The sequence below is a fragment of the Artibeus jamaicensis genome, unplaced genomic scaffold (assembly GCF_021234435.1).
Source record: "Artibeus jamaicensis isolate MK-2021 breed Jamaican fruit bat unplaced genomic scaffold, CSHL_Jam_final scaffold_474, whole genome shotgun sequence".
Classification (NCBI taxonomy): Eukaryota; Metazoa; Chordata; class Mammalia; order Chiroptera; family Phyllostomidae; genus Artibeus; species Artibeus jamaicensis.
This window is the reverse complement of record NW_026522046.1, coordinates 41,295,411-41,362,678: the sequence shown is the minus strand read 5'-3', so window position 1 is coordinate 41,362,678 and position 67,268 is coordinate 41,295,411. Positions and strand designations below refer to the sequence as shown.

Sequence of the window (67,268 nt, the reverse complement as noted above, 5' to 3'; positions counted from 1 at the left end):
CCTGAAGCCGGGGACTGCCACAAGACCCCCTTTAACACCCCTGTCCTAGCACCTACAAGCTCCCCTCCCCTCCAGGTCTTGCAGGTGCACCCTTGTAGCTGGTACTCCACCTTGATGAAGTAGTTTGTCCCGCCGACCACCTGGCTCTGGTACTCCACAGCCTTGAACATGGTGTACTTCTTGTTTTCCTTCTCTTCCAGCTGGGACTTGACCTAGGGGATGAGCCAGAAGGGGAAACTCAGCGGCTCCCTTCCTGCAAGAGTAAGTACCTGACACATGAGCTTCTGTCTGAGGCTCCCGCATTTGTAGATGACATCTGAGGATGCCCTGCCTGTGGGCAGAGGCTCAGGCTAATCCTAAACCTCAAACAGGAATCAATTATGTGTTTGGTTCAATCCTGTCTCCCAGGATCTTGCCCTCTTAGTAACTGAGCATCTTTATGGAGGAAGGAGAAAGCAGGCTTGGTTTTTAAATGGACTTTTTCTTCATTTAAAATCTAATCTGCTATCTAGATTAATTAGTAGGCATAGGAGCAGGTTGGCTTTGGCGGTAGTGGCTATTAGTTCTAGAGGGTTAGAGGATTTTAGTCAGGGCAGCCACAGGAAGCAGGTTAGTTGCTGGGAGCCAAGAGAGATCACCCTCATCCACAAGCTGATGAGTCACTGTGGCCACCCTGCACCTTCAGGGAGGGGCCCACCCCAGGGATGAGAATGGGAAGGAGAATGCACTCAGGGTGGGAGGGAGGGTCAGGTAGGAAAGGGCAGGCCGGTCCCACCCTTCTGAAGCCTTGGGAAAGCAGAACAGTAAGGAAGAGCTGGGCTCTGAGCAGTGTGGGCTCTGAGCAGTGTGGGGAAGACAGCTCCATCCGAGCTGGCTGGCTCACCATGCAGTCCCTGCAAATTTCTGTTCCTTCTAGTTTCATGGGACTATCTCACCAGCCTGTGCTATGGTCAGATGGTCTAAACCACCAGGGTAAAGAACAGGAGCTTTCAGCATTCCCTCAGGTTATAGGGGGGAAAAGCAGGGGAGGAGACTTACAGGAGAAAGAGGTTTGTTTTGCTTTTCTTCTCCCCAAGCCTTCCTGTGGCCCTACCATTCCCCCTTCCCCAGAACCTTGTGTGAAAGCACCTTAGTGATGCCCTCTTTACACATAAGAAAACTGAGGCACAGGAATCAAGCAGTGCCTGGTTTCTGTTTTGTGTGAAAATGCATAGTTGGAGTTAGTTTCAAACATACAGAAGGACTGTAAGTTAGGATACCCTTCCCCAGGTTCACTGACTGTTACCTTCCACCCCACCTGCTCTATCTCCTGGTCTGTGCTTTTTCCTTAACCAACTGAGGGCCAACATGCCAGGACCCTCATTATGAGCGCTTTATTGACCTCTTCCCAGAAGGTGAGGCCCTTCTGTCCCTGTCCCAGCCTTGCCCCACCAGCCATTCCCGAAGTTTTTTCAACCACGATCTCTATTTCCTGGTGGGCACTGCCGTGCTTTGGACAGGGCCAGACCAACCCCAAGCTCGTTAGGACCCAGCCCACCTACCTGGTCAGCGATGGCCTGGATCTCAGCTGTGGCGGGCTTGGTTTCGGAGGTCCCACCAGTCATCGTCCCTCCACAACTCATGGTGGGTCAGTGGGCAGAAGGAAACAGCAGTCAAAAAACAGTGCAGGGCAGGTGTAGCTGGTGGTGGGTACAACCATCTGCCTTAAATCCACCAGGTTGCATGATGGGAGGGCCGGACCACGGGAGGGCGGGACCCCTAGAGGGCTCCTTAGTGGGAGAGGTTGGGTGGGGCAAAATAGGTGAGGGGCGGGGGCACTTCCATTCTTCCCTTAATTACCTGAAAGCATTTAGATAGGGAGCCTGGTTCAGAGAGAGAGCAACAATGTATGTATATAAAAACACATATATATGTAATATATATATATTTTTTCAACCTGAGAGTCACCTACAGAGTCGGGTAGACACATCTGAGTATCAAACACCCGTCTTCCCATCTTCCATTGATTGGCTTTCCTCTTACCAGACCTGAATCAGGCCCTCAGCTCTGGATGGTTACACACCTGAGCTGCCAGACAGCCTTTGGGTCTCATATCTTTATGGGGCTCCATATGTATGAAATTATATTTGTTTTTCTCCTGTTATCTGTCCCACTTCAAATTAATTATTAGACCAGCGAAAGAACCTAGAAGGGAAGAAGGGGGGATGTTTCCTCTCCCATAGCCCTGCAGTGCCAAGGGCACGTAGCCCTGCGTGAGTGGGTGTGGCCCTGGAGGGGGCTCGCAAACTCTCCTGTACACACCAATGTAAAAGGACTGTGCGTTTGTCCATTTTGCTCCCTAAGCCGCAGGAGGGGCGGGAATGGGTCATGGGCAGACGTGGCCACTGGGGCTATGCAGAGGAGAGGGGGCTCTGTTCTGGCGCTGAGATGGGCATGGCCCTGCAGGGTAGATTGGGGATCATAGGTCTAATTAGGAGTGAGTGGGCTTTTAGAGGAGATCAGGGGTCACCCCATAGGTGGGTGGTAGGGATGGGGGTGGGGGTGGCCCTGGAGAAGCCCTTGAGTGGCCCTGTCCACATGGGTAACATATTACCTGGGTGGGGGGGACCCAGGGACAAGTGGGAGCTGAACCAGAGAGCCAGAGAGGACAGAAGAGAGAGAAGCCTGTGCCCAGTGGGCACCAGGAGTAGCCAAGGGAAAGGGGCAGGAGCCGCCAGGGCGTCCTAGAGTCTAGGATCGGTTTCTGCCTGATCTTCTTCCCAAGTGCATTGGACGACCCTGTACCCCTCATCTGCAAGGCCCAGCCAGCGGCCCCCCCTTGTGCCAGCCACTCTGGATGTCACCACTGAGTGACCCAGGGACACAGCAAAGGGCTGACATGGGTGAATGGAGGAGGCAGCATGGAGTCCAGTGATGAGATGACTCTGAGTGCCTCAGGCTGGGGTGGGAGTGGACTCCAGCTGCACCCTCTTCCCCCGCTCCAGGGCCTCACCCAGGGGAGGCTGGGCACCTCCCCACTCAGGTGCTGGCTGCCAGACAGGCCCAGTCCTGCCTCCTGGAGGCTCCATTGCAGAGCCCCAGGGGGAGTGGCCCATGAGCAGGTGTGGGGGGAGGCAAGCGTTTCAGGTTCCTGCCACAGAAGAGCCTGGTGTGTGACCTTAGGGAAGGATGGGAGGTCAGATGTGGTGGAACCCTGGAAAGAAGGGAAGGAAAGCCCCCCAACAATTCATATATAAGTAAATGAATGAATGTAGCACAGAAAAGGGACTACATAGCAGACCCAACAAGCTCATGGGACTACAAGGCAGGCCCGAAAAATTAATTTCTGAAAGGATCCACACAGGGTGATCTGACGTGAATCCCTGGCTGGGCAGGTGGTGGTGAGTAATCACGTTATAGGCATATGCTTCCTTAGCAAAGGTCAATCTTTACCTTCAGTAAGCCCTGCCCATTGTTCTTATGCATCCAGGGTAACATACCTTCAAAAAGTCAGAGTAGCTTCCTTTTCCAGGCCCTTTGTGGGCATAATCAGAGTGGCAACGGTGGATGACCTGGAAGCCTGTTACCTTGCTGCCCACACACCGTCTCTATTCACTGTACATGTTCCATGTTAACTGTCCTGCACCCACTGATGTGCAAGAAGAATGTCTCTCCATTTTGTTCCCCCCACGTGTTGTCACAGGTCCTTGCTGGGGAGTTCAGCATGGCCTGTGTGACTCCACCTGGAGAGGATGGTGGACACTTCCTCCTGGTGTCCCCTGGGATCTCTCCCTGTGCCTTTTTCCTGTGCTGAGTGTGCTGTGTATCCTTTTGCCCGAAAAGCTCAGAGCCCTGCATCCTCGTGGCCTAGCAGGTCATCGAGCCTGGGCTTGGAGTTCCCTGACATGTGGTCCTTCATAGAAAAAGTCTGCTGAGTCCATTCTGCATAAACATAAACACCATATGGACACACCTAAGAAAATAAGCAATTATTCTGCACTGTACTCTACAGCGACTCACAATTGTGTTGTTTTCTAGTGAGATTCCTTTGCTCATGAAGGGAAGAGCCATAGTATAGAAATCTCGGGGTACAGGAGCCATCAGGGCTGGTTGCAGTCCATGACCAGAGCCCTCCCCTCACCTCTGAGCTGTAGCCCCCCTGTGACCACATGGTGCTCCTGGCAGGCGGACATGACCAGTCCGGTGCCAGCCAGCTGCTGTTGGAGGACAGCAGGCGTCCGTCCACCTGGCGATGCTTCTCTGAAACCGGAGGCAGATGTTGAACTTGACCACCAAGCCCTGTCCTTCAGGAAGCCTGTGTTCAGAAGTCCCTGTTGATTCCACTCCCTGTGGGATCTTTAAAAACGCTTCCCCGAGAACTGGCTCTCGTGCCGTGCAGCCCACCCACTTCGAGCCCACCAGGCTGTGCTTCTCGGTGTGTTTGGAGCTGTGTGACCGCCACCGCAGTCGACACAGAGCACGTTCACCCCAGGAGACGTTTTTAGCTGTTGTCCTCCCTGCCCCAGTCACCACTCATCTTTCTGTCTCAGGTCCCCTGGCAGGACTGTAGAACAATTGGGGTCCTGCAGCGAAGGGGAGGGGGGTCATGTCTGGCCACTTTCCCTGAGCACGAGTTCAGCGTTCACGTTGCAGCACGGGTCAGAACCACTCCTTTCATGCCTGGGTGACATTCCAACATGGGCATGGGCCATGTGTTTATTTGTCCATGGGGGTTGTCCCCTCCTGCCTCCCCACCCTGGTTCCTGGGACTAAAACTGCTGTGAGCACAGGGTTCTGAGGGGGCTCGACTGGTGTTGGCTGAGGACCTAGGAGTGGTGGCCGTGTTTGAGTTTTGGTTTCTTTTTAGAATTTTGAAGATTTATTTTAGGGAAGAGGGAGGGAGAGAAACAATGTGTGGTTGCCTTTGGACTGCCCCCTACTGATGACCTCGCCCATAAGTCAGGTATATGCCCTGACTGGGAGTTGAACCAGCGACCCTTTGGTTTGCAGGCTGGTGGTCAGTGCACTGAGCTGCACCAGCCAAGGCCCGTGTTTAACTTTGAAGAGCTGCCAGACCGTCAGTGGCCAGAAGATCCAGAGCCAGGATGAAGCCTTAGCGGTAAGGAGACCTTCCAGGCCCTGGTGTGGTACTGGAGGTGCTGATCACAGTGGGGAGGGGACAGCCACATGCCCATAAAGTGGGAGACAGGCCCCCTCAGCGGCCATAATACCAGACTCTGGTCGGCTGCCTGGAGGGCTGGGGGGATGCACTGCTAATTTCCCTTTGGCCACCTGGTTGGTCCCTTGCAGCTTCGTGCTCTGTCAGGTCTGGTGAACCCGCTGCCTGCTCTGCTTGTCACAGCAGCCCCTGTCTGAGCTAACTGGGGTGGCCGGGACAGAGGGTCAGGGAGGGAGCCCTCCTGCTTGGAGGGTCCCCAAGCCAGATGACTGTGGGGCAGGAAAGAAACAGTCCATGGGCACAGGCACCCCTGGTTATGAGAAGGACAGGAGACTCACATACTCTACCCCCACAGTGCCACCCCCAGAGTTGGTGCTGGGCAGCTGGCCTGCCTACGTGTGCATGCGTGTTTGTGGGTGTGCACGTGCATGGTGAGGAACCCTCCTGTGAGAGCCCACACTCTGCTGGAGAGTACAGGGCACCCCGTGCAGCATCACAGGCACCCTCCACACAGCCCACAAGGAAGGTGGGCCCTCCTGCAGCCCTTCTGAGAGGTCGGGCCCTGGTTGCTGCAGGACTCCCAGCCCGAAGCCCTGGGCTGACAGGGGAGGGACAAGGCTTCCACACTGGGCCTTGGGTGAGCAGGCTCCTAGGCCAAGGGTCTGAGACTGGGAGACCACGTTAGTGCTCTGGCACCAGAAATTCCGAATGTGTGTGCACGATTCAGGGCCCGTGTAGGAGCCTTCCGTACAGTGGTGGGCGTCCTGGTGGCTTAGGGCACTGGTGCTGGTTCTGTGGGAGGCTGACAATGGGCCCATTGCCTGCCACTGGGCCCTTCCACTTCCCACCCCAGCTGTGTCCAAGCCTGGCCCCCTGCTCTGGTTCAGCTGGCACTTTCCCAAGGCCTGACTTGTCCTCAGTGGGTATTCTGCCACAAGGCATTGTGCTCTGGAGGGCAAGAAGCTCCCAGCTCCCAGCAACTTACTGGGCACATGGCAGCAGGTGTTTGTTGAATGAATAAGTGAGTGAGTGAGTGGCTTCCCAGAGTGGACCTGTGCTGGGAGCTGTTGTGGCTTGGAGTTTGCTCTGTGTGGGCCCCAGATGAGGAAGGATGGTAGGCCCAGTCTGGTTGGCACCTCTATCCAGAATATGGGCACCCATAGTGTGCAGATCGGGGTGGTGAATATGTACCCTCATGCTTCAAGCCAGAGAGAATGGGGAGAGTGGCTTTCACCTGGCAAAGCTGTCAATCGTCAAAGCTGTCACTGGACAGGAAAGGGGGGGTCAGGAGAGTCTCCCAGGTTCTCTGTCGCCTCCTTCCCCATTAGGCCAGACCCCGTGAGAGTGCATGAGGGGTGTGAGTGGTGGCCCTGCCTGCCTGTTCTGGCTCAAGAGATTGGGGGCACGAGGGATGGCTTGGCCCTTCACAAGTGACTCAAGAGTGGCTCTCTTGCTCCCTGAGCATGGCAGGTGATGGACGTGCTCCATCAATGGGCCCAGAAACTGTGGTCATCACCAGCTCCAACCTGCCCTCCCCAAGGGGCAGTGACTACCTGATCGCCCTGAAAAGTCAGAGGATCAATGAGTCCCCTGCCCGCCCCGCCCTGGCACTGAGCTCCTTCCCGCCTTTCCCCTCCATGCCCTGCAGCCTTCTGAGAAGGCTTGGGGATTAGGAGGAAGAAAACCATGCCTTACTCAGCAGGGAGTCTTTCCTTCACTCCTGTCACTCCCTGCCCTGCCCTGTCCTGTCCTGTCCTGAGAAAGGGGAGGTGGAAAGCAGGATGGGGGAGGGTTTCCATCAGCAGGGCCACCATGGAGCTTGGGGTGCTGACACCTCCCCCACAGTCAAGCAGCACCCTGCTGGGGCCAGTCAGCCAGGGAACCAGGTGTCCACAAGCCTGACCCCCACAGAACAGGGTCTGGTGCTGACCTCACAGGGCGACGCGTGGTGGGGGAGGTGATGAGGGTGCACATGGAGCCCCTGGGTTCTCATCTCACCCAGGAGCACTGCCTGGGTTGGTGCTTTGTGCCCCGCCTCAGACTGACTCAGGAGGCTGGGGTCACACTCCTGCCCCAGGGAGCAGCTCCACAGGCACCTTCTCTCTGCTCCCTGGCGTCTCTGTGCAGGAGCACACATGCACACCCCCCCTTACACACTCATATACACTCTGATCCACAGCATGAGTACACCTGCATGCATGCAGAGACACACTTGTGTACTTCCTCACTCACATACACTGACTATTAAGTTCACATAGTCCCTTCAGCTCTAGGCGCTATGGTTGTCCAGGCTCCCTCCTAGGACCAGGTGAGCTGGTCCTCTGTCAGGCACACAGTGTCCCCCCAGTTTGTCCTGACTATAGCCACCAGAGATGCTGCTCATCTTTCCCTTTCTCCCCTGGGACAGAGAAGGCACTGTGGGGCATTGGGATCACCCAGCAGGCCCTGAGCCTTGGGTTCGGTTCAGGTGAGCCGCCAGGGGTGAAGTTACTTGCTGGCCTGGCCCAGCCCAGGGAGTTCAGCACTGAAATCTGGGCTCTCACTCAGGACCGAGGTGCTACAGCCTCAGCTACAGGAGCCTCTTTCGCCACAGCGGTCCCTCGGAGCCCATCCTCAAATGTAGTCACTGAGCTGAGGAGTAAATTGGGGTGCAGGGTCCCTCCTGTTCGACCCGCAGTCCAGCTCAGGACTCAGGGCTGGTTCTTTGACCTTCTGTGCTGCGTGCACTTCGCAGTGTCTTATGAAGTCGTTCTGTGTGACGCCTGGTCGGCTCACAGCCTTGTCTATCACCTGCAAACCTCCTAGACATGTAGGGCAGGTGAGCTCTGCCGTCTCTGAATGTGGGAAGGGCAGTTGCAGGTGCAGGAGGCTGGTAGGAGACAGGAGCCAGGGCTCTCGTCTTGTTGGGTGCCCTCAAGGAAGAGGGAGTTTGGTGGTCGGGACCTGGAAATGGATTCCCCTAAAGCTGTTTTTGTGGGTCACCCGAGGCAGGGTCCTTGCCTCCCCACAACTTCTGAGTGTGGGCTCTGAGTCTGTGCAATGCAAAGCTTGCCTGGGGTGCCGCCTCTTTCACCTGCCAGTGGAAGCAAAAATGCACTGTCATCTGGGCAGCATCACCCTCTCCTCCCTCCCCTGGGGGCCAGCCTGCTGCAAGTGCAGACCCGCCAGTTTCACTGGCATCAGCAGCACCTCTGTCTGGTCCAGGCAGGGGCACCATGGTGCCCAGAGGAGGCCTTGCTACTGGGCCTCTGAAGGCCGAGTCTGGGTTGGGGGCGGTTTGAGAGGGGGTCCTGGGCCCCAGGTTCCGGGACAGAGTTCTGTTGGACTCCCTGGTGCCTGCTGAGCTCCAGGTCTGACTGTCTGACTGTGAGACTCAGAGCCATGACTCTGGCTGACCTTGGAGCATGAGGTCTTTCCATGTTGATTTTTTGTACTTTATTTATCCCAGAAACACTTACTAAGCACCCACTATGTGCCTGGCAGTATCATTGTTCCTGAGTCACAGCCCCTCACCAGAGTTATCTGTGGTCCAGAGGGGGCAGTTAATTGTGTGAAGCAGGCATCTGCTCATCTGTCTTCTGTGGGGGGAAGGCCCAGCCAGCTGCAGGTGATGGCCGAGACAGCACCTGCCTGACTCAGCCCAGACGGCACTCTGGCAGGCAGCTGGGGGCAACACAGGGGGCAGAGGAGCCTGAGTGTGGGGGTCCCCCTCCCTACAGGTGGCCTGTGAGAAGACAGTGTCGGCCATGCACCATGTTCTGCAGCGGACCATCAAATGTGCTCAAGGTAGTGCTGGCAGGGCCCCTGGGTGCCTTTGTGCTCCTGAGAGCCTCCTGCATCTGGGGCTTGGGTGGAGAGGGGGAGGGAGGCAGCACTCAATTCACTGTGGTGGCGTATGATTGATTCTGGTGTGACTGGGGTCCCTCTGGCTCCCTCTGTCCCCCTGACCTTGGCCTTTAGTCATAGGGTCTGTTGGCCAACTCTACCTGTGATGCTAATGGTTTCTCTTATCCATAGCCCAGGCTGGGGAAGGACAGAAGCCCAGCCCTGCCCAGCTGGAGCTGAGAATGGTCCAGAGCAAAAGGGACATCGAGAACCCAGAGATCGTTGTCCAGGCCACGGTGCTGTGAGGGCCGCACGTTCCAGCCACCTGACCCACAGTGTGTTGGCGTGTCCGTCTTCATCCCGTGAAAAATGTGACGTCTGCCTTAGAGCTGTGACTGAGAGTCGATGTTTCTTTCCATTTGTGAGTGTCGAACATGAACTGGTCTCAATCGTGAAATCGTGCCAGTCATGCTTTTTAAAAATAACAAAGTGATCACAGAAATTCATGATTTGGAAAACCAGCTGCCCTTCCCCACTAAAGCTCCTGGGCCTCTCTGGAAAACCAGCTCTGTGACCACTGTCTTGGGGGCGTCCTCCCCAGCTGGAGGGTGGCACTTGGTGTGAGGGGCAGCTGCCCCCAGAGAGTTGCATCAGCTCCCACCATTGCATGACCCCCTGACCAATGTGGGCCTGGGAGGTGGGGGCAGGTTCAGGTGGTGGCAGCCTATCTGTGTGTCTCTGGGAATGAGTTCAGTGTTATCCATTCACATCTGGAGGAATTCTGCCAAATAATTGTATTGTCATTTTGGCATTTTCTCTCGGCTCCTGCTTCCAGACTTTTGTTTCTTTGCTGCTTAGGAGGCCGCTGGGCGTTTCAGATGTTCTGCTTCTGTATCCACATCTGGACACGTTAACACCAGCTGGCCCAGAGACACACAGGCCTGCACAGTCACTTTGGCAGGGACATTTCCAGGACCCCCAAAATTCAAGTCAGTGCGCAAATCTCACGAGTATCAGCAGGACCACCCTATAACGCACAAGTGACTCTAGGGACCTGCCAGGTGCAGAGGTGCAGACACACCAGCAGAAGGACGGCTGGCCCAGGGCCAGGGGTCTGGTTAGGTGCCATGCTGGGCTTCTTCTGGAAGGCTGGCCTAGTTTGTGGTACAACAGCTTAGGAACTGTGTGGCTGCCACCTGGTGCTAGTACATGCCTTGTGCTACAGAGTGAGTGTACAGACAGGTACGGGGGCGGAGGTGGGCTCCTGCTCCCGCTGGTGGCTCATTTCCCCTCCAGGCCCTGGTATTAGTGCAGTTGTCTGCTGCCTGCTTGACCTCCTTTGCTGGCTCCATTAGCCCAGGACTTTGGGGTACCCGAGGCATGGCTGCAGGCAGGAGCGTCCATCCTGAAGACTCAGCCTGCTTGGTCTCAGCACCCTGCCCCCACCCTGGGGATGCAGAGCATTGCCCCTCCTGGGAGCCCGCACATCTGCGTGGTGCATTCTGCACTCTGTAGAAAATGCCCTAAAAAGAAGAGCTGCCACTCCCTGGTGACCCCTGGCCCTGAGCCCCACCATTCACTTCCCGATGTCCACACTCGGAGCTGAGGTTGTCCCAGGGGCCTGTGCACAGGTCAGGCCGTCTGTGACACCCAGGCCCCACTGAGCCCCAGGGCAGAGCCTGGCCCCTTGGTGGCTGCAGGGCCCCCTGGACCAGGAGGAGGAAGGAGTGGTGTGCAGCACAGCAGGGGGCTGGCTTCTCAATAGTTGCCCATAGGAACCAACCAAAGTTTCCCCAGGGCCCTGGGCCGGGCTACATCTTTAATGGAAACTATTGGCACTGCTGAGTAGAGCTGGGGGCTGCCGAAGAGAAAAGTTTTTTATTCTTCCTTTATTTTATTTTTTAAAATATATTTTATTGATTATGCCATTACATTGTCCTATTTCCCCTCCTTCATTCCCCTCCATCCTGCACACCCCTCCCCCACCATTCCCCCCTTTAGTTTATGACCACGTGTCTCAAGTTCTTTAGATTCTGTATTTCCCATACCATCTTGCCCTCCCCCCTATCTATTTTCTACCTACCATCTATGCTACTTATTCTTTGTACCTTCTCCCCCCTTCTCCTCCTCCCACTCCCTTGTTGCTAACCTTCTATGTGATCTTCATTTGTATGGTTCTGGTCCTGATCTAGCTGTCCTCTTAGTTTGCTTTTGTTTTAGGTGTGGTTGTTAATAACTGTGAGTTTGCTGTCCTTTCACTGTTCATATTTTTTTTAATTTTTAAAATATTTTATTTATTTATTTTCAGAGAGAGGTAAGGTAAGGAGAAAGAGTGGGAGAGAAACATCAATGTGTGGTTGCCTCTCATGCGTCCCCCACCGGGGACTTGGCCTGCAACCCAGGCACACACCCCGACCAGGAACCGAACTGGCAACCTTCTGCTTACAGGCACGTGCTCAATCCACTGAGCTACACCAGCCAGGGCTCACTGTTCATATTTTTATCTTCTTTTTCTTAGATAAGTCCCTTTAACATTTCATATAATAAGGGCTGGGTAATGATGCACTCCTTGAATTTGACCTTATCTGAGAAGCACTTTATCTGCCCTTCCATTCTAAATGAAAGCTTTGCTGGATAGAGCAATCTTGGATGTAGGTCTTTGGCTTTCATGACTTGGAATACTTCTTTCCAGCCCCTTCTTGCCTGTAAGGTGTCTTTTGAGAAATCAGCTGATAGTCTGATGGGAACTCCTTTGTAGGTAACTGTCCCCTTATGTCTGACTGCTTCTACGATTCTCTCCTTCATTTTAATCTTGGCTAATGTATTAAGATGTGCCTTGGTGTGTTCTTTGGTGGGCCCAACTTCTTTGGGACTCTCTGAGCTTCCTGGATTTCCTGGAAGTCTATTTCCTTTGCCAGCTTGGGGAAGTTCTGCTTAATTATTTGTTCAAATAAGTTTTCCACTCTTGGCCGTTCGTCTTCCCCTTCTGGCACCCCCATTATTTGGGTGTTGGAATGTTTAAAGATGTCCTGAGGGTTCCTAAGCCTCTCCTCATTTTTTTGAATTCTTGTTTCTTCATCCTTTTCTCTTTGGTCATTTTTTTTCTTCCTTCTGGTCCACTCAATTGATTTGAGTCCCAATTTCTTCTCCATCACTATTGGTTTCCTGTGCATTTCCCTTCATTTCAATTAGTTTAGCCTTCATTTATTCCTCTAACTTGTGACTAAAATCAACCAGATCTGTGAGCATCCTGATCACCAATGTTTTGAACTGTGCATCTGATAGGTTGGCTATTTCTTGGTCGCTTAGAGTTATTGGCTCTGGAGCTTTGAGTTCTTGAGCCGTAATGATTTGGTCTGTTCGAGCCCGCCAGGGCAGGGCAACTCAGTCACTGGATTTTGACACCGTATGTGGGGGCAGGGTCAAAGAGGGGCAATAGCAGTCCCCTCTGCTGCTTCCCACTGCTGGGGCCCTTGAAGTCCATCTCATTGCTTGCTCCTTCGTCTGGTTTGGCTGTGCTCGAATGTGTGACCGCGCTCAGCCTGCTGCTATGTGCCCTCACTAGGTCTGCCTGTCGCAACCCCACACCTGGAATCCGCCAGCCACCACTTGTGCACCTGGGTTTATCTGGCCGAGTTTTCCTTTGCAACCCTGCCCTGCCAGTCACTGGCTCCGCTGCTCTTACCGGTCTAGTTGAACGGTTCATTGTTGTTGAACTTCCGTCTAGTTCAATTCTCTGTGTTTTGGTTTCGTTTCTTTTTAAATAAAACTTTGTTGTCTTTAAACTTGGTTGTGCAAGGAGGTACAGTGTTTCCACCTACGCCTCCATCTTGGGCAGAAGTCCTTTTATTTTATTTTTGACTTTGAGAGGATGTTTATTCAAGCTGGGACAGTGAGAAAAGCAAGGGCTTAGGAGACAAGAAGCAATGGGCGACAGCCTAGGCCGGGCTGCTTGGGCTCCCTGGAAGGTGTGGACAGGAACTGAGCCGAGATGGGGCCACTGCGGCTCACTTGAAAGTCAGTGATGGGGAGGCCTCAGGGGCCAGTTCAAGGGGAAGCCTGGGATGCGCTGCCGCTGCCCCATTGCTCCCCTGGTTGTGAGTCTCGTGGGGCTCCTTAGAGTTTAGGAGCTGCACGTCTGCTGGGGAAGAAGATGGGGAAGGAAAGGCACTGGGGTGCTCGAGGGGGAAGGGCCTTCTTTTTAAATTTTATTAGCAAGAGCAAGTATAGGGCTGGGGAAAGGACCCAAATGTATCTGTGATCCATGAGATGGCGAAAACCCACCAGTAAAACATGGTTTGGGTGTTGGGCTTGTTCCATGTGGACAGGGAATTTGAAGAGGAACATACTCCTCAAATACTGTGAGATTCTTGGCTCTTTAGTTTTATTTCAGAGGCATGGCTCCCACGAGGTTTCGTTCTTTTACTCCCCTTTATTTATAGACAGAAAGATGAGACTTTTCCCCACCCACAAAGCTTCAGTGTGAACCAGAGACTCGGGCTGCACCTGGACTTTTCCGTGCCCTTTGGCTATAAAGCTTCAACACGTGGAGATGGGGCTCTAGGGGAGACACCTCAGGCTCCTGTGGGAGTCTGAGCCCGTGTTCTTATGCCCAGGTTGCGGAGCCTGTGCTCTCTCTGCTTGTCTCTACACCTCCCTGTCCCATTAGTTCTGGGGAAGGAGGAGGCTGCGGAGGAGGCCCCAGAAACTTCTCCGTGTGGAATTTCCCACCCAGACGTTAAGTACAGCCCTGGGAGTTATACCCACAGGTTGGGTCCAAATCAGAATTGATCTTTACTGTTTTTACTTACATGGCTTAGTGAGACGCAAACAACCATGGGAGGTGGTGGTTGGAGGGGAAGTTCACTGCCGCCCAGCATGTCCAACTTCCGGCGGCCCTGCAGGATGCATTACCCAGCAGGTCCCGCGTGTTTTAACCCGTCTTCATCACCAAGTCCCGCTACGGTAACTGTGTTAGGCGGCCGCATCTTTGTAAAATGCGTCATTGATGGTGAAAACGGAGCTTGTCCTGCTCTTATACTTGTTGGAAACAGTCTTTAGGACGTTTAATTTTCCACTGATGGCATCTGGCTCGGCACACCTGCCCAGAGGTGGAGAGGGTGTCCGAGTGTTGAGGATGCAGGCCAGAGTGCATGGCCTGCACCCTGACCCCAGAGCTCTGATGGAACGGCCACCTGGACACCACCTTCATCTGTGTGACTAACACGTGGGAGCTGCAGCTTCCTGTGCCAACTGGCCGCTGGCCTCCACTGCACACACACCTGCCTGCTCAGTGTGTTTCCTGACCTTGATGGGACCACCTGCTGCCTGGGTCGTGGGGTCCCTGTCTATGTGTATCACACACCACGTGACTGAACTGTATTCAGAGCTGGAATGGCCAGGAACCCCTGTTTTCCCTCTCTGCCCCCCACTGATCCCTGGGGCCACCCCCACACCCCTCTCCCCCGGGGAGCCTGCTGGCACCTACCTGGGCGAAAGGATGGAGGTGACAGGACTTAGTGAGTGTGCAGGGTGGGTTATGTGGAGCCAGGGTGTTGTGAATGTGGCCAACTGTCTTTGTCTGGGTGGGAGGCACATTGTCCCAAAATGGATTTTCCCCCCCAGCGGCACTGCTACTGAACCTGCGGGTTTCTCCCCCGGGCCACCTCCCAAAGCCCACGGGATGTACAGGAGCGGGGGCCCTGTGTGTGTCCTGTCAGCGGCGGGCCCACAGGCTCTCCCGGCATCACTCGTCCTGCTGTCCGGGAGTCCCAGGGACAAGCCATGCTGGGAGGGCGGGGGGCTCACAGTTCTTATAGTACATGTGTCTTCTTGTGGATGTCTGCAGTTTATTCTCAGTGCAAAATGTCTTCTGTTTCACTGATTAAAAAACAATGTCTGATAAACCATATTCCTGCCTTTCATTAGCAGTCTGGGCCCACCACACAAGGGGTGTCCGTTCTGTTCACAAGACAGACCAATGAGTGACTTTAGGTCTGGCTTAGAGAATATTTTGAGACTATATTGATGGCAGGCTTCTCCTAGAATTTTCTTTTTAAATGTTGGAAGCGTAAGCAGGTGTTTAAAGAGCTTTCTCTTGTTCGGCTGTTGTTGCACAAAGGAAAGGGTCACTCGTTAGACTCCCAGTCAGGGCACTGCCTGGGTTGTGGGTTCAGTCCTCAGTCAGGGAGTGTGTGAGAGGCAACCAGTCAGTGTTTCTCACATTGATGTTTCTTTCCCTCCCTTCCCCTCTTTCTAAAGAATAAATAAAATCTTTTAAAGATAAAAAATAAAAGCTTTCCCACTGTGTGAGCCAAGCAGAGCCGCACACTCACAGTGAGGCTTCCCGCCCACCTCTGAGCCCTGCTTCCAGTGGTCATGTGACATGAAACCCCAACCTGCAGCCTCCCCTCCTCCCTGGCCCCGCACCACAATGGGCAAGTCTCCGTCTTTGTGAGACAGGAAGCCCGTTCTGTAGGAGATGCCTTCCTGAGGCCTTGGGTCACTTGCCCTGGCTGGGACATTGGCCTGCAAGTCAGCCAGAGAGAGAGGGCCGTTCCTTCCAGGTGGTGCCACCCTGGGGTGACACTGTGACCCTTGTCTTGGTGATGGGAGGTGTAGATGTTAACATGTAAGGAACCGGCAGAGACTCCCTAACCTCCAGGTAGGCCTGGTGGTGTTTTGAATGCTAATTGAGAACTTGAGTTGGCATTGTAACCAATGATTGCAGAACTGGACCAACAGGTGGCCTGAGTTGCTGGCTTGGAGCCTGGCCAACACTATCCTGGTCCTTCTGGGAGAGGAACTTGGGGTCTGAGGCTTCCTGGGGTATAATGCAGCCTGGGAACAGAGACCGTGGCCCCAGGGTCCGGGGTGTCAGGGGTTCAGTCTCTGTGAACTTCAGGTGATGGTTCCGAAGGCCCCGTGGCAACCAGCCCTGTGCACTGTGAGCATGTGGACGTGTTTGTAAACGTGAGATGCTGGTCCGAGGGTCAGCGTGGTGAAGGCCTGAGTGTGCCGCCCCGTTCCCACACGGTCCTCCCCAAACGAGTGTCTTCATGTGGTTGTGGTGAAGCCTGAGGATTTCTTTTCTCCAGGGATTACCTGTGCAGTACCTGCACTGTGTTAACCAAGCTGCATTCGCTGCTGTCCCTTAAATGTCCCCCTCTTAAAGAAAGGGCCTGCCCTGCCTTTTGTGGCCCAAGCTGCCTCTCACCTGACTCCCACCAGTCTCCATCCTGGACGCTGCCCTGGGTGTCCCAGGCAGAGGGCCCCCAGCCCTCGGGGCTTCTGCAAGACCCTACCAGTGATCAGGGTTGGGGGGCTGCTTTCCTGGCCCATCCCTGCCACATTCTGAGGACCAGCTGTGGTCATGGATCACGTGTCACTGCCCCTTCTTTGTCTAGTTCCTTCACTCCAGGGTGGAGACAGCTCTGGCTCTCCCAGCCCAGTAGGTCCTATCCACCCTCCCACCCCTGGAGACCAATCCTCAGTTCATCCCCAGGGGACCGGGGCAGCTGGAGCCATGCAAACTGTGACTCTCAGGTACGAGGGCCCCTTGTCCACTGTCTTCCTGGTGCTGGGGAAAGATGGCACTGACCAGTGACTTGAGGAGTGCTTAGTGAAAGGGCCATGGACAAGCATGCAGAAAGGGGGGAGCCAGCACCCCCGGGGGCACACAGAGGGAAAGGGAGCTATCACCATCTTAGCATGAAGCACTAACTGGCAGCCAGTTCAGTTCTCAGAACCTCAGGGCACCAAGGTTCCAAGGTGGTCCCTGCAGCTGTCGGCTGGAGCACAAAGGGCGCAAGGCATCCCCACAGGTCAGTACCAGGGCCCTGGGCAGGCAGAGGAAGGGCTGGGTGGGCCTGGTGGACAGATGGAAGAGCTGCAGCCCAGCGTTGGTCCCCCAAACTGGCTGTGGTCTCTCGTCCTGTGCTGTGTTCTTGTTGAGGGGAAATTCAAACGACACACACCTAACCATCCTAAAGTGCACACCTGGTGGCGGTGGCACATCGCAGCATTGTGTGACTGCCACCAGGGACACCTTATCCCCACAGGAACACCTTGTGGGCCTGCAGGGAGGTCTGCCTCTGTGGGAGCTCCCTGCCTGCAGGGCCCCTGCTTGGGCCCTGCCACCTCCTCTGCTGCCTCCCGGTGGCCGGCCCTGCAGGACCCCGGGTGGGAACTGTGCTCGGTCTTCACTTCACTGCCAAACTGCTTTACTGGTGGCCAAATCGAGAGCATGTTGTAACAGTGTTTTATTGTTGCCCTGGCTGGTGAGGCTCGGTGCGTTGGATGACGTCCTGCAAAGTGAAGTCACTGGTCGGTTTCCTTCTCAGGGAGCATGTCTGGATGCCAGCCGGGTCCTGGGCCAGGGACATGCCATGGGCTACCTATTAATGTTTCTCTCCCTCTCTTTCAACCTCCCTTCCCCTCTCTAAAAATAAGTAAGATCTTGAATGAACTTGACCCACACAGACACTTCACCCGTCCTTACTCTTATCTCGGGGGTACCCTTCTAATTCTATTTTACACAAACTCACAGGGCAAACCAACCAGCGGGCTGACCTCACTGACAGGCCCTGCCCCCTGCTGAACAGAGAGCACTGCTGAAACACGTGCTCTTAACATGCTCTGGCTTCTGGCAGCTGCAGCTCAGCTCTGGATGAGCTGGACAGTCTTCCGGGCTGACAGTGCTCTGGGCAGGTACCAGCTTGTTTGCATGAGACTTTGGTACTTGCAATGTCCTTGCACCTGTGGATTGCCATGGAAATGTGAAGTGTGTGAATTCTAGAATTGACTTCTCTCAAACCATTTTATTCATGGGGCGAATGACACCCTGGAGACAGGACCCCAAATCCAGGCCACAGTGTACAGAGCTGTGGTGGGAACAGACTCCCAGAATCCTGGGCCTGCCCCCCACTGGCTGTGATCCGGAGCAACCTCACTGGGCTCCGGAAAGAGGGGGTCCGCAGCTGGCTCACGCCAGAGTGTGGCCATGAAAGAACTTTCTAAACACATCTGAACACTTCTATAGGGTGATTGTGGTTTCAGATCAAGAAAAAATACAAAACAAAGGAGGAAATTTGCAAAGGCTTAAAAATATATGTATTTAGAGCTAACGTGAGCCCTTCTGGAAAGCAATTTAGTTAAGGCATTGATTGGAGAAAAATCACAGTATTTCAAAGCCAGAAGCAGAGACACTCGCTTGGTGTGGAGCATCCCCTCCAAGAAAGTGGCACAGGGTAGTGACATCGATCATTTATGTCTACAGACATGTAACCAAACAGGGCAGAAGACCACATGGACAATGAGTCCAGTCCAGAATCCAGAACTAGAAATACTCCAGCTTGTCATCCCTGGTCTTGTTGGTCTGGTAGTCATGCAAGGCCAAGGGCTTGTTTGCATGTGGGAGACTTTCATACACTCGAAGGTGTACGAAGTCATTGTTTCCAACTTGAACCTGCAAAGAGAGTCGAGTGAGGAAGAGAGGCAGGTGCTGCCTCTGACCTCAAGTCCCCAGACTCGCCTGGACTGGGTGAGAAAGCCCCTGGGTGTGTGGAAGCCAAGTCCCTTAGAGCATCTGCACGTAAGTTGGTGACACTCCCATCTTCCTCCCTCAGACATAGCAGATGCCCATCGCCCCAACCAGCACCCTTGGCACCCCACATTTGTCCCTTGAGAACCCTCAGTTGCCTGAAGGCTCAGTCCCCTTTTTCACCAAGGCCTACATGGGTGCACACACATCATCATTTTAGAGAGGACAGATACCCTGAAGCCGGGGACTGCCACAGGACCCCCTTTAACACCCCTGTCCTAGCACCTACAAGCTTCCCTCCCCCCCCAGGTCTTGCAGGTACACCCTTGTAGCTGGTACTCCACCTTGATGAAGTAGTTCGTCCCAGCGACCACCTGGCTCTGGTACTCCACAGCCTTGAACATGGTGTACTTCTTGTTCTCCTTCTCCTCCAGCTGGGACTTGACCTAGGGGATGAGCCAGAAGGGGAAACTCAGTGGCTCCCTTCCTGCAAGAGTAAGTACCTGACACGTGAGCTTCTGTCTACCTCACCTTCAATGTTACAAATGGACCTCTAAGGCCCTCCCTTTATAGATTTTCTAAACTGGACAATGCTCCTTGGTCAGGGAGACCAGTTGAAGTTGATAGCAATGAAGTAGAGACAGTAATTCTCCGCTTCAGAATTACTCAATGTTCTATCACGAGGGATATAGCCAATATACTAAAAATATCCAAATCAATAGTCATTGGTGAAAATGAAAAATATGTCTTATTTTACAGAAAAAAAGTAGGCCTTTTGGTTAACCCAATACAAGTTTACAGCCCATTTTTCTTTTTCTAATTCAACATGCAAATAGTTACTTTGTTGAAGTTAAAAACTTGAAGCATTTACAATGCTTAACTGAGGTTAATTTTAATTGTAGATTTAATCTCTCATTTTCCAGATGTGCTTTCATTCTCTTAACTTCCCCCTGCTGGGCACTTAGGCTGTTGCCAAATCCCCTGGAACAGAGGGCAGTAGAGAAAGTGCTTTCCAGGTGAAGGCGCCGTCCTGCATTTGTAGATGACGTCTGAGGATGCCCTGCCTGTGGGCAGAGGTTGATGCTAATCCTGAATCTCAAACAGGAATCAATCATATGTTTGGTTCAATCCTGTCTCCCAGGATCTTGCCCTCTTACTAACTGAGCATCTTTATGGAGGAAGGAGAAAGCAGGTTTGTTTTGAAAATTTGCTTTTTCTTCACTTAAAATCTAATCTGCTATCTAGATTATTTAGTAGGCACAGGAGCAGGTTGGCTTTGGCTGTAGTGACTGTACCAGTTCTAGAGGGTTAGAGGGTTTTAGTCAGGGCAGCCACAGGAAGCAGGTTAGCTGCTGGGATCCAAAGGGGGTCACCCTCATCCACAAGCTGATGAGTCACTGTGGCCACCCTGCACCCCCAGGGAGGGGCCCAACCCAGGGATGAGAATGCACTGGGGCAGCTCAGGGCGGGAGGGAGGGTCAGGTAGGAACAGCGCAGGCCCGTCCCACCCTTCTGAAGCCTTGGGAAACCAGAACAGCAAGGAAGAGCTGGGCTCTGTGAGCAGTGTGGGCCCTGTGAGCAGGGTGGGGAAGACACCTCCGTCCAAGTTGGCTGGCTCACCATGCAGTCCCTGCAAATTCCTGTCAGTTCAGGTCTCATGGGACTGACTACCAGCCTCTGCTATGGTCAGATGGTCTAAACCACCAGGGCAAGATGAGGGGCTTTCACCATTCCCTCAGGAGAAAGAGGTTTGTTTTCAATTTCATCTTCTCCCCAAGCCTTCTTGTGGCCCTACCATTCCCCCTTCCCCAGAACCTTGTGTGAAAGCACCTTAGTGATGCCCACTTCGCATATAAGGAAACTGAGGCACAGGAATCAAGCAGTGCCTCGTTTCTGTTTTGTATGAAAATGCATATTTGGAGTTAGTTTCAAACATACAGAAGGACTGTAAGTTAGGATACCCTTCTCAGGTTCACTGACTGTCACCTTCCACCCCACCTGCTCTATCTCCTGGTCTGTGCTTTTTCCTTAACCACGTGAGGGCCACCATGCCAGGCCCCTCCCTCTGAGCGCTTTATGGCTGGCTTGGCTCCCAGAAGGCGAGGCCCTTCTGTCCCTGTCCCAGCCTTGTCCCATTGGCCAGGTCCGAAGTACACGCATTTCAGCCATGATCTCCACGTTCCGGCCGGAGCTCCCATGCTGCGGACAGGGCCAGATGGACCCTGGGCTCGGTAGGACCCAGCCCACCTACCTGGTCAGCGATGGCCTGGATCTCAGCTGTGGCGGGCTCGGTTTCAGAGCACCCACCGAGCACCGTCTCTCTACTGCTCATGATGAGGCAACAGGCACAGAGAAGCAGCAGACACAAATAACAGCGCAGAACAGGTGTGCCTGGCAGGAGGTACAAACCACCACCTTAAATCTGGGAGGTCACGTGATGCAAGGCTGGAGCAGTCGAGGGCGGGACCACTGGAGGGCGCAGCGTAGTGAGACAGATTGGGTGGGGAGAGATGGGTGAGGGGTGGGGATACTGATGAGCAGGGCGGGGGCACGTCCACCTCTCCCTTAATTACCTGAAAGCATTTTGATAGGGAGCCTGGTTCAGTCAGAGAGCAATATAAGTATATAAAAACACATATAAATTTTATATATATATATATATTTTTTTTTTTTTCAACCTGAGATTCAATTGCAGAGTCGGGTTGACACGTCTGACTATCAAACACCGGCTGGTCCCATCTTCATTGATTAGCCTTCCTCTTACCAGACGTGAGTCAGTCCCTCAGCTCTGGATGGTTACACACTTGAGCTGCCAGACAGCCTCTGGATCTCATATCTTTATGGGGATCCATATGCATGAAATTAAATTTGTTTTTCTCCTGTTATCTGTCTCACTTCAAGTTAATTATTAGACAAGCCAAAGAACCTAGAAGGGAAGAAGGGGGGATGTTTCCTCTCCCATAGGCCCTGCAGTGCCAAGGGCAGGTAGCCCTGCGTGAGTGGGAGTGGCCCTGGAGGGGACTCGCAAACTCTCCTGTACCCACCAATGTAAAAGGACTGTGCGTTTGTCCACTTTGCTCCCTAAGCCGCAGGAGGGGCAGGAATGGGTCATGGGCAGACGTGGCCACTGGGGCTAGGCAGAGGAGAGGGGGCTCTGTTCTGGCGCTGAGATGGGCATGGCCCTGCAGGGTAGATTGGATCATAGGTTTAATTAGGAGTGGGTGGGCTTTTAGAGGAGATCAGGGGTCACCCCATAGGTGGGGGGGTAGGGGTGGGGGTGGGTCCTGGAGACGCCCTTGAGTGGCCCTGTCCACATGGGTAACAGATTACCTGGGTGGGGGGGACCCAGGGACAAGTGGGAGCTGAACCAGAGAGCCAGAGAGGACAGAAGAGAGAGAAGCCTGTGCCCAGTGGGCACCAGGAGTAGCCAAGGGAAAGGGGCAGGAGCCACCAGGGCGTCCTAGAGTCTAGGATTGGTTTCTGCCTGATCTTCTTCCCAAGTGCATTGGAGGGCCCTGTACCCCTCATCTGCAAGGCCCAGCCAGCGGCCCCCCCTTGTGCCAGCCACTCTGGATGTCACCACTGAGTGACCCAGGGACACAGCAAAGGGCTGACATGGGTGAATGGAGGAGGCAGCATGGAGTCCAGTGATGAGATGACTCTGAGTGCCTCAGGCTGGGTGGGAGTGGACTCCAGCTGCACCCTCTTCCCCCGCTCCAGGGCCTCACCCAGGGGAGGCTGGGCACCTCCCCACTCAGGTGCTGGCTGCCAGACAGGCCCAGTCCTGCCTCCTGGAGGCTCCACTGCAGAGCCCCAGGGGGAGTGGCCCATGAGCAGGTGTGGGGGGAGGCAAGCGTTTCAGGTTCCTGCCACAGAAGAGCCTGGTGTGTGACCTTAGGGAAGGATGGGAGGCCAGATGTGGTGGAACCCTGGGGAGAAGGGAAGGAAAGCCCCCCAACAATTCATATATAAGTAAATGAATGAATGTAGCACAGAAAAGGGACTACATAGCAGACCCAACAAGCTCATGGGACTACAAGGCAGGCCTGAACAATTAATTTCTGAAAGGATCCACACAGGGTGATCTGACGTGAATCCCTGGCTGGGCAGGTGGTGGTGAGTAATCACGTTATAGGCATATGCTTCCTTAGCAAAGGTCAATCTTTACCTTCAGTAAGCCCTGCCCATGGTTCTTATGCATCCAGGGTAACATACCTTCAAAAAGTCAGAGTAGCTTCCTTTTCCAGGCCCTTTGTGGGCATAATCAGAGTGGCAACGGTGGATGACCTGGAAGCCTGTCACCTTGCTGCCCACACACCGTCTCTATTCACTGTACATGTTCCATGTTAACTGTCCTGCACCCACTGATGTGCAAGAAGAATGTCTCTCCATTTTGTTCCCCCCACGTGTTGTCACAGGTCCTTGCTGGGGAGTTCAGCATGGCCTGTGTGACTCCACCTGGAGAGGATGGTGGACACTTCCTCCCGGTGTCCCCTGGGATCTCTCCCTGTGCCTTTTTCCTGTGCTGAGTGTGCTGTGTATCCTTTTCCTGAAAAACTCAGAGCCCTGCATCCTCGTGGCCTAGCAGGTCATCGAGCCTGGGCTTGGAGTTCCCTGACATGTGGTCCTTTACAGAAAAAAGTCTGCTGAGTCCATTCTGCATAAACATAAACACCATATGGACACACCTAAGAAATAAGCAATTATTCTGCACTGTAGTCTACAGCGACTCACAGTTGTGTTGTTTTCTGGTGAGATTCCTTTCCTCATGAAGGGAAGAGCCACAGTATAGAAATCTCTGGGTATGGGAGCCATCAGTGCTGGTTGCAGTTCGTCACCAGAGCCCTCCCCTCACCTCTGAGCTATAGCACCCTGTGACCACATGGTGTCCTGGCAGGCAGACATGACCAGCTGGGCACCAGCACCAGCCGGCCGCCGATGGTGGACAGCAGGCATTTTTCCAACTGGCGGCACTTCTCTGAAACCAGGGGCTGAAGTTGAACTTGACCACCAAGCCTTGTCCTTCAGGAAGCCTGTGTTCAGAAGTCCCTGTTGATTCCACTCCCTGTGAGATCTTTAAAAACCGTTCCCCGAGAACTGGCTCTCATGCCGTGCAGCCCGCCCACTTTGAGCCCACCAGGCGGTGCTTCTCGGTGTGTTTGGAGCTGTGTGACCGCCACCGCAGTCGACCGAGAACACGTTCACCCCAGGAGACGTTTTTAGCTGTTGTCCTCCCTGCCCTGGTCACCACTCATCTTTCTGTCTCAGGTCCCCTGACAGGACTGTAGAACAATTGGGGTCCTGCAGCGAAGGGGGGGGTCATGTCTGGCCGCTTTCCCTGAGCACGAGTTCAGCGTTCACGTTGCAGCACAGGTCAGAACCTCACTCCTTTCATGCCTGTGTGACATTCCAACATGGGCATGGGCCATGTGTTTATTTGTCCATGGGGGTTGACCCCTCCTGCCTCCCCACCCTGGTTCCTGGGATTAAAACTGCTGTGAGCACAGGGCTCTGAGGGGGCTCGACTGGTGTTGGCTGAGGACCTAGGAGTGGTGGCCATGTTTGAGTTTTGGTTTTCTTTTTAGAACTTTGAAGATTTATTTTAGGGAAGAGGGAGGGAGAGAAACAATGTGTGGTTGCCTTTGGACTGCCCCCTACTGATGACCTGGCCCATAAGCCAAGTATATGCCCTGACTGGGAGTTGAACCAGCGACCCTTTGGTTTGCAGGCTGGTGGTCAGTGCACTGAGCTGCACCTGCCAAGGCCAGTGTTCAACTTTGAAGAGCTGCCAGACCGTCAGTGGCCAGAAGATCCAGAGCCAGGATGAAGCCTTAGCGGTAAGGAGACCTTCCAGGCCCTGGTGAGGGACTAGAGGTGCTGATCACAGTGGGGAGGGGACAGCCACATGCTCATGGAGGTGGGAGACAGGCACCCTCAGCGGCCATAATACCAGACTCTGGTCGGCTGCCTGGAGGGCTGGGGGGATGCACTGCAAATTTCCCTTTGGCCACCTGGTTGGTCCCTTGCAGCTTCGTGCTCTGTCAGGTCTGGTGAACCTGCTGCCTGCTCTGCTTGTCACAGCAGCCCCTGTCTGAGCTAACTGGGGTGGCCGGGACAGAGGGTCAGGGAGGGAGCCCTCCTGCTTGGAGGGTCCCCGAGCCAGATGAGTGCGGGGCAGGAAAGAAACAGTCCAGGGGGACAGGCACCCCTGGTTATGAGAAGGACAGGAGACTCACATATTCTACCCCCACAGTGCCACCCCCAGAGTTGGTGCTGGGCAGCTGGCCTGCCTACGTGTGCATGGGTGTTTGTGGGTGTGCATGTGCATGGTGAGGAACCCTCCTGTGAGAGCCCACACTCGGCCGGAGAGTACAGGGCACCCCCGTGCAGCATCACAGGCACCCTCCACACAGCCCACAAGGAAGGTGGGCCCTCCTGCAGCCCTTCTGAGAGGTCGGGCCCTGGTTGCTGCAGGACTCCCAGCCCGAAGCCCTGGGCTGACAGGGGAGGGACAAGGCTTCCACACTGGGCCTTGGGTGAGCAGGCTCCTAGGCCAAGGGTCTGAGACTGGGAGACCGCGTTAGTGCTCTGGCACCAGAAATTCCGAATGTGTGTGCACGATTCAGGGCCCGTGTAGGAGCCTTCCGTACAGTGGTGGGCGTCCTGGTGGCTTAGGGCACTGGTGCTGGTTCTGTGGGAGGCTGACAATGGGCCCATTGCCTGCCACTGGGCCCTTCCACTTCCCACCCCAGCTGTGTCCAAGCCTGGCCCCCTGCTCTGGTTCAGCTGGCACTTTCCCAAGGCCTGACTTGTCCTCAGTGGGTATTCTGCCACAAGGCATTGTGCTCTGGAGGGCAAGAAGCTCCCAGCTCCCAGCAACATACTGTGCACATGGCAGCAGGTGTTTGTTGAATGAATAAATGAGTGAGTGAGTAGCTTCCCAGAGTGGACCTGTGCTGGGAGCAGTTGTGGCTTGGAGTTTGCTCTGTGTGGGTCCCAGATGAGGAAGGATGGTAGGCCCAGTCTGGTTGGCACCTCTATCCAGAATATGGGCACCCATAGTGTGCAGATCGGGGTGGTGAATATGTACCTTCATACTTCAAGCCAGAGAGAATGGGGAGAGTGGCTTTCACCTGGCAAAGCTGTAACTGAACAGGATGGGGCGGGTCAGGGCTGGCTCCCAGGTTCTCTGTCACCTCCTTCCCCATTAGACCAGACCCCGTGAGAGTGCATGAGGGGTGTGAGTGCTGGCCCTGCCTGCCTGTTCTGGGTAAGAGGGTGGGGGGCACGAATGACGGCCTGGACCTTCACAGGTGACTCAGGAATGGCTGATGTGCTCACTGTGCCTGGCAGGTGATGGACGTGTTACATTCAATGGGCCCAGAAACTGTGGTCATCACCAGCTCCAACCTGCCCTCCCCAAGGGGCAGTGACTACCTGATCGCCCTGGGAAGCCAGAGGATCAGTGAGTCCCCTGCCCGCCCCGCCCTGGCACTGAGCTCCTTCCCGCCTTTCCCCTCCATGCCCTGCAGCCTTCTGAAAAGGCTTGGGGATTAGGAGGAAGAAAACCATGCCTTACTCAGCAGGGAGTCTCTTTCCTTCACTGCTGTCACTCCCTGCCCTGCCCTGTCCTGTCCTGTACTGAGAAAGGGGAGGTGGAAAGCAGGATGGGGGAGGGTGTCCATCAGCAGGGCCACAGTGGAGCTTGGGGTGCTGACACCTCCCCCATAGTCAACCAGCACCCTGCTGGGGCCAGTCAGCCAGGGAACCAGGTGTCCACAAGCCTGACCCCCACAGAACAGGGACTGGTGCTGACCTCACAGGACGAGGCGGGGTGGGAATGGTGATGGGTGGCACATGGAGCCCCTGGGTTCTCATCTCACCCAGGAGCACTGCCTGGGTTGGTGCTTTGTGCCCCCCTCAGACTCACTCAGGAGGCTGGGGTCACACTCCTGCCCCGGGGAGCAGCTCCACAAGCACCTTCTCACTGCTCCCTGTCGTCTCTGTGCAGGAGCACACATGCACACCCACCCTTACACACTCACACGTACACTGTGATCCATACCAAGGGTGCACTTGCACACACACACACACACACACTCCTGTCCTTGCTCACTCACCTACACTCACTTCAGTGAGTTCACACAGTCCCTTCAGCACTAGGCACCGTGGTTGCCCAGGCTCCCTCCTAGGGCCACAGGAGCCAGTCCCTTGTCAGCCACACAGTTTCCACCCCTCGTCTGTCCTCACTACAGCCACCTGGGATATTCCTCATCTTTCCCTTTATCCCCTGAGACAGAGAAGGCACTGTGGGGCATTGGGAGCACCCAGCCGGCCCTGAGCCTTGGGTTCTGTTCTGGTGAGCCACCACTGGTGAAGTTTCCTGCTGGCCTGGGCTGAGAGTCCAGCACTGAAATCTGGGCTCTCTCTCAGGACCAAAGTGCTGCAGCCTCGGCTACCGGAGCCTCTTCCGCCACAGCAGTCCCTCGGAGCCCATCCTCAAATGTAGTCACTGAGCTGAGGAGTAAATCTGGGTGCTGTGTCCCTCCTGTTCGTCCCGCAGTCCAGCTCAGGACTCAGGGCTGGTTCTTTGACCTTCTGTGCTGCGTGCACTTCGCAGTGTCTTATGAAGTCGTTCTGTGTGACGCCTGGTCGGCTCACAGCCTTGTCTGTCCTCTGTGAACCTCCTAGACATGTTGGGCAGGTGAGCCCTGCCATCTCTGAATGTGGGAAGGGCAGTTGCAGGTGCAGGAGGCTGGTAGGAGACAGGAGCCAGGGCTCTCGTCTTGTTGGGTGCCCTCAAGGAAGGGGGAGTTTGGTGGTCAGGACCTGGAAATGGATTCCCCTAAAGCTGTTTTTGTGGGTCACACGAGGCAGGGTCCTTGCCTCCCCAGAACATCTGAGTGTGGACTCTAAGCCTGTGCAATGCAAAGCTTGCCTGGGGTGCCCCCTCTGTCACCTGCCAGTGGAAGCAAAAATGCACTGTCATCTGGGCAGCATCACCCTCTCCTCCCTCCCCTGGGGCCCAGCCTGCTGCAAGTGCAGACCCGCCAGTTTCACTGGCATCAGCAGCAGCTCTGTCTGGTCCAGGCAGGGGCACCATGGTGCCCAGAGGAGGCCTTGCTAGTGGACCTCTGAAGGCCGAGTCTGGGTTGGGGGCGGTTTGAGAGGGGGTCCTGGGCCCCAGGTTCCGGGACAGAGTTCTGTTGGACTCCCTGGTGCCTGCTGAGCTCCAGGTCTGACTGTCTGACTGTGAGACTCAGAGCCATGACTCTGGCTGACCTTGGAGCATGAGGTCTTTCCATGTTGATTTTTTGTACTTTATTTATCCCAGAAACACTTACTAAGCACCCACTATGTGCCTGGCAGTAGCATTGTTCCTGAGTCACAGCCCCTCACCAGATTTATCTGTGGTCCAGAGGGGGCAGTTAATTGTGTGAAGCACGCATCTGCTCATCTGTCTTCTGTGGGGGGAAGGCCCAGCCAGCTGGAGGGTGATGGCTGAGCCAGCATCCTCGTACCTCAGCGCAGATGGCAGTCTTCCAGGTAGCTGTGGGCAGCACAGGGGGCAGACGAGATTGATGTTTCTTTCCCTCCCTTCCCCTCTTTCTAAAGAATAAATAAAATCTTTTCAAGATAAAAAATAAAAGCTTTCCCACTGTGTGAGCCAAGCAGAGCCGCACACTCACAGCGAGGCTCCCCGCCCACCTCTGAGCCCTGCTTCCAGTGGTCATGTGACATGAAACCCCAACCTGCAGCCTCCCCTCCTCCCTGGCCCTGCACCACAATGGGCAAGTCTCCATCTTTGTGAGACAGGAAGCCCGTTCTGTAGGAGATGCCTTCCTGAGGCCTTGGGTCACTTGCCCTGGCTGGGACATTGGCCTGCAAGTCAGCTGGAGAGAGAGGGCTGTTCCTTCCAGGTAGTGCCACCCTGGGGTGACACTGTGACCCTTGTCTTGGTGATGGGAGGTGTAGATGTTAACATGTAAGGAACCGGCAGAGACTCCCTAACCTCCAGGTAGGCCTGGTGGTGTTTTGAATGCTAATTGAGAACATGAGTTGGCATTGCAACTAATGATTGCAGAACTGGACCAATGGGTGGACCGAGGTGCAGGATTGGAGCCTGGCCAACACTATCCTGGCCCTTCTGGGAGAGGAACTTGGGGTCTGAGGCTTCCTGGGGTATAAAGCAGCCTGTGAACAAAGACCGTGGCCCCAGGGTCTGGGTTGTCGAGGTCTCGGTCTCTGTGAACTTCAGGTGATGATTCCGAAGGCCCCGTGGCAACCAGCCCTGTGCACTGTGAGAGTGCGGACGTGTCTGTAAACGTGAGATGCTGGTCCGTGGGTCAGTGTTATGAAAGCCTGAGTGTGCCGCCCCGTTCCCACACGGTCTTCTCCAAATGAGTGTCTTCATGCGGTTGTGGTGAAGCCTGAGGATTTCTTTTCTCCAGGGATTACCTGTGCAGTACCTGCACTGTGTTAACCAAGCTGCATTCGCTGCTGTCCCTTAAATGTCCCCCTCTTAAAGAAGGGCCTACCCTGCTCTCTGTGGCCAAGTTGCCTATCGCCCGACACCACCAGTCTCCATCCTGGACGCTGCCCTGGGTGTCCCAGGCAGAGGGCCCCCAGCCCTCGGGGCTTCTGCAAGACCCTACCAGTGATCAGGGTTGGGGGGCTCCTTTCTTGGCCCATCCCTGCCACATTCTGAGGACCAGCTGTGGTCATGGATCACGTGTCACTGCCGCTTCTGGGTCTAGTTCCTTCATACCAGGGTGGAGACAGCTCTGGCTCTCCTAGCTCAGTAGGTCCTATCCACCCTCCCACCCCTGGAGACCAATCCTCAGTTCATCCCCAGGGGACCGGGGCAGCTGGAGCCATACGGCCTGTGACTTCGGGTGTGAGGGGCCCTTGTCCACTGTCTTCCTGGTGCTGGGGAAAGATGGCACTGACCAGTGACTTGAGGAGTGCTTAGTGAAAGGGCCATGGACAAGCATGCAGAAAGGGGGAGTCAGCACCCCCGGGGGCACACAGAGGGAAAGGGAGCTATCACCATCTTAGCATGAAGCACTAACTGGCAGCCAGTTCAGTTATCAGAACCTCAGGGCACCAAGGTTCCAAGGTGGTCCCTGTAGCTGTTGGTTGGAGGACAAAGGACAAGGGCATCCCCACAGGTCAGCACCAGGGCCCTGGGCAGGCAGAGGAAGGGCTGGGTGGGCCTGGTGGGCAGATGGAAGAGCTACAGCCTAGCATTGGTCCCCCAAACTGGCTGTGGTTTGCCAACCTGTGCTGTATCTCAGGGGTACCTTTCTAATTCTACTTTACACAAACTCACAGGGCAAACCAACCAGTGGGCTGACCTCACTGACAGGACCTGCCCCCTGCTGAACAGAGAGCACTACTAAAACATGTGCTCTTAAGATGCTCTGGCCTCAAGCACCTGCAGCTCAGCTCTGGATGAGCTGGACAGTCTTCTAGGTTGACAGTGCTTGGGGCAGCTGCCATCTTGTTTGCATGCCCCTGTGGTACCTACAATGTCTTCACGTCTGTTGATCGCCGCGGAAATGTGAAGTATGTGACTAGGACCACATCTATAGCTAATGGTCTAGAATTAGCTTCTCTCCAACCCTTTTATTTATGGGCAAACAATGCCCTGGAGCCAGGACCCAGAGTCCCGGCCACAGTGTACAGAGCTGTGGTGGGAACAGACTCCCAGAATCCTGGGCCTGCCCCCCACTGGCTATGACCTGGAGCAACCTCTCTGGGGTCTCCTCTTCATGTGTAGAGGGGGTCTGCAGCCGGCTCGCGCCAGAGCGTGGTCATGAAAGAACTTTCTAAACATATCTGAACACTTCTATGGAGTAATTGTATTTCAGGTGAAGAAAAAAACACAACAAAGGAGGAAATTTGCAAAAGCTTTAAAATATATGTATTTAGAGCTAATGTAAGCCCTCCTGGAAAACAATTTAGTTAGACCATTGATTAAAGAAAAATCACACTATTTCAAAGGCAGAAGCAGAGACACGACCTTGGTGCAGAGCAGCCCCTCCAAGGAAGGGGCACAGGGTAGTGACATCGATCATTTTTGTCTATAGACACGTAGCCAAAGAGGGCGGAAGACCACATGGACAATGGGCACAGTCCAGAATCCAGAACTAGAAATACTCCAGCTTGTCATGCCTGGTCTTGTTGGTCTGGTAGCTGTGCAAGGCCAAGGGCTTGTTTTCATGTGGGAGACTTTCATACACTCGAAGGTGTACGAAGTCATTGTTTCCAACTTGAACCTGCAAAGAGAGTCGAGTGAGGAAGAGAGGCAGGTGCTGCCTCTGACCTCAAGTCCCCAGACTCGCCTGGACTGGGTGAGAAAGCCCCTGGGTGTGTGGAAGCCGAGTCCTTTACAGCATCCGCACCTAAGTTGGTGACACTCCCATCTTCCTCCCTTGGACATAGCAGACGCCCATCGCCCCAACCAGCACCCTTGGCACCCCACGTTTGCCCCTTGAGAGCCCTTAGTTGCCTGAAGGCTCAGTCCCCTTTTTCACCAAGGCCTGCATGGGTGCACACACATCATCATTTTAGAGAGGACAGATACCCTGAAGCTGGGGACTGCCACAGGACCCCCTTTAACACTCCTGTCCTAGCACCTACACGCCCCTCCTCCACTCAGGTCTTGGAGGTACATCCATGTAGCTGGTACTCCACCTTGATGAAGTAGTTCGTCCCAGCGACCACCTGGCTCTGGTACTCCACAGCCTTAAACATGGTGTACTTCTTGTTCTCCTTCTCCTCCAGCTGGCACTTGACCTGGGGAATGAGCCAGAAGGAGAAACTCAGAGGCCTCCTTCTTGCAAGAGTAAGTGCCTGACACGTGAGCTTCTGTCTGAGGCTCCCGCATTTGTAGATGACGTCTGAGGATGCCCTGCCTGTGGGCAGAGGCTTATGCTAATCCTAAACCTCAAACAGGAATCAATCATGTGTTTGGTTCAATCCTGTCTCCCAGGATCTTGCCCTCTTAGTAACTGAGCATCTTTATGGAGGAAGGAGAAAGCAGGCTTGGTTTTTAAATGGACTTTTTCTTCATTTAAAATCTAATCTGCTATCTAGATTAATTAGTAGGCATAGGAGCAGGTTGGCTTTGGCGGTAGTGGCTATTAGTTCTAGAGGGTTAGAGGATTTTAGTCAGGGCAGCCACAGGAAGCAGGTTAGTTGCTGGGAGCCAAGAGAGATCACCCTCATCCACAAGCTGATGAGTCACTGTGGCCACCCTGCACCTTCAGGGAGGGGCCCACCCCAGGGATGAGAATGGGAAGGAGAATGCACTCAGGGAGGGTGGGAGGGAGGGTCAGGTAGGAACAGGGCAGGCCCGTCCCACCCTTCTGAAGCCTTGGGAAAGCAGAACAGTAAGGAAGAGCTGGGCTCTGTGAGCAGTGTGGGCTCAGTGAGCAGGGTGGGGAAGACACCTCCGTCCAAGTTGGCTGGCTCACCATGCAGTCCCTGCAAATTCCTGTCAGTTCAGGTCTCATGGGACTGACTACCAGCCTCTGCTATGGTCAGATGGTCTAAACCACCAGGGCAAGATGAGGGGCTTTCAGCATTACCTCAGGTTATAGGGGGAAAAGCAGGGGAGGAGACTTACAGGAGAAAGAGGTTTGTTTTGCTTTTCTTCTTCTCCCCAAGCCTTCCTGTGGCCCTACCATTCCCCCTTCCCCAGAACCTTGTGTGAAAGCACCTTAGTGATGCCCTCTTTACACATAAGAAAACTGAGGCACAGGAATCAAGCAGTGCCTGGTTTCTCTTTTTGTGAAAATGCATATTTGGAGTTAGTTTCAAACATACAGAAGGACTGTAAGTTAGGATACCCTTCCCCAGGTTCACTGACTGTCACCTTCCACCCCACCTGCTCTATCTCCTGGTCTGTGCTTTTTCCTTAACCACGTGAGGGCCAACATGCCAGGACCCTCATTATGAGCGCTTTATTGACCTCTTCCCAGAAGGCGAGGCCCTTTTGTCCCTGTCCCAGCCTTGCCCCGCTGGCCATGTCCAAAGTGTGGGCATTTCAGCCATGATCTCCACGTCCTGGTGGCAGCTTTCATGCTGCGGACAGCACCAGATGGACCCTGGGCTCGGTCGGACCCAGCCCACCTACCTGGTCAGCGATGGCCTGGATCTCAGCTGTGGCGGGCTTGGTTTCGGAGGCCCCACCAGCCATCGTCCCTTTACAACTCATGGTGGGTCAGTGGGCAGAAGGAAACAGCAATCACGAAACAGTGCAGGGCAGGTATAGCTGGTGGTGGGTACAACCATCTGCCTTAAATCCACCAGGTCACATGATGGGAAGGCAGGACCACGAGAGGGCTCCTTAGTGGGAGAGGTTGGGTGGGGCAAAACAGGTGAGGGGCGGGGGCACTTCCATTCTTCCCTTAATTACCGGAAAGCATTTAGATAGGGAGCCTGGTTCAGAGAGAGAGCAATATATGTATATAAAAACACACATATATGTAATATATATATATATATATATATATTTTTTTTTTGAACCTGAGACTCACCTACAGAGTCAGGTAGACACATCTGAGTATCAAACACCCGTCTTCCCATCTTCCATTGATTGGCCTTCCTCTTACCAGACCTGAGTCAGGTCCTCAGCTCTGGATGGTTACACACCTGAGCTGCCAGACAGCCTTTGGATCTCATATCTTTAAGGGGCTCCATACGCATGAAATTAAATTTGTTTTTCTCCTGTTATCTGTTCCATTTCAAGTTACTTAATAAACCAGTCAAAGAACTTAGGCAGAAAGAAGGGGGAATTTTATCTCAACCATAGCCCTGCAGGGAAAGGAGAGGTAGCCCTGCTTGAAAGGGTGTGGCCCTGCAGGGGACTCACTAACTCTTCTGTACCCACCAATGTAAAAGGACTGTGTGTTTGTCCACTTTGCTCCCTAGGCCCCAGGAGGGGCGGAAATGGGTTCCGCACAGGAGGGGGGGGGTTTGTTCTGGTGCTGAGATGGGCATGGCCCTGCAGGGTAAATTGGGATCATAGCTTTAAGCAGGGTGGGTGGGCTTTTAGAGGAGATCAGGGAATCACCCCACAGGTGGGGTGGTAGGGATGGGGGTGGGGGTGGGCCCTGGAGAAGCCTTTGAGTGGCCCTGGCGCCATGTGGGACAGATTACCTGGGTGGGGGGGACACCCAGGGACAAGTGGGAGCTGAACCAGAGAGCCAGAGAGGACAGAAGAGAGAGAAGCCTGTGCTCAGTGGGCACCAGGAGTAGCCAAGGGAAAGGGACAGGAGCCACCAGGGCGTCCTAGAGTCTAGGATCGGTTTCTGCCTGATCTTCTTCCCAAGTGCATTGGACGGCCCTGTACCCCTCATCTGCAAGGCCCAGCCAGCGGCCCCTCTTGTGCCAGCCACTCTGGATGTCACCACTGAGTGACCCAGGGACACAGCAAAGGGCTGACATGGGTGAATGGAGGAGGCAGCATGGAGTCCAGTGATGAGATGACTCTGAGTGCCTCAGGCTGGGGTGGGAGTGGACTCCAGCTGCACCCTCTTCCCCCGCTCCAGGGCCTCACCCAGGGGAGGCTGGGCACCTCCCCACTCAGGTGCTGGCTGCCAGACAGGCCCAGTCCTGCCTCCTGGAGGCTCCATTGCAGAGCCCCAAGGGGAGTGGCCCATGAGCAGGTGTGGGGGGAGGCAAGCGTTTCAGGTTCCTGCCACAGAAGAGCCTGGTGTGTAACCTTCGGGAAGGATGGGAGGTCAGATGTGGTGGAACCCTGGGGAGAAGGGAAGGAAAGCCCCCCAACAATTCATATATAAGTAAATGAATGAATGTAGCACAGAAAAGGGACTATATAGCAGACCCAACAAGCTCATGGGACTACAAGGCAGGCCCGAAAAATTAATTTCTGAAAGGATCCACACAGGGTGATCTGACGTGAATCCCTGGCTGGGCAGGTGGTGGTGAGTAATCACGTTATAGGCATATGCTTCCTTAGCAAAGGTCAATCTTTACCTTCAGTAAGCCCTGCCCATGGTTCTTATGCATCCAGGGTAACATACCTTCAAAAAGTCAGAGTAGCTTCCTTTTCCAGGCCGTTTGTGGGCATAATCAGAGTGGCAACGGTGGATGACCTGGAAGCCTGTCACCTTGCTGCCCACACACCGTCTCTATTCACTGTACATGTTCCATGTTAACTGTCCTGCACCCACTGATGTGCAAGAAGAATGTCTCTCCATTTTGTTCCCCCCACGTGTTGTCACAGGTCCTTGCTGGGGAGTTCAGCATGGCCTGTGTGACTCCACCTGGAGAGGATGGTGGACACTTCCTCCCGGTGTCCCCTGGGATCTCTCCCTGTGCCTTTTTCCTGTGCTGAGTGTGCTGTGTATCCTTTTGCCCAAACAGCTCAGAGCCCTGCATCCTCTGGGCCTAGCAGGTCATGGAGCCTGGGCTTGGAGTTCCCTGACATGTGGTCCTTTACAGAAAAAGTCTGCTGAGTCCAATCTGCATAAACATAAACACCAATATGGACACACCTAAGAAAATAAGCAATTATTCTGCACTGTACTCTACAGCGACTCACAATTGTGTTGTTTTCTGGTGAGATTCCTTTGCTCATGAAGGGAAGAGCCATAGTATAGAAATCTCGGGGTACAGGAGCCATCAGGGCTGGTTGCAGTCCATGACCAGAGCCCTCCCCTCACCTCTGAGCTGTAGCCCCCTGTGACCACATGGTGCTCCTGGCAGGCGGACATGACCAGTCCGGTGCCAGCCAGCTGCTGTTGGAGGACAGCAGGCGTCCGTCCACCTGGCCATGCTTCTCTGAAACCGGGGGCAGATGTTGAACTTGACCACCAAGCCCTGTCCTTCAGGAAGCCTGTGTTCAGAAGTCCCTGTTGATTCCACTCCCTGTGGGATCTTTAAAAACGCTTCCCCAAGAACTGGCTCTCGTGCCGTGCAGCCCGCCCACTTTGAGCCCACCAGGCGGTGCTTCTCGGTGTGTTTGGAGCTGTGTGACCGCCACCGCAGTCGACCGAGAACACGTTCACCCCAGGAGATGTTTTTAGCTGTTGTCCTCCCTGCCCTGGTCACCACTCATCTTTCTGTCTCAGGTCCCCTGACAGGACTGTAGAACAACTGGGGTCCTGCAGCGAAGGGGGGGGTCATGTCTGGCCGCTTTCCCTGAGCACGAGTTCAGCGTTCACGTTGCAACACGGGTCAGAACCACTCCTTTCATGCCTGTGTGACATTCCATCATGGGCATGGGCCATGTGTTTATTTGTCCATGGGGCTTGTCCCCTACTGCCTCTCCACCCTGGTTCCTGGGACTAAAACTGCTGTGAGCACAGGGTTCTGAGGGGGCTTGCCTGCTGTTCGCCGAGGATCTAGGAGTGGTGGCCGTGTTTGAGTTTTGGTTTTCTTTTTAGAATTTTGAAGATTTATTTTAGGGAAGGAGGGAGAGTAAGAAACATCAATGTGTGGTTGTTTTTGGACTGCCTCCTACTTAGGACCTGGCCCATAAACCAAGCATATGCTCTGACTGGGAGTTGAACCAATGACCCTTTGGTTTGCAGGCTGGTGCTCAGTCCACTGAGCTGCACCTGCCAAGGCTGGTGTTTAACTTTGAAGAGCTGCCAGACTGTCAGTGGCCAGAAGATCCAGAGCCAGGATGAAGCCTTAGCGGTAAGGAGACCTTCCAGGCCCTGGTGAGGGACTAGAGGTGCTGATCACAGTGGGGAGGGGACAGCCACATGCTCATGGAGGTGGGAGACAGGCACCCTCAGCGGCCATAATACCAGACTCTGGTCGGCTGCCTGGAGGGCTGGGGGATGCACTGCAAATTTCCCTTTGGCCACCTGGTTGGTCCCTTGCAGCTTCGTGCTCTGTCAGGTCTGGTGAACCTGCTCCCTGCTCTGCTTGTCACAGCAGCCCCTGTCTGAGCTAACTGGGGTGGCCGGGACAGAGTGTCAGGGAGGGAGCCCTCCTGCTGGGAGGGTCCCCGAGCCAGATGACTGTGGGGCAGGAAAGAAACAGTCCAGGGGGACAGGCACCCCTGGTTATGAGAAGGACAGGAGACTCACATATTCTACTTCCACAGTGCCACCCCCAGAGTTGGTGCTGGGCAGCTGGCCTGCCTACGTGTGCATGTGTGTTTGTGGGTGTGCACGTGCATGGTGAGGAACCCTCCTGTGAGAGCCCACACTCGGCCGGAGAGTACAGGGCAGCCCCTGCAACATCACAGGCACCTTCCACACAGCCCACAAGGAAGGTGGGCCCTCCTGCAGCCCTTCTGAGAGGTCGGGCCCTGGTTGCTGCAGGACTCCCAGCCCGAAGCCCTGGGCTGACAGGGGAGGGACAAGGCTTCCACACTGGGCCTTGGGTGAGCAGGCTCCTAGGCCAAGGGTCTGAGACTGGGAGACCGCGTTAGTGCTCTGGCACCAGATTTTCCGAATGTGTGTGCACGATTCAGGGCCCGTGTAGGAGCCTTCCGTACGGTGGTGGGGGTCCTGGTGGCTTAGGGCACTGGTGCTGGTTCTGTGGGAGGCTGACAATGGGCCCATTGCCTGCCACTGGGCCCTTCCACTTCCCACCCCAGCTGTGTCCAAGCCTGGCCCCCTGCTCTGGTTCAGCTGGCACTTTCCCAAGGCCTGACTTGTCCTCAGTGGGTATTCTGCCACAAGGCATTGTGCTCTGGAGGGCAAGAAGCTCCCAGCTCCCAGCAACTTACTGGGCACATGGCAGCAGGTGTTTGTTGAATGAATGAGTGAGTGAGTGAGTGGCTTCCCAGAGTGGACCTGTGCTGGGAGCTGTTGTGGCTTGGAGTTTGCTCTGTTTGGGGCCAGATGAGGAAGGACAGTAGGCCCAGTCTGGCTGGCACCTCAATCCAGAATATGGGCACCCATAGTGTACAGATCGGGGTGGTGAATATGTACCTTCATACTTCAAGCCAGAGAGAATGGGGAGAGTGGCTTTCACCTGGCAAAACTCTCACTGGGCAAAGCTGTCCCTGGACAGGCAAGGGCAGATCCGGGGCGGCTCCAGGTTCTCTGTCAACTCCTTCCCCAATTAGGCCAGACCCCGTGAGAGTGCATGAGGGGTGTGAGTGCTGGCCCTGCCTGCCTGTTCTGGGTAAGAGGGTGGGGGGCACGAATGAAGGCCTGGACCTTCACAGGTGACTCAGGAGTGGCTGATGTGCTCACTGTGCCTGGCAGGTGATGGACGTGCTCCATTCAATGGGCCCAGAAACTGTGGTCATCACCAGCTCCAACCTGCCCTCCCCAAGGGGCAGTGACTACCTGATCGCCCTGGGAAGCCAGCGGATCAATGAATCCCCTGCCCGACCCGCCCTGGCACTGAGCTCCTTCCCGCCTTTCCCCTCCATGCCCTGCAGCCTTCTGAGAAGGCTTGGGGATTAGGAGGAAGAAAAAACCATGCCTTACTCAGCAGGGAGTCTCTTTCCTTCACTCCTGTCACTCCCTGCCCTGCCCTGTCCTGAGAAAGGGGAGGTGGAAAGCAGGATGGGGGAGGGTTTCCATCAGCAGGGCCACAGTGGAGCTTGGGGTGCGGACACCTTCCCCACAGTCAACCAGCACCCTGCTGGGGCCAGTCAGCCAGGGAACCAGGTGTCCACAAACCTGACCCCCACAGAACAGGGACTGGTGCTGACCTCACAGGGCGATGCGGGGTGGGGGAGGTAAAGGGGGGCACATGGAGCCCCTGGGTTCTTATCTCCCCCAGGAGCACCGCCTAGGTTGGTGCTTTGTGCCCCGCCTCAGACTGACTCAGGAGGCTGGGGTCACACTCCTGCCCCGGGGGGCAGCTCCACAGGCACCTTCTCCCTGCTCCCTGGCATCTCTGTGCAGGAGCACACATGCACACCCACCCTTACACACTCACACGTACACTGTGATCCATACCAAGGGTGCACTTGCGCACACACACACACACACACACACACTCCTGTCCTTGCTCACTCACCTACACTGACTTCAGTGAGTTCACACAGTCCCTGCAGCTCTAGGCACCGTGGTTGCCCAGGCTCCCTCCTAGGGCCACATGAGCCAGTCCCTTGTCAGCCACACAGTTTCCACCCCTCGTCCGTCCTCACTACAGCCACCTGGGATATTCCTCAACTTTCCCTTTATCCCCTGGGACAGAGAAGGCACTGTGGGGCATTGGGAGGACCCAGCAGGCCCTGAGCCTTGGGTTCTTTTCAGGCGAGCCACCACTGGTGAAGTTTCCTGCTGGCCTGGCCCAGCCCAGGGAGTCCAGCACTGAAATCTGGGCTCTCTCTCAGGACCAAAGTGCTGCAGCCTCGGCTACGGGAGCCTCTTCCACCATAGCGGTCCCTCTGAGCCCATCCTCAAATGTAGTCACTGAGCTGAGGAGTAAATCTGGGTGCTGTGTCCCTCCTGTTCGTCCCACAGTCCAGCTCAGGACTCAGGGCTGGTTCTTTGACCCTCTGTGCTGCGTGTACTTTGCGGTATCTTATGAAGTCGTTCTGTGTGACGCCTGGTGGGCTCACAGCCTTGTCTGTCCTCTGTGAACCTCCTAGACATGTCGGGCAGGTGAGACCTGCCATCTCTGAATGTGGGAAGGGCAGTTGCAGGTGCAGGGGGCTGGTAGGAGACAGGAGCCAGGCCTCTGTCTGGTTGGGTGCCCTCAAGGAAGGGGGAGTTTGGTGGTCGGGACCTGGAAATGGATTCCCCTAAAGCTGTTTTTGTGGGTCACCTGAGGCAGGGTCCGTGCCTCCCCAGAAATTCTGAGTGTGGGCTCTGAGTCTGTGCATGCAAAGCTTGCCTGGGGTGCCCCCTCTGTCATCTGCCAGTGGAAGCAAAAATGCACTGTCATCTGGGCAGCATCACCCTCTCCTCTGTACCCTGGGGGTCAGCCTGCTGCAAGTGCAGACCCGCCAGTTTCTTTGGCATCAGCAGCAGCTCTGTCTGGTCCAGGCAGGGGCACCATGGTGCCCAGAGGAGGCCTTGCTACTGGGCCTCTGAAGGCCAAGTGTGGGTTGGGGGCGGTTTGAGAGGGGGTCCTGGGCCCCAGGTTCCGGGACAGAGTTCTGTTGGACTCCCTGGTGCCTGCTGAGCTCCAGGTCTGACTGTCTGACTGTGAGACTCAGAGCCATGACTCTGGCTGACCTTGGAGCATGAGGTCTTTCCATGTTGATTTTTTGTACTTTATTTATCCCAGAAACACTTACTAAGCACCCACTATGTGCCTGGCAGTATCATTGTTCCTGAGTCATAGCCCCTCACCAGAGTTGTCTGTGGTCCAGAGGGGGCAGTTAATTGTGCGAAGCAGGCATCTGCTCATCTGTCTTCTGTGGGTGGAAGGCCCAGCCAGCTGGAGGGTGATGGCCGAGCCAGCATCCTCGTACCTCAACGCAGGTGGCAGTCTTCCAGGTAGCTGTGGGCAGCACAGGGGGCAGACGAGATTGATGTTTCTTTCCCTCCCTTCCCCTCTTTCTAAAGAATAAATAAAATCTTTTAAAGATAAAAAATAAAAGGTTTCCCACTGTGTGAGCCAAGCAGAGCCGCACACTCACAGTGAGGCTCCCCGCCCACCTCTGAGCCCTGCTTCCAGTGGTCATGTGACATGAAACCCCAACCTGCAGCCTCCCCTCCTCCCTGGCCCCGCACCACAATGGGCAAGTCTCCATCTTTGTGAGACAGGAAGCCCGTTCTGTAGGAGACGCCTTCCTGAGGCCTTGGGTCACTTGCCCTGGCTGGGACATTGGCCTGCAAGTCAGCCAGAGAGAGAGGGCCAGACCTTCCAGGTAGTGCCACCCTGGGGTGACACTGTGACCCTTGTCTAGGTGATGGGAGGTGTAGATGTTAACATGTAAGGAACCGGCAGAGACTCCCTAACCTCCAGGTAGGCCTGGTGGTGTTTTGAATACTAATTGAGAATGTGAGTTGGCATTGCAACTAATGATTGCAGAACTGGACCAATGGGTGGACTGAGGTGCAGGATTGGAGCCTGGCCAACACTATCCTGGCCCTTCTTGGGGTCTTAGGCTTCCTGGGGTATAATGCAGCCTGAGAACAAAGACTGTGGCCCCAGGGTCTGGGCTGTCAGGAGCTCGGTCTCTGTGAACTTCAGGCGATGGTTCCACAGGCCCCGTGGCAACCAGCCCTGTGCACTGTGAGCGTGCGGACGTGTCTGTAAACGTGAGATGCTGGTCCCCGGGTCAGTGTTGTGAAGGCCTGAGTGTGCTGCCCCGTTCCCACACGGTCCTCCCCAAATGAGTGTCTTCATGCAGTTGTGGCGAAGCCTGAGGATTTCTTTTCTCCACGGGATTATCTGTGCAGTACCTGCACTGTGTTAACCAAGCTGCATTTGCTGCTGTCCCTTAAATGTCCCCCTCTTAAAGAAGGGCCTACCCTGCTCTCTGTGGCCCTAGTTGCCTCTCGCCCGACACCACCAGTCTCCATCCTGGACGCTGCCCTGGGTGTTCCAGGCAGAGGGCCTCTGGCCCTTGGGCTCCTGCAAGACCCTACCAGTGATCAGGGTTGGGGGGCTCCTTTCCTGGCCCATCACTGCCACATTCTGAGGACCAGCTGTGGTCATGGATCACGTGTCACTGCCGCTTCTGGATCTAGTTCCTTTATACAGCTCTGGCTCTCCTAGCTCAGTAGGTCCTATCCACCCTCCCACCCCTGGAGACCAATTCTCAGTTCATCCCCAGGGGACCGGGGCAGCTGGAGCTATGCCACTTGTGACTCTGGGGTGTGAGGGCTCCTAGACCACTGTCTTCCTGGTGCTGGGGAAAGATGGCACTGACCAGTGACTTGAGGAGTGCTTAGTGAAAGGGCCATGGACAAGCATGCAGAAAGGGGGAGCCAGCACCCCCGGGGGCACACAGAGGGAAAGGGAGCTATCACCATCTTAGCATGAAGCACTAACTGGCAGCCAGTTCAGTTATCAGAACCTCAGGGCACCAAGGTTCCAAGGTGGTCCCTGCAGCTGTCGGCTGGAGCACAAAGGGCAAGGCATCCCCACAGGTCAGTGCCAGGGCCCTGGGCAGGCAGAGGAAGGGCTGGGTGGGCCTGGTGGGCAGATGGAAGAGCTACAGCCCAGCGTTGGTCCCCCAAACTGGCTGTGGTTTGCCATCCTGTGCTGTATCTCAGGGGTACCTTTCTAATTCTACTTTACACAAACTGACAGGGCAAACCAACCAGTGGGCTGACCTCACTGACAGGCCCTGCCCCCTGCTGAACAGAGAGCACTGCTAAAACATGTGCTCTTAAGATGCTCTGGCCTCAAGCACCTGCAGCTCAGCTCTGGATGAGCTGGACAGTCTTCTAGGTTGACAGTGCTTGGGGCAGCTGCCATCTTGTTTGCATGCCCCTGTGGTACCTACAATGTCTTCACGTCTGTTGATTGACTAGGACCACATCTATAGCTAATGGTCTAGAATTAGCTTCTCTCCAACCCTTTTATTTATGGGCAAACAATGCCCTGGAGCCAGGACCCAGAGTCCCGGCCACAGTGTACAGAGCTGTGGTGGGAACAGACTCCCAGAATCCTGGGCCTGCCCCCCACTGGCTATGACCTGGAGCAACCTTTCTGGGATCTCCTCTTCATGTGTAGAGGGGGTCTTCAGCCGGCTCGCGCCAGAGCGTGGTCATGAAAGAACTTTCTAAACATATCTAAACATTTCTATGCAGTAATTGTATGTCGGGTGAAGAAAAAAAACACAACAAAGGAGGAAATTTGCAAAGGCTTTAAAATATATGTATTTAGAGCTAATGTAAGCCCTCCTGGAAAACAATTTAGTTAGACCATTGATTAAAGAAAAATCACACTATTTCAAAGGCAGAAGCAGAGACACGAGCTTGGTGCAGAGCAGCCCCTCCAAGAAAGGGGCACAGGGTAGTGACATCGATCATTTTTGTCTATAGACACGTAGCCAAAGAGGGTGGAAGACCACATGGACAATGGGCTCAGTCCAGAATCCAGAACTAGAAATACTCCAGCTTGTCATGCCTGGTCTTGTTGGTCTGGTAGCTGTGCAAGGCCAAGGGCTTGTTTTCATGTGGGAGACTTTCATACACTCGAAGGTGTACGAAGTCATTGTTTCCAACTTGAACCTGCAAAGAGAGTCGAGTGAGGAAGAGATGCAGGTGCTGCCTCTGACCTCAAGTCCCCAGACTCGCCTGGACTGGGTGAGAAAGCCCCTGGGTGTGTGGAAGCCAAGTCCCTTACAGCATCTGCACCTAAGTTGGTGACACTCCCATCTTCCTCCCTTGGACATAGCAGACGCCCATCGCCCCAACCAGCACCCTTGGCACCCCACGTTTGCCCCTTGAGAGCTCTTAGTTGCCTGAAGGCTCAGTCCCCTTTTTCACCAAGGCCTGCATGGGTGCACACACATCATCATTTTAAAGAGGACAGATACCCTGAAGCCGGGGACTGCCACAGGACCCCTTTAACACCCCTGTCCTAGCACCTACACGCCCCTCCTCCACTCAGGTCTTGGAGGTACATCCATGTAGCTGGTACTCCACCTTGATGAAGTAGTTCGTCCCAGCGACCACCTGGCTCTGGTACTCCACAGCCTTAAACATGGTGTACTTCTTGTTTTCCTTCTCCTCCAGCTGGCACTTGACCTGGGGAATGAGCCAGAAGGAGAAACTCAGAGGCCTCCTTCTTGCAAGAGTAAGTGCCTGACACATGAGCTTCTGTCTGAGGCTCCCGCATTTGTAGATGACATCTGAGGATGCCCTGCCTGTGGGCAGAGGCTTATGCTAATCCTAAACCTCAAACAGGAATCAATCATATGTTTGGTTCAATCCTGTCTCCCAGGATCTTGCCCTCTTGTAACTGGGCATCTTTATGGAGGAAGGAGAAAGCAGGCTTGGTTTTTAAATGGACTTTTTCTTCATTTAAAATCTAATCTGCTATCTAGATTAATTAGTAGGCACAGGAGCAGTTGGCTTTGGCGGTAGTGGCTATTAGTTCTAGAGGGTTAGAGGATTTTAGTCAAGGCAGCCACAGGAAGCAGGTTAGTTGCTGGGAGCCAAGAGAGATCACCCTCATCCACAAGCTGATGAGTCACTGTGGCCACCCTGCACCTTCAGGGAGGGGCCCACCCCAGGGATGAGAATGGGAAGGAGAATGCACTCAGGGCAGCTCAGGGTGGGAGGGAGGGTCAGGTAGGAACAGGGCAGGCCCGTCCCACCCTTCTGAAGCCTTGGGAAAGCAGAACAGTAAGGAAGAGCTGGGCTCTGTGAGCAGTGTGGGCCCTGTGAGCAGTGTGGGGAAGACACCTCCATCCGAGCTGGCTGGCTCACCATGCAGTCCCTGCAAATTTCTGTTCCTTCTAGTTTCATGGGACTGACTCACCAGCCTGTGCTATGGTCAGATGGTCTAAACCACCAGGGTAAAGAACAGGAGCTTGTAGCATTCCCTCAGGTTATAGGAGGGAAAAGCAGGGGAGGAGACTTACAGGAGAAAGAGGTTTGTTTTGCTTTTCTTCTTCTCCCCAAGCCTTCCTGTGGCCCTACCATTCCCCCTTCCCCAGAACCTTGTGTGAAAGCACCTTAGTGATGCCCTCTTTACACATAAGAAAACTGAGGCACAGGAATCAAGCAGTGCCTGGTTTCTCTTTTTGTGAAAATGCATAGTTGGAGTTAGTTTCAAACATACAGAAGGACTGTAAGTTAGGATACCCTTCCCCAGGTTCACTGACTGTCACCTTCCACCCCACCTGCTCTATCTCCTGGTCTGTGCTTTTTCCTTAACCACGTGAGGGCCAACATGCCAGGACCCTCATTATGAGCGCTTTATTGACCTCTTCCCAGAAGGTGAGGCCCTTCTGTCCCTGTCCCAGCCTTGCCCCGCTGGCCATGTCCAAAGTGTGGGCATTTCAGCCACGATCTCCACGTCCTGGTGGCAGCTTTCATGCTGCGGACAGCACCAGATGGACCCTGGGCTCGGTCGGACCCAGCCCACCTACCTGGTCAGCAATGGCCTGGATCTCAGCTGTGGCGGGCTTGGTTTCGGAGGCCCCACCAGCCATCGTCCCTTTACAACTCATGGTGGATCAGTGGGCAGAAGGAAACAGCAATCACGAAACAGTGCAGGGCAGGTGTAGCTGGTGGTGGGTACAACCATCTGCCTTAAATCCACCAGGTCACATGATGGGAGGGCCGGACCACGGGAAGGCAGGACCACGAGAGGGCTCCTTAGTGGGAGAGGTTGGGTGGGGCAAAACAGGTGAGGGGCGGGGGCACTTCCATTCTTCCCTTAATTACCTGAAAGCATTTAGATAGGGAGCCTGGTTCAGAGAGAGAGCAATATATGTATATAAAAACACATATATATGTAATATATATATATATATATTTTTTTTTTTTTTGAACCTGAGACTCACCTACAGAGTCGGGTTGACACGTCTGACTATCAAACACCCGTCTTCCCATCTTCCATTGATTAGCTTTCCTCTTACCAGACCTGAATCGGGCCCTCAGCTCTGGATGGTTACACACCTGAGCTGCCAGACAGCCTTTGGATCTCATATCTTTAAGGGGCTCCATACGCATGAAATTAAATTTGTTTTTCTCCTGTTATCTGTTCCATTTCAAGTTACTTAATAAACCAGTCAAAGAACTTAGGCAGAAAGAAGGGGGAATTTTATCTCAACCATAGCCCTGCAGGGAAAGGAGAGGTAGCCCTGCTTGAAAGGGTGTGGCCCTGCAGGGGACTCACTAACTCTTCTGTACCCACCAATGTAAAAGGACTGTGTGTTTGTCCACTTTGCTCCCTAGGCCCCAGGTGGGGCGGAAATGGGTTCCGCACAGGAGGGGGGGGGGTTTGTTCTGGTGCTGAGATGGGCATGGCCCTGCAGGGTAAATTGGGATCATAGCTTTAAGCCGGGTGGGTTGGCTTTTAGAGGAGATCAGGGATCACCCCATAGGTGGGTTGGTAGGGATGGGGGTGGGGGTGGGCCCTGGAGAAGCCCTTGAGTGGCCCTGTCCACATGGGTAACAGATTACCTGGGTGGGGGGGACCCAGGGACAAGTGGGAGCTGAACCAGAGAGCCAGAGAGGACAGAAGAGAGAGAAGCCTGTGCTCAGTGGGCACCAGGAGTAGCCAAGGGAAAGGAACAGGAGCCACCAGGGCGTCCTAGAGTCTAGGATCGGTTTCTGCCTGATCTTCTTCCCAAGTGCATTGGAGGGCCCTGTACCCCTCGTCTGCAAGGCCCAGCCAGCGGCCCCCCTTGTGCCATCCACTCTGGATGTCACCACTGAGTGACCCAGGGACACAGCAAAGGGCTGACATGGGTGAATGGAGGAGGCAGCATGGAGTCCAGTGATGAGATGACTCTGAGTGCCTCAGGCTGGGTGGGAGTGGACTCCAGCTGCACCCTCTTCCCCCGCTCCAGGGCCTCACCCAGGGGAGGCTGGGCACCTCCCCACTCAGGTGCTGGCTGCCAGACAGGCCCAGTCCTGCCTCCTGGAGGCTCCACTGCAGAGCCCCAGGGGGAGTGGCCCATGAGCAGGTGTGGGGGGGAGGCAAGCGTTTCAGGTTCCTGCCACAGAAGAGCCTGGTGTGTGACCTTAGGGAAGGATGGGAGGCCAGATGTGGTGGAACCCTGGGGAGAAGGGAAGGAAAGCCCCCCAACAATTCATATATAAGTAAATGAATGAATGTAGCACAGAAAAGGGACTACATAGCAGACCCAACAAGCTCATGGGACTACAAGGCAGGCCCGAAAAATTAATTTCTGAAAGGATCCACACAGGGTGATCTGATGTGAATCCCTGGCTGGGCAGGTGGTGGTGAGTAATCACGTTATAGGCATATGCTTCCTTAGCAAAGGTCAATCTTTACCTTCAGTAAGCCCTGCCCATTGTTCTTATGCATCCAGGGTAACATACCTTCAAAAAGTCAGAGTAGCTTCCTTTTCCAGGCCCTTTGTGGACATAATCAGAGTGGCAACGGTGGATGACCTGGAAGCCTGTCACCTTGCTGCCCACACACCGTCTCTATTCACTGTACATGTTCCATGTTAACTGTCCTGCACCCACTGATGTGCAAGAAGAATGTCTCTCCATTTTGTTCCCTCCCACGTGTTGCCACAGGTCCTTGTTGGGGAGTTCAGCATGGCCTCTGTGACTCCACCTGGAGAGGTTGGTGGACACTTCCTCCTGGTGTCCCCTGGGATCTCTCCCTGTGCCTTTTTCCTGTGCTGAGTGTGCTGTGTATCCTTTTGCCCAAACAGCTCAGAGCCCTGCATCCTCGTGGCCTAGCAGGTCATGGAGCCTGGGCTTGGAGTTCCCTGACGTGTGGTCCTTTACAGAAAAAGTCTGCTGAGTCCATTCTGCATAAACATAAACACCAATATGGACACACCTAAGAAAATAAGCAATTATTCTGCACTGTACTCTACAGCGACTCACAATTGTGTTGTTTTCTGGTGAGATTCCTTTGCTCATGAAGGGAAGAGCCATAGTATAGAAATCTCGGGGTACAGGAGCCATCAGGGCTGGTTGCAGTCCATGACCAGAGCCCTCCCCTCACCTCTGAGCTGTAGCCCCCTGTGACCACATGGTGCTCCTGGCAGGCAGACATGACCAGCTGGGCACCAGCACCAGCCGGCCGCCGATGGTGGACAGCAGGCATCCTTCCAACTGGCGGCACTTCTCTGAAACCAGGGGCTGAAGTTGAACTTGACCACCAAGCCCTGTCCTTCAGGAAGCCTGTGTTCAGAAGTCCCTGTTGATTCCACTCCCTGTGGGATCTTTAAAAACGCTTCCCCGAGAACTGGCTCTCGTGCCGTGCAGCCCGCCCACTTCGAGCCCACCAGGCTGTGCTTCTCGGTGTGTTTGGAGCTGTGTGACCGCCACCGCAGTCGACCGAGAACACGTTCACCCCAGGAGACGTTTTTAGCTGTTGTCCTCCCTGCCCTGGTCACCACTCATCTTTCTGTCTCAGGTCCCCTGACAGGACTGTAGAACAATTGGGGTCCTGCAGCGAAGGGGGGGGTCACGTCTGGCCGCTTTCCCTGAGCACGAGTTCAGCGTTCACGTTGCAGCACGGGTCAGAACCACTCCTTTCATGCCTGGGTGACATTCCAACATGGGCATGGGCCATGTGTTTATTTGTCCATGGGGGTTGTCCCCTACTGCCTCCCCACCCTGGTTCCTGGGACTAAAACTGCTGTGAGCACAGGGTTCTGAGGGGGCTTGCCTGCTGTTCGCCGAGGATCTAGGAGTGGTGGCTGTGTTTGAGTTTTGGTTTTCTTTTTAGAATTTTGAAGGTTTATTTTAGGGAAGGAGGGAGAGTAAGAAACATCAATGTGTGGTTGTTTTTGGACTGCCCCCTACTTAGGACCTGGCCCATAAACCAAGTATATGCTCTGACTGGGAGTTGAACCAACGACCCTTTGGTTTGCAGGCTGGTGCTCAGTCCACTGAGCTGCACCTGCCAAGGCTGGTGTTTAACTTTGAAGAGCTGCCAGACTGTCAGTGGCCAGAAGATCCAGAGCCAGGATGAAGCCTTAGCGGTAAGGAGACCTTCCAGGCCCTGGTGAGGGACTAGAGGTGCTGATCACAGTGGGGAGGGGACAGCCACATGCTCATGGAGGTGGGAGACAGGCACCCTCAGCGGCCATAATACCAGACTCTGGTCGGCTGCCTGGAGGGCTGGGGGATGCACTGCAAATTTCCCTTTGGCCACCTGGTTGGTCCCTTGCAGCTTCGTGCTCTGTCAGGTCTGGTGAACCCGCTGCCTGCTCTGCTTGTCACAGCAGCCCCTGTCTGAGCTAACTGGGGTGGCCGGGACAGAGTGTCAGGGAGGGAGCCCTCCTTCTTGGAGGGTCCCCGAGCCAGATGACTGTGGGGCAGGAAAGAAACAGTCCAGGGGGACAAGCACCCCTGGTTATGAGAAGGACAGGAGACTCACATATTCTACCCCCACAATGCCAGCCCCAGAGTTGGTGCTGGGCAGCTGGCCTGCTGACGTGTGCATGCGTGTTTGTGGGTGTGCACGTGCATGGTGAGGAACCCTCCTGTGAAAGCCCACACCTGGCCGGAGAGTACAGGGCAGCCCCGTGCAGCATCACAGGCACCCTCCACACAGCCCACAAGGAAGGTGGGCCCTCCTGCAGCCCTTCTGAGAGGTCGGGCCCTGGTTGCTGCAGGACTCCCAGCCCGAAGCCCTGGGCTGACAGGGGAGGGACAAGGCTTCCACACTGGGCCTTGGGTGAGCAGGCTCCTAGGCCAAGGGTCTGAGACTGGGAGACCGCGTTAGTGCTCTGGCACCAGAAATTCCGAATGTGTGTGCACGATTCAGGGCCCGTGTAGGAGCCTTCCCTATGGTGGTGGGGGTCCTGGTGGCTTAGGGCACTGGTGCTGGTTCTGTGGGAGGCTGACAATGGGCCCATTGCCTGCCACTGGGCCCTTCCACTTCCCACCCCAGCTGTGTCCAAGCCTGGCCCCCTGCTCTGGTTCAGCTGGCACTTTCCCAAGGCCTGACTTGTCCTCAGTGGGTATTCTGCCACAAGGCATTGTGCTCTGGAGGGCAAGGAGCTCCCAGCTCCCAGCAACTTACTGGGCACATGGCAGCAGGTGTTTGTTGAATGAATAAGTGAGTGAGTGAGTGGCTTCCCAGAGTGGACCTGTGCTGGGAGCTGTTGTGGCTTGGAGTTTGCTCTGTTTGGGGCCAGATGAGGAAGGATGGTAGGCCCAGTCTGGTTGGCACCTCTATCCAGAATATGGGCACCCATAGTGTGCAGATCGGGGTGGTGAATATGTACCTTCATACTTCAAGCCAGAGAGAATGGGGAGAGTGGCTTTCACCTGGCAAAACTCTCACTGGGAAAGCTGTAACTGAACAGGATGGGGCGGGTCCGGGGCTGGCTCCAGGTTCTCTGTCAACTCCTTCCCCAATTAGGCCAGACCCCGTGAGAGTGCATGAGGGGTGTGAGTGGTGGCCCTACCTGCCTGTTCTGGGTAACAGGGTGGGGGGCACGAATGACGGCCTGGACCTTCACAGGTGACTCAGGAATGGCTGATGTGCTCACTGTGCCTGGCAGGTGATGGACGTGTTACATTCAATGGGCCCAGAAACTGTGGTCATCACCAGCTCCAACCTGCCCTCCCCAAGGGGCAGTGACTACCTGATCGCGCTGGGAAGCCAGAGGATCAATGAGTCCCTTGCCCGCCCCGCCCTGGCACTGAGCTCCTTCCCGCCTTTCCCCTCCATGCCCTGCAGCCTTCTGAGAAGGCTTGGGGATTAGGAGGAAGAAAACCATGCCTTACTCAGCAGGGAGTCTCTTTCCTTCACTGCTGTCACTCCCTGCCCTGCCCTGTCCTGTCCTGAGGAAGGGGAGGTGGAAAGCAGGATGGGGGAGGGTTTCCACCAGCAGGGCCACAGTGGAGCTTGGGGTGCGGACACCTCCCCCACAGTCAACCAGCACCCTGCTGGGGCCAGTCAGCCAGGGAACCAGGTGTCCACAAGCCTGGCCCCCACAGAGCAGGGACTGGTGCTGACCTCACAGGACGATGCGGGGTGGGGGAGGTAAAGGGGGGCACATGGAGCTCCTGGGTTCTCATCTCCCCCAGGAGCACCGCCTGGGTTGGTGCTTTGTGCCCTGCCTCAGACTGACTCAGGAGGCTGGGGTCACACTCCTGCCCCAGGGGGCAGCTCCACAGGCACCTTCTCACTGCTCCCTGTCGTCTCTGTGCAGGAGCACACATGCACACCCACCCTTACACACTCACACGTACATTGTGATCCATACCGAGGGTGCACTTGCACACACACACACACTCCTGTCCTTGCTCACTCACCTACACTCACTTCAGTGAGTTCACACAGTCCCTTCAGCTCTAGTCGCTATGGTTGCCCAGGCTCCCTCATAGGACCAGGTGAGCTGGTCCTCTGTCAGCCGCACAGTGTCCCCCAGGTTGTCTTGACTGTAGCCGCCAGGGATGCTCCTGGTCTTTCCCTTTCTCCCCCGGGACAGAGAAGTCACTGTGGGGCATTGGGAGCACCCAGCCGGCCCTGAGCCTTGGGTTCTGTTCAGGAGAGCCACCACGGGTGACATTACCCACCACACACAGTTCAGGGGACAAGTGGGGAGGAGGGCAGGCGCGGGCCCAGGCTGGGTTGGCCGTCTGTGGTGAGCATCTGGGGCCCCAGTGTGCCATGCTCTCTCCAGGGCACACTGACGGCTCCGTGGTGACCACACGCATCTCCTTCGACATTCAGAAGGTAGATGCCTACTTCATGGGGACCAGGGACCTCTTTGCTGCCATGCTCCTGGCATGGATACACAAGCACCCCAACAACCTCAAGGTCAGCAGGGTGTGTGGCCACTCCCCCGCAGCAGTTGATCTGTTCATCTCTTTGAGGAGTGGTTACCATGCCCAGTGGGCTGGAGGGGGAAAGGGGTGACCATGAGCTTACACACATGTGGCCCTGGGCAGGCAGTGGTTCTGTGTCATGTCCCACATCTGGGTGGAATCGCAGCCCCTCCCTATGATTCATGAGCAGGGGGCCTGACCTGGCACAGGGAGTCCAGCACTGAAATCTGGGTTCTCACTCAGGACTGAGGTGCTGCAGCCTCAGCTACGGGAGCCTCTTCCGCCACAGCGGTCCCTCGGAGCCCATCCTCAAATATAGTCACTGAGCTGAGGAGTAAATCTGGGTGCTATGTCCCTCCTGTTTGTCCCGCAGTCCAGCTCAGGACTCAGGGCTGGTTCTTTGACCTTCTGTGCTGTGTGTATTTTGCAGTGTCTTATGAAGTCGTTCTGTGTGACGCCTGGTCGGCTCACAGCCTTGTCTGTCCTCTGTGAACCTCCTAGACATGTCGGGCAGGTGAGACCTGCCATCTCTGAATGTGGGAAGGGCAGTTGCAGGTGCAGGGGGCTGGTAGGAGACAGGAGACAGGGCTCTGTCTGGTTCAGGTGATGGCCGAGACAGCACCTGCCTGACTCAGCCCAGATGGCACTCTGGCTGGCAGCTGGGGGCAGCACAGGGGTCAGAGGAGCCTGAGTGTGGCGGTCCCCCTCCCTGCAGGTGGCCTGTGAGAAGACGGTGTCGGCCATGCACCATGTTCTGCAGCGGACCATCACATGTGCTCAAGGTACCGCTGGCAGGGCCCCTGGGTGCCTTTGCGCTACTGAGAGCCTCCTGCATCTGGGGCCTTGGGCGGAGAGGGGGAGGGAGGCAGCACCCGCTTCGCCGTGGTGGCGTATGATTGATTCTGGTGTGACTGGGGTCCCTCTGGCTCCCTCTGTCCCCCTGACCTTGGCCTTTAGGCATGGGGTCTGTGGGCCTACTTTGCCTGTGATACTAATGCTTTGTCTGCTCCATAGCCCAGGCTGGGGAAGGACAGAAGCCCAGCCCAGCCCAGCTGGAGCTGAGAATGGTCCAGAGCAAAAGGGACATCGAGAACCCAGAGATCGTTGTCCAGGCCACGGTGCTGTGAGGGCCGCACGTTCCAGCCACCTGACCCACAGTGTGTTGGCGTGTCCGTCTTCATCCCGTGAAAAATGTGACGTCTGCCTTAGAGCTGTGACTGAGAGTCATTGTTTCGTTTTTTTGTGAGTGTCCAGCATCTACTGCTCTCAATCATGAAATCGTGCCAGTCATGCTTTTTAAAAATAACAAAGTGACCACAGAAATTCATGATTTGGAAAACCAGCTGCCCTTCCCCACTAAAGCTCCTGGGCCTCTCTGGAAAACCAGCTCTGTGACCACTGTCTTGGGGGCGTCCTCCCCAGCTGGAGGGTGGCACTTGGTGTGAGGGGCAGCTGCCCCCAGAGAGTCACATCAGCTCCCACCATTGCATGACCCCCTGACCAATGTGGGCCTGGGAGGTGGGGGCAGGTCCCAGGTGGTGGCAGCCCTGTCTGTGTGTCTCTGGGAATGAGTTCAGTGTTATCCATTCACATCTGGAGGAATTCTGCCAAATAATTGTGTTGTCATTTTGGCATTTTCTCTCGGCCCCCTCTTCCAGACTTTTGTTTCTTTGCTGCTTAGGAGGCCACTGGGCATTTCAGATGTTCTGCTTCTGTATCCACATCTGGACAGGTTAACACCAGCTGGCCCAGAGACACACAGGCCTGCACAGTCAGTTTGGCAGGGACATTTCCAGGACCCCCAAAATTCAAGTCACTGCACAAATCTCACGAGTATCAGCAGGACCACCCTGTAATGCACAAGTGACTCTAGGGACCTGCCAGGTGCCGAGGTGCAGACACACCAGCAGAAGGATGGCTGGCCCAGGGCCAGGGTGTCTGGTTAGGTGCCATGCTGGGCTTCTTCTGGAAGGCTGGCCTAGTTTGTGGCACAACAGCTTAGGAACTGTGTTACTGCCACCTGCTGTTGGTGACATGCCTTGTGCTACAGAGTGAGTGTACAGACAGGTACGGGGGCGGAGGTGGTCTCCTGCTCCCACTGGTGGCTCATTTCCCCTCCAGGCCCTGATAGTAGTGCAGTTGTCTGCTGCCTGCTTGACCTGCTTGGCTGGCTCCATTAGCCCAGGACTTTGGGGTACCCGAGGCATGGCTGCAGGCAGGAGCGTCCATCCTGAAGACTCAGCCTGCTTGGTCTCAGAACCCTGCCCCCACCCTGGGGGTGCAGAGCATTGCCCCTCCTGGGAGCCCGCACATCTGAGTGGTGCATTCTGCACTCTGTAGAAAATGCCCTAAAAAGAAGAGCTGCCACTCCCTGGTGACCCCCTGGCCCTGAGCCCCACCACTCACTTATGAATGTCCATACTCAGAGCCGAGGTGCTCTCCAGGGCCTGTATATTGGTCAGGCCATCTGTGATGCCCAGGCCCCACTGAGCCCCAGGGCAGAGCCTGGCCCCTTGGTGGCTGCAGGCCCCCCTGGATCAGGAGGAGGAAGGAGTGGCCCGCAGCACAGCAGGGGGCTGGCTTCCCAACAGTTGTCCATAGGAACCACCCAAAGTCCCCCTGGGCCCTGGGCTGGGCAGCACCTGGAATGGAAACTATCGCCACTGCCGAGAAGAGCTGGGGGCTGGCCAAAGAGAAAAGGTTTCTCATTCTTTTTATTTTATTTTATTTTATTTTATTTTATTTTATTTTATTTTATTTTATTTTATTTTATTTTATTTTATTTATTTTTTATTCTATTCTATTCTATTCTATTCTATTCTATTCTATTCTATCTTATTTTATTTTCAACTTGGAGAGGATGTTTATTCAAGCTGAGACAGTGAACCAAGCAAGAGTTTAGGAGACAAGAAGCAACAGGTGAGAGCCTAGGCCGGGCTGCTTGGGCTCCCTGGAAGGTGTGGACAGGAACTGAGCCGAGATGGGGCCATTGCAGCTCACTTGAAAGTCAGTGATGGGGAGCCCTCAGGGGCCAGTTCAAGGGGAAGCCTGGGATGCGCTGCCGCTGCCCCATTGCTCCCCTGGTTGTGAGTCTCATGGGGCTCCTTAGAGTTTAGGAGCTGCACGTCTGCTGGGGAAGAAGATGAAGAAGGAAAGGCACTGGGGTGCTCCAGGGGGAAGCGCCTTCTTTTTTAATTTTAATAGCAAGAGCAAGTATAGGGCTGGGGAAAGGACCCAAATGTATCTGTGATCCATGAGATGGCGAAAACCCACATGGAAAACACAGTTTGGGTATTGGGCTTGTTCCATGTGGACAGGGAATTTGAAGAGTAACATATTCCTCAAACACTATGAGATTCTTGGCTCTTTAGTTTTATTTCAGAAGTGTGGCCCCCTTGAATTTCCATTTTGTTACTTGCCTGTATTTATACACAGAATGATGAGACTTTTCCCACCCACAAACTTTAGTGTGAACCAGGAACTCAGGCTGCACCTGGACTTTTCCATGCCCTTTGGTTATAAAGCTTTCCATGCCCTTTGGTTATAAAGCTCCCAAGCTAGGCAAATTATTAAAGAATGCCCTGACTGCCAAGCCCTTACTAAGACATCTCCATCCATGGGAGTTAACCCTCGAGGACCTAGTTCTCAAATGATTTGGCAAACAGATGTCACTCATTATTCTCCCTTTAGAAAATTCAAATACATTCATATTTCTATTGGTACTTATTCTAGTGCCCTACATGCATCTTCATAAACAAGAGAATCTGCTAAAAATATACAAGCCCATTGGCTTGAAGCCTTCAGTCATTTAGGACGACCTCAGCAAATTAAAACTGATGATGGCCCAAGATATCTTGCTCGCTCTACTCAAGCCTTCCTTCAGCATTAGAATATCCAACATAAAACAGGAATATCTTATAATCCAACCAGTCAGGCAATTGTTGAACAGGCTCATCATTGCCGCAGACCAGCCGCAGCTGGGTCCAGGGATTCCCAAAGGTGGGTAAGGCGTTGGCGATGGGTAACAGATGACAACACGCCTCAAAGGACAGTGAAGCTCTGTTCCGTTTATTGCAAGTACAAGCAGGTTTTTATATTTTCATTTTAGGTAGTGATTAACATTTGCAGTATAGCATGATCAGTTAAACAGAAAAAAATCAATACAAAGGTAAACAGGAAAAATATGAAAGTTCCCATAGATTCAGTTATAATAAACAAAGATTAGTTTGAACAGGAGAGCTATTAATCAGACAGTTAGAAATAGCTGTATGTACAGAATTTAAATGTCTTAATTGTATATTAAAGTTTCTCGGAGTTTATCATGGGGCAAAAGGATATGCTAGATTGAGTAGAGGTAATAGGAAATTTATTATAAGGCCTTTGTGATGTCTAATTTAGCTACCTATCCTTTTCTGTCTAAAATGTTTCTCTGTGTACTATAAACTGACTCTCTAGTAACTGTTTCTACATGTTTAGTTTGTAATAGTTAACCAGCCCTTTTAAAATTTCTTTGCCTGTCTAATTGATATATATTCTTTTTTTCCAACAATTTTTAAAATTTTTATTTAATTATTTTTCAAGTACAGTTTTCTGTCTATTTCTCCCATCCCAGCCCAACCCCCCCCCCGTGCTCCCCACCTCCCTCCCATTTCCACCCCCCTTAGTTCTTGTCCTTGTGTCCTTCATACTTGTTCCTCCAAATCCCTCCCCTTTTTCCCCCTTAAATTCCCTTCCCTGTCCCCTCTGGTCACTGCCCACTTGTTCTCTATTTCAGTGTCTTTGTTTTTATTCTGCTTGCTTGTTTGTTTTGTTGTTTAGCTTCCTGTTAAAGGTGAGATCATATGGTATTTGTCTTTCAACACCTGGCCTATTTCACTCAGCATAATGCTTTCCAGTTCCATCCATGTTGTTGCAAAGGGTAGTAGCTCCTTCTTTCTCTCTGCTGCATAGAATTTCATTGTGTATATGTACCACAATTTTTCGATCCATTCATTTATTGACGGGCACCTAGGTTGCTTCCAACTCTTGGCTATTGTAGATTGTGCTGCTATGAACATTGTGGCGCATAGGTTCTTTGAAATTGATGTTTTAGGATTCTTAGGATATAATCCTAGCAGTGGAATTGCTGGGTCAAAAGGCAGGTCGATTTTTATTTTTCTGAGAAAATTCCATACTGTTTTCCATAATGGTTGTACCAGTCTGCAATCCCACCAACAGTGAACTAGGGTCCCCTTTTCCCCACAACCTCTTCCACATTTGTTGTTTGTTGCTTTGTTTATGATAGCCATCCTGACTGGTGTAAAGTGGTATCTCATTGTGGTTTTAATTTGCATCTCTCTGATGGCTAGCGATATTGAGCATCTTTTCATGTGTCTTGATATATATTCTTATTCAAGGTAAAGGAGGGACTGTTACTCCAACAACTTTTAAACATTCAGGGACTATTTCATTAGAGGGAACTTTGTTCTCTGGTCAAGAAATTATTTTGTACAACTTCATAGGAATTATACGAATCAATGAACCTGAAATATAAGTGTCTAACAATCCCACCACCTTTTGATTATCAAAACAAACATGTAAGGAGAGATAGACAGGAAATCTAGCCACAGTTGCCTCTGCCTTGCAGATGCATCTCAACTGTCACGACCGTATCCCTGGGCTGTGGGTAGGGGTCCATATAGTTTTTACTTGTCTTCTTGGAAGACCCTTTGTATCTGTGGGTGAGGAACAGTCGTGGGAAAGTCTTTCTGATCTGTTCTTCCCTCAACTGTTGGCGGCACAACCTGTGTTTGCAACAATAACCTGGTTCTTTATTAACTGGCCTTAACTGTTGATTTAAGACATCTAACTTGTTTTTCTTATTTCTGGTACATCATGACAGTCCTGATCGCTTTAAGTTGCTCAAACCAGGGTAATTTATACAACTTGACATGTTTTCCCTTATGGTTAACAATTATATTACCCTGGCTGTCGTACTCCCCTGTATAAGGGAGAGGGGAATCTGTGGAGATTTTTCCATCCTTTCAGGCAGTTCCGTGGGGAATACTAATGTTTTCCCCTGAACTGTTCCCTCCTCTTGGGTGATTTTCACAGGAATAAGTAAGTACAGTACAATGTCCATACTCAGTAGCAAGAGTAAAATAATTAAAATAAAATAGCCAATTGTTAACCCATTTTGGATGCCACGTTCTCCTCTGGGGAGACGAATTCCTTGAACTCAAATCCTCCATGCCCAGACCTTGTCAGACAACATGGTTAGAAGAGGACGTGGCACATCATACCTTTAAATATCTTCTTAAAAAACAAAAAAGGGCCCTGGCTGGTGTAGCTCAGTGGATTGAGCACAGGCCTGTGAAGCTAAGTGTCGCTGGTTCTATTCCCAGTCAGGGCACATGCCTGGGTTGCAGGCCAGGTTCCCAGTAGGGGACAAATGAGAGGCAAACACACATTCATGTTTCTCTCCCACTCTTTCTCCTTCCCTTCCCCTCTCTCTAAAAATAAATAAATAAAGTACTTTTAAAAAAGGGAGGGAGTCAGGAATCTACCCCCCAAAATTTGACTATGTTAGCTATGTTTACCTATAATTTTCTAACCTGTGATGAATCACTCTGTACCCCAATCGAGAAACATTTTCAGAAGAAAGAACTAAAGTCATCTTATCCTCAAGTTCTACACAGAGATCCTTTGGGGGATGGTACTTGGCAGGGTCCTGTAGACCTCTTAACATGTGGAAGAGGGTGTGCGTATGTTTCCATCCCTACAGGTTCTGTCTGGCTTCCAGCTAAAAGGGTGAAGCCTTATCATGAACAAAAGAGAAATCTAGCTCCGCTACCTGGAAGTGAAAACTCATCAGCTAACAGACCAGACAGCCCACTGGAAGAAAACAAGCGCTGGATTCTGGTGCCAAAAAATGCAGTTTATGTTGCTAATATTTACTAATTCATTTTTTTGTTCTTATTGACACTTTGTGTTTTCCTTTAAAGGAGCAACTGTATACTGTAAGCAAAGAGCAATACAGTCATTACTATCAGCTTTCCATGGTAACTATAACTGGTCTGCATACCCAGGAGGAGATTTATCATATTCTCAATCCCCCTCCGTTTTCTTCTTATATTTTACACAAAAATTATACAGACTCAGTCTCTTGGTCTTTATGCAGAGGACCAAATGTCACTGTTGCTTTTCTCCCGAAAAGTCCGTTTGTAGTGGAGAACTGGGGAGCTAATTGGAAGGTACTGGCTAAACTTGGCACAACAATAGTTTCAACTCTGCCTCAAATCCCATAAATTAATATGTGGTGGGAAGGGCCCAGTACTGGGGCACCTGTAATCAGAATTGTTTCTCCCAACCACACTGGCCCTTGGCATTACAACTCATGAAAAATGGGCTTGCCTTTTATTGCTAGAAATCACCTGTATAAAAAAATTTTTTGAAGCCTCTCTCAGGATGGCCATCTAAAACAAGATTGGGTCACAGTTTGTATCTCTCACCCTTACTTGTTTTTGGCAACTCCCGGGACAGCTAAAGTATTTTATAATGAATCAGCAAACATTGATTCTTTGCCGGTCCCTGCAGGCTCCATATATGCATCAGTTAATCCTCACTACAGTTTATATAGTTGGACTAACTCAGATATGGGTGCCAGTTAATGTAACCAGAGAATGGGAACATCCCCATGGGATAATAGCGCTTAACAATGCACTGCCTCTTTAAGAGTCCAATGGTTTGTTGGCACTTTGATTGCATTTATTGTTTCTGCTATAGTCATTGCAGCTACTGCAGCCATAGCAACCGCTGCCCTCATTTGGTCAGTTCAAACTGCTCATACTGTTGATGTTCTCTTAACCAACTCCACTTTAGAAATGCTTCAACAGGCCCAGATTGATCAAGAAATCCTGACTCAACATTATGCAGTCCAATCAGCCCTCAACTGGATCACTAAATGCCAGGACATGCTAGTGACCCGTCAGCAGCTGACCTGTGATCCTGGTTTCTCCAAACTGTGTGTCACCCCACTACAATGGAACTCCAGCCAATACTCCTGGACTGATATTCAACATCACCTAAGAGGAGCTTTTTCTACTAATTTAAAGGGACAAATCAATAAATTGCAACTAGAGTTACACCAACAGTTGGAGGACACTCAACACTTAACCAAGCAAGAGATTCTTCAAACCATTAATGATAATCTCAGCTCATTAAACCCAAAACACTGGTTTGATGGACTCAACCTAACATTGTGGTCCATTGGAGCCACTGGTTATTTACTGATTTTAATAATGCTTTATATATTATGACGCATTTACAAATTATTTGCCCAGGGTCACAAAATAGACCAGCAAGTAGCAAGTCTTGTGGGATGCATCACACAACGGCCTTAACAAAAAGAACAAAAAAGGGAAATTGTAGGAGACAGGTTTGTCTTGGCCTGGAAGATGTGACTCAGCTCTGTATGGAAAACCTACAGAAGCGAAGTGGTGGGCGGGAGTCAGACCCTCAAACCGAGGTTTCCTGTGGGAATCAGGCCTAGAAAATGCATACAGGCTGTTATGGCTTGTTTTGCTAAAGCTCCATCACCCTGCTCTAAAACAACAAATGTGTATTGTCTGTCTTCGAGGTAATTTCCAAAGCCTGTGTGAATTTGCCCAAGGACAGAGCTAATCAGCTCATCGCCATTCCCCTTTGTGTGTTATTTTCATTTTCTTGATTGTACCTAAAATGTAGACGATAATATTCTGTGTAATAGATAATAAGTCTCTCTCTGATGTAAGACCCCAGGGAAACAATAAAAGTCTGTCTAGGCAAGGGTCAGGCTCCCCCCTCTTGAGGGAGTGTCCGAGGCACCATAGGCACTCTCCCCTTGAGTAGAGGTGCTGTTCCCTTTTTCTCCCCAGGACTATTGTCGACTGTGCATTCATTCTCATCCTCAGCCACAAGAGGCAAACTCTGCTGGCCAGGGTCTGCCATACTTTCCCACTGTCTGAGCCATGCAGGGCCCCACACTCGGAGCAAGGCTTCCCGCCCACCTCTAAGCCCTGCTTCCAGTGGTCATGGCCAGAGGAATCCCCAACCTGCAGCCTCCCCTCCTCCATGGCCAAGCACCCCAATGGGCAAGTTCCAATCTTAGTGAGACAGGAAGCCCATTCTGTAGGAGACGCCTTCCTGAGGCCTTGGGTCACTTGCCTGGGCTGGGACATTGGCCTGCAAGTCAGCTGGAGAGAGAGGGCCAGCCCTTCCAGGTGGTGCCACCCTGGGGTGACACTGCGACCCTTGTCTTGGTGATGGAAGGTGTAGATGTTAATATGTGAGGAACCCGCAGAGACTCCCTAACCTCCAGGTAGGCCTAGTGGTGTTTTGAATGCTAATTGAGAACTTGAGTTGGCATTTCAACCAATGATTGCAGAACTGGACCAACGGGTGGAATGAGCTGCTGGCATGGAGCCTGGCCAACACTGTCCTGGTCCTTCTGGGGGAGGAATTTGGGGTCTTAGGCTTCCTGGGGTATAATGCAGCCTGAGAACAAAGACTGTGGCCCCAGGGTCTGGGCTGTCAGGGGCTCGGTCTCTGTGAACTTCAGGTGATGGTTCCACAGGCCCCGTGGCAACCAGCCCTGTGCACTGTGAGCGTGTGGATGTGTTTGTAAACATGAGATGCTGGTCCCAGGGTCAGCGTGGTGAAGGCCTGAGTGTGCCGCCCCGTTCCCACACGGTCTTCTCCAAATGAGTGTCTTCATGTGGTTGTGGTGAAGCCTGAGGATTTCTTTTCTCCAGGGATTACCTGTGCAGTACCTGCACTGTGTTAACCAAGCTGCATTTGCTGCTGTCCCTTAAATGTCCCCCTCTTAAAGAAAGGGCCTGACTGCCTTTTGTGGCCCAAGTTGCCTCTCGCCCGACTCCCACCAGTCTCCATCCTGGATGCTGCCCTGGATGTCCCAGGCAGAGGGCCCCCTGCCCTCAGGGCTCCTACAAGACCCTACCAGTGATCAGGGTTGGGGGGCTCCTTTCCTGGCCCTTCCCTGCCACATTCTGAGGATCAGCTCTGGTGACGGATCGTGTGTCATTGCCCCTTCTGGGTTCCAGTTCCTTCACACCAGGGTGGGGACAGCTCTGGCTCTCCCAGCCCAGTAGGTCCTATCCACCCTCCCACTCCTGGAGACCAATCCTCAGTTCATCCCAAGGGGACCAGGGTACCTGGAGCCATATGGCCTGTGACTTCGGGTGGGAGGGGCCCTTGACCACTGTCTTCCTGGTGCTGGGGAAAGATGGCACTGGCCAGTGACTTGAGGAGTGCTTAGTGAAAGGGCCATGGACAAGCATGCAGACAGGGGGAGCCAGCACCCCCGGGGGCACACAGAGGGAAAGGGAGCTATCACCATCTTAGCATGAAGCACTAACTGGCAGACAGTTCAGTTCTCAGAACCTCAGGGCACCAAGGTTCCGAGGTGGTCCCTGTAGCTGTCGGTTGGAGCACAAAGGGCAAGGGCATCCCCACAGGCCAGTGCCAGGGCCCTGGGCAGGCAGAGGAAGGGCTGGGTGGGCCTGGTGGGCAGATGGAAGAGCTGCAGCCCAGCGTTGGTACCCAAAACTAGCTCTGATCTGATATCCTGTGCTGTGTTCTTGTTGAGGTGAAATTCAAAGGACACACACCTAACCATGCTAAAGTGCACGCCTGGTGGCGGTGGCACATCGCAGCATTGTGTGACTGCCACCAGGGACACCTCATCCCCACAGGAACACCCTGTGTGCCTGCAGGGAGGTCTGCCTCTGTGGGAGCTCCCTGCCTGCAGGACCCGGGCTTGGGCCCTGCCCGCCTCCTCAGTGCTGCCTCCCTGTGGCCGACCCTGCAGGACCCCGGGTGGGAACTGTGCTGGGTCTTCACTTCACTGCCAAACTGCTTTACTGATGGCCAAATCGAGAGCATGTCGTAACAGTGTTTTATTGTTGCCCTGGCTGGTGAGGCTCAGTCAGTGCACTGGGTGACGTCCTGCACAGTGAGGTCACCGGTTGGATTCTCTGTCAGGAAGCATGTCTGGATTGCCAGCCAGGTCCTGGGCTAGGGGCATGCCATAGGCTATCGATCAACATTCCTCACTTACATCAATGTTTCACTCCCTCTCTCTCTCCTTCCCTTTGCCACTCTTAATATAAAATCTTTAAAAAACAAAAGGAAGTTTTATTTGCACAGTGCATAGAGAGAGATTGGGATACACACAGAGATGTCTCCATGCTGCTTTCCCAGCTGGGCTGCTCCCCATTCCCCCCCCCCCCGTGCTCTGCATGGCCCGGCAGCCCAGACAGCCTGACCCTACCACAGAATGGCACACGCTGCAGGGAAGCCAAGTGCAGTGCACGGATAACCCTGAGCCAGAAAAGACAGACACTTCACCCATCCTTACTCTTATCTCGGGGGTACCTTTCTAATTCTACTTTACACAAACTCACAGGGCAAACCAACCAGGGGGCTGACCTCACTGACAGGCCCTGCCCCCTGCTGAACAGAGAGCACTGCTGAAACATGTGCTCTTCAGATGCTCTGGCTTCAAGCACCTGCAGCTCAGCTCTGGATGAGCTGGACAGTCTTCCAGGCTGCTGGTGATCAGGGCAGCTGCCAGTTTGTTTGCCCGACACTTTGGTACCTGCAATGTCCTCACACCTGTGGATTGCTATGGAAATATGAAGTGTTTGACTGAGACCACATCTACAGCTAATGGTCTAGAATTGGCTTCTCTGCAACCCTTTTGTTTATGGGGGAACCATGCCCTGGAGACAGGACCCAGAGTCCTGGCCACAGTGTACAGAGCTGTGGTGGGAACAGACTCCCAGAATCCTGGGCCTGCCCCCCGCCCAGCTGTGACCTGGACCAACCTTGCTGGGATCTCCTCCTCAGGTATAGGGGGTCTGCAGCCGGCTCAGGCTAGAGCGTGTCCATGAAAGAACTTTCTAAATACATCTGAACACTTCTATAGGGTGATTATGGTTTCAAATGAAGAAAACAAACCCAAAACAAAGGAGGAAATATGGAGAAACTTTAACCACATGGACAGTGGGCTCAGTCCAGAATCCAGAACTAGAAATATTCCAGCTTGTCGTGCCTGGTCTTGTTGGTCTGGTAGCCGTGCAAGGCCAAGGGCTTGTTTTCATGTGGGAGACTTTCATACACTCGAATGTGTACAAAATCATCATCTTCAACTTGAACCTGTAAAGAGAGTCGAGTGAGGAAGAGAGGCAGTTGCTGCCTCCGACCTCAAGTCCCCAGACTCGCCTGGACTGGGTGAGAAAGCCCCTGGGTGTGTGGAAGCCAAGTCCCTTACGGCATCTGCACCTAAGTTGGTGACACTCCCATCTTCCTCCCTCAGACATAGCAGGCACCCTTCGCCCCAACCAGCACCCTTGGCACCCCACATTTGTCCCTTGAGAACCCTCAGTTGCCTGAAAGCTCAGTCCCCTTTTTCACCAAGGCCTGCATGGGTGCACACACATCATCATTTTAAAGAGGACAGATACCCTGAAGCCGGGGACTGCCACAAGACCCCTTTAACACCCCTGTCCTCACACCTACACGCTTCCCTCCCCTCAGGTCTTGCAGGTACACCCTTGTAGCTGGTACTCCACCTTGATGAAGTAGTTTGCCCCGGCGACCACCTGGCTCTGGTACTCCACAGCCTTGAACATGGTGTACTTCTTGTTCTCCTTCTCCTCCAGCTGGGACTTGACCTAGGGGATGAGCCAGAAGGGGAAACTCAGCGGCTTCCTTCCTGCAAGAGTAAGTGCCTGACACGTGAGCTTCTGTCTATCTGTCAGTGAATGTTGCAGATCAACCTATAATGCCTGCCCTTCACAGATTTTCTCTTGTTTTAAACAATCTTTGAAAGATTTTATTTATTTATTTTTAGACAGAGGAAGGGGAAAGAGAAGGAGAGAAACATTAATGTGTGGTTGACTCTCACACCCCCCCTACTGGGGAACTGGCCCACAACCCAACCTTGTGCCCTGACTGGGAATCAAACTGGCAATCTTTTGGTTCCCAGGCTGGCACTTAGGCCACTGAGCCACACCAGCCGTGGCCCTTTCCAGATTTTCTAAACTGGACAATGTTCCCTGGTCAGGGAGACCAGTTGAAGTTGATAGCGATCAAGTGGAGACAGTAATTGAGAACAACTGATGTTCCACCACGCGGGAGATAGCCAATACACTCAAAATATCCAAATCAATAAAGTCATTGGTGAAAAGGAAAAATTTGTCCTATTTTACAGAAAAAAAGCAGGCCTTTTGGTCAACCCAATACAAGTTTACATTTTTTTTAACTAAACATGCAATAGTTACTTTCTTAGAATTAAAAACTTGAAGCAGTTCACAATGCTTAATTGAGGTTAATTTTAATTTTAGATTTAATCTCTCATCTTCCAGATGTGTTTTCATTCTCTTAACTTCCCCCTGCTGGGCACTTAGGCTGTTGCCAAATCCTCCGGAACAGAGAGGGCAGCAGAGAAAGTGCTTTCCAGGTGAAGGCGCCGTCCTGCATTTGTAGATGACGTCTGAGGATGCCCTGCCTGTGGGCAGAGGCTAATCCTAAACCTCAAACAGGAATCAATCATATGTTTGGTTCAATCCTGTCTCCCAGGATCTTGCCCTCTTACTAACTGAGCATCTTTATGGAGGAAGGAGAAAGCAGGTTTGTATTTTAAATTTATTTTTTCTTCATTTAAAATCTAATCTGCTATCTAGATTATTTAGTAGGCACAGGAGCAGGTTGGCTTTGGCTGTAGTGACTGTACCAGTTCTACAGGGTTAGAGGGTTTTAGTCAGGGCAGCCACAGGAAGCAGGTTAGCTGCTGGGAGCCAACAGAGATCACCCTCATCACAAGTTAATGAGTCACTGTGGCCACCCCAACCTTCAGGGAGGGGCCCACCCCAGGATAAGAATGGGAAGGAGAATGCAGCTCAGGGCGGGAGGGAGGGTCAGGTAGGAACAGGGCAGGCCCGTCCCACCCTTCTGAAGCCTTGGGAAAGCAGAACAGTAAGGAAGAGCTGGGCTCTGTGAGCAGTGTGGGCTCTGAGCAGTGTGGGGAAGACACCTCCATGCAAGCTCTCTGGTTTGCCATGCAGTCCCTGCAACTTCCTGTTTGTTGAAGTGTCACGGGACTGACTCACCATCATGTGTAAGTATGGTCAGATGGTCTAAACTACCAGGGCAAAAACGGGATTCCCTCAGGTTAGGGAAGAAAAAGCAGGGGAGGAGCATTACAGGAGAAAGAGGTTTGTTTCGCTTTTCTTCTTCTCCCCAAGCCTTCCTGTGGCCCTACCATTCCCCCTTCCCCAGAACCTTGTGTGAAAGCACCTTAGTGATGCCCACTTTACACATAAGAAAACTGAAGCACAGGAATCAAGCAGTGCCTGGTTTCTGTTTTGTGGGGAAATGCATATTTGGAGTTAGTTTCAAACATACAGAAGGACTGTAAGTTAGGATACCCTTCCCCAGGTTCACTGACTGTCACTTTCCACCCCACCCGCTCTATCTCCTGGTCTGTGGTTTTCCCTTAACCACCTGAGGCCAACATGCCAGGCCCCTCCCTCTCAGTGCTATGGTTTGGTTCCCAGAAGCTGAGGCCCTTCTGTCCTTGTCCCAGTCTCGCCCCACTGGCCAAGTCTTAAGTGCGCGTATTTCAGCCAGGATCTCCGCTTTTCGGCGGGAGCTGCCATGCTGCGAAAACGGCCAGATGGACCCTGGGCTCGGTAGGACCCAGCCCCACCTACCTGGTCGGCGATGGTCTGGATCTCATCCGTGGAGGGCTTGGTGGCGGAGAGCCCACCGCACAGCGTCAGTCCTCTGCTCATGGTGGGTCAGCGGGCACTTAGGAGCAGCAGACCCGGAACAGCAACGCTGGTGTGGCTGGGAGTGGGTACAACCCTCCGCTCAAATTCCGCGAGGTCACATGATGCGAGGGCGGGACCTGGCGAGGGCGCCTCCTGGTGGGAGTGGTGGGGTGAGGAGACTGGATGAGGGGCGGGGACACTGAGGAGCGGGGCGGGGACACTGAGGAGGGGGCGGGGGCATGTCCACATCTCCCTTAATTACCTGAAAGCATTTAGATAGGGAGCCTGATTCAGAGACAGAGCAATATATGTATATATAAAAACATATATATGTTATATATATATATAATATATATTTTTTTCAATCTGAGACTCACCTGCAGCGCCGGTAGACACATCTGAGTATCAAACACCCGTCTTCCCATCTTCCATTGATTGGCCTTCCTCTTACCAGACCTGAGTCAGGCCCCCAGCCTGACGGCTACACTCCTGAGCTGCCCGACAGCCTTTGGATCTCATATCTTTATGGGGATCCATATGCATGAAATTAAATTTTTTTCCTGTTAATCTGTCCCACTTGAAGTTAATTATGAGACCAGCCAAAAAACCTAGAAGGGAAGAAGGGGGAATTTTCCCTCTCCTATAGCCCCGCAGGGGGGAAGGGGAAGTAGCCCTGCTTGAGTGGGTGTGGCCCTGCAGGGGACACGCTAACTCTCCTGTACCCACCAATGCAAGAGGAGTGTGTGTTTTTCCACTTTCTCCCTAGGCCCCAGGAGGGGCAGGAATGGGTTCTGGGAGGAGGGGGGGTCTGTTCTGATGCTGAGATGGGCATGGCCCTGCAGGGTAAATTGGGGATCATAGGTTTAAGCAGGGGTGGTTGGGCTTTTAGAGGAGATCAGGGGTCACCCCACATGTGGGGTGGTAGGGATGTGGTAGGGGTGGGCCCTGGAGAAGCCCTTGAGTGGCTCTGGCCCCAAGTGGGACAGATTACTCTGGTGGGGGGACCCAGAGACAAGTGGGAGCTGAACCAGAGAGCCGCAGAGGATATAGGGAGTGAAGCCTGTGCCCAGTGGGCACCAGGAGTAGCTGAGGTAAAGAGGCAGAAGCTGCCAGGGCATCCTAAAATCAGGAGCAGGCTCCACCTGATTTTATTCCCAAGTGCATTCGATGGCCTTGTACCCCTCATCTTGCAAGGCCCAGCCAGCAAACCCCCTTGTGCCAGTGTCTCTGGATGTTACCACTAAGTGACCCAGGGACACAGCAAAGGGCTGACATGGGTGAACAGAGGAGGCACCATGGAGTCCAGTGATGAGATGACTCTGAGTGCCTCAGGCTGGGGTGGGATTGGACTCCAGCTGCACCCTCTTCCCCCGCTCCAGGGTTGCACCCCAGGGGATGCTGGGCATCTTCTCACTCCAGGCGGTGACTGCTGGACAGCCCCAGTCTTTCCTCCTGGAGGCTCCGTAAGTTTAGGGAAGGATGGGAGGCTAGATGTGGTTGAACCCTGAGAAGGGAAGGAAAGCCCCCCACAATTCATTTATAAGTATATGAATGTATGTAGAACAGAAAAAGGACTACATAGCAGACCTGACAAGCTCATGGGACTACATGGCAGG

At 53.6% G+C, this 67,268-nt stretch overlaps 6 protein-coding genes and 1 long non-coding RNA gene across 7 annotated transcripts in view; 2 read left to right on the top strand and 5 right to left on the bottom strand.

Annotated features, from left to right (window-relative positions):
• LOC119042591 (cystatin-B-like) overlaps window positions 1–1,705 on the bottom strand; it is a 2,281-nt gene extending 576 nt beyond the window's left edge. The window contains exons 1-2 of the mRNA XM_037136339.2: window positions 1,542–1,705; window positions 111–212 (exon numbers count right to left, since the gene is read on the bottom strand). Of these exons, the coding sequence (XP_036992234.1) occupies window positions 111–212; window positions 1,542–1,622 (183 nt within the window). The 5' untranslated portion in view covers window positions 1,623–1,705. The remainder of the gene's footprint in view (window positions 1–110; window positions 213–1,541) is intronic.
• On the top strand, window positions 201–9,196 carry LOC128626268 (uncharacterized). The gene is made up of 4 exons (XR_008390181.1): window positions 201–261; window positions 4,990–5,098; window positions 8,878–8,944; window positions 9,176–9,196. It is a non-coding gene; the product is annotated as an uncharacterized LOC128626268 (long non-coding RNA).
• An 8,871-nt stretch (window positions 9,197–18,067) lies between these two features.
• On the bottom strand, window positions 18,068–20,919 carry LOC119042589 (cystatin-B-like). Its single transcript, XM_053657822.1, has 3 exons — window positions 20,776–20,919; window positions 18,869–18,970; window positions 18,068–18,449 (listed from the first exon to the last, which is right to left on the bottom strand). The coding sequence occupies exons 1-3, from the start codon at window positions 20,854–20,856 to the stop codon at window positions 18,321–18,323; spliced, it is 312 nt and encodes a 103-aa protein (XP_053513797.1). The 5' UTR covers window positions 20,857–20,919; the 3' UTR covers window positions 18,068–18,320.
• Window positions 20,920–30,423: 9,504 nt separating this feature from the next.
• On the bottom strand, window positions 30,424–32,816 carry LOC119042587 (cystatin-B-like). Its single transcript, XM_037136334.2, has 3 exons — window positions 32,668–32,816; window positions 31,224–31,325; window positions 30,424–30,805 (listed from the first exon to the last, which is right to left on the bottom strand). Exons 1-3 carry the CDS (start codon window positions 32,746–32,748, stop codon window positions 30,677–30,679), a joined length of 312 nt encoding a protein of 103 aa, XP_036992229.2. The 5' UTR covers window positions 32,749–32,816; the 3' UTR covers window positions 30,424–30,676.
• A 9,418-nt stretch (window positions 32,817–42,234) lies between these two features.
• LOC128626230 (cystatin-B-like) lies at window positions 42,235–44,574 on the bottom strand. Its single transcript, XM_053657538.1, has 3 exons — window positions 44,485–44,574; window positions 43,034–43,135; window positions 42,235–42,616 (listed from the first exon to the last, which is right to left on the bottom strand). Exons 1-3 carry the CDS (start codon window positions 44,563–44,565, stop codon window positions 42,488–42,490), a joined length of 312 nt encoding a protein of 103 aa, XP_053513513.1. The 5' UTR covers window positions 44,566–44,574; the 3' UTR covers window positions 42,235–42,487.
• A 2,504-nt stretch (window positions 44,575–47,078) lies between these two features.
• Window positions 47,079–52,049, top strand: LOC128626281 (pyridoxal kinase-like). Its single transcript, XM_053657938.1, has 7 exons — window positions 47,079–47,149; window positions 47,466–47,570; window positions 47,928–48,036; window positions 49,567–49,693; window positions 50,695–50,831; window positions 51,555–51,621; window positions 51,854–52,049. Exons 1-7 carry the CDS (start codon window positions 47,079–47,081, stop codon window positions 51,964–51,966), a joined length of 729 nt encoding a protein of 242 aa, XP_053513913.1. The 3' UTR covers window positions 51,967–52,049.
• A 10,801-nt stretch (window positions 52,050–62,850) lies between these two features.
• LOC119042588 (cystatin-B-like) lies at window positions 62,851–65,770 on the bottom strand. The gene is made up of 3 exons (XM_037136336.2): window positions 65,593–65,770; window positions 63,451–63,552; window positions 62,851–63,034 (listed from the first exon to the last, which is right to left on the bottom strand). The coding sequence occupies exons 1-3, from the start codon at window positions 65,671–65,673 to the stop codon at window positions 62,906–62,908; spliced, it is 312 nt and encodes a 103-aa protein (XP_036992231.2). The 5' UTR covers window positions 65,674–65,770; the 3' UTR covers window positions 62,851–62,905.
• Between the last annotated feature and the right edge of the window lie 1,498 nt (window positions 65,771–67,268).

Coding starts and splice junctions, on each gene's coding strand:
- LOC119042589 (XM_053657822.1), bottom strand. CDS start 20,856: ATGAGCAGTAGAGAGACGGTGCTCGGTGGGTGCTCTGAAACCGAGCCC. Junction 18,971..20,775: donor TCCAGGCCATCGCTGACCAG/GTAGGTGGGCTG, acceptor CTCATCCCCTAG/GTCAAGTCCCAGCTGGAGGA. Junction 18,450..18,868: donor GGACGAACTACTTCATCAAG/GTGGAGTACCAG, acceptor CTCTCTTTGCAG/GTTCAAGTTGGAAACAATGA.
- LOC119042587 (XM_037136334.2), bottom strand. CDS start 32,748: ATGAGTTGTAAAGGGACGATGGCTGGTGGGGCCTCCGAAACCAAGCCC. Junction 31,326..32,667: donor TCCAGGCCATCGCTGACCAG/GTAGGTGGGCTG, acceptor CTCATTCCCCAG/GTCAAGTGCCAGCTGGAGGA. Junction 30,806..31,223: donor GGACGAACTACTTCATCAAG/GTGGAGTACCAG, acceptor CTCTCTTTGCAG/GTTCAAGTTGGAAACAATGA.
- LOC128626230 (XM_053657538.1), bottom strand. CDS start 44,565: ATGAGTTGTAAAGGGACGATGGCTGGTGGGGCCTCCGAAACCAAGCCC. Junction 43,136..44,484: donor TCCAGGCCATTGCTGACCAG/GTAGGTGGGCTG, acceptor CTCATTCCCCAG/GTCAAGTGCCAGCTGGAGGA. Junction 42,617..43,033: donor GGACGAACTACTTCATCAAG/GTGGAGTACCAG, acceptor CTCTCTTTGCAG/GTTCAAGTTGGAAACAATGA.
- LOC128626281 (XM_053657938.1), top strand. CDS start 47,079: ATGGTGCTCCTGGCAGGCAGACATGACCAGCTGGGCACCAGCACCAGC. Junction 48,037..49,566: donor GCCAGGATGAAGCCTTAGCG/GTAAGGAGACCT, acceptor TGTGCCTGGCAG/GTGATGGACGTGTTACATTC. Junction 51,622..51,853: donor GACCATCACATGTGCTCAAG/GTACCGCTGGCA, acceptor TCTGCTCCATAG/CCCAGGCTGGGGAAGGACAG.
- LOC119042588 (XM_037136336.2), bottom strand. CDS start 65,673: ATGAGCAGAGGACTGACGCTGTGCGGTGGGCTCTCCGCCACCAAGCCC. Junction 63,553..65,592: donor TCCAGACCATCGCCGACCAG/GTAGGTGGGGCT, acceptor CTCATCCCCTAG/GTCAAGTCCCAGCTGGAGGA. Junction 63,035..63,450: donor GGGCAAACTACTTCATCAAG/GTGGAGTACCAG, acceptor CTCTCTTTACAG/GTTCAAGTTGAAGATGATGA.